The sequence below is a fragment of the Chroicocephalus ridibundus genome, chromosome 5 (genome assembly GCF_963924245.1).
Source record: "Chroicocephalus ridibundus chromosome 5, bChrRid1.1, whole genome shotgun sequence".
Classification (NCBI taxonomy): domain Eukaryota; kingdom Metazoa; phylum Chordata; class Aves; order Charadriiformes; family Laridae; genus Chroicocephalus; species Chroicocephalus ridibundus.
The window spans coordinates 45,498,678-45,559,625 of NC_086288.1; the positions used below are offsets into that span (position 1 = coordinate 45,498,678).

Below are 60,948 nucleotides of genomic sequence, written 5' to 3' on the forward strand. Positions count from 1 at the left end.
TCATCAATATTTACACAGGGAGAGCAGGCAAGATCACAAAAACAAAATCCAAGGGAGGTTATTAAATACAGAGAAACCACGTCTACCTCACAAAGTCCCTGAGCAGAAAAATAAGTGGGAGCTGAGGGGGGTGAGTCTTGTTCTTCCACTTGTGGAGGCAGCATACTTGCCTAGACAGATCTTTGTTCTCACCTGGGACAGTTCTGCTGTTCTTTGCCAGCCCCATTTTTTCTGACTCTTTTTTTTTTTTTTTTTTTTTGCTTTTTTCAAAGGCATTTGCTTTGTGGTGTATCTGGGGTACTGCTGTCCATCCTGTCGTCTCTTGAAGATGACTTTCTCCAGGCTTTTTGAGAGCTGTAGCAAGGTGCAAGGGAAAAGCGTGTGTAATAAAAGCAACAAATGCCAAAGTGTGGGTCTATGCAGTAACAGCTTTGCTTACTTGATGATGGTGGCGACTGAAGGTCCAGGAAGGATTTGTTTCCTGTGCCCTTCCTCTCTCCAGTACGGGCAGACCACAGTTGTTGTCACCATATATCCCAGAGAGTCAGGTTGTTGCCACCGTATATCCCAGAGAGTCTTGCAGCGGTTATGCAGCCCACATCAGACATAGCAATTGTCCAAGCTCCTTCCCAAAGGAGCCAGATGTTGTGTACAACGAGACAGGGGGAGATATCCCGGCTGTAGGACAGCACAACCCCTGGCCAGCATACAAGTGTGCGTTTGTGCAGGGTGTGTGTGTGCCACCTTTTAACCTGCTTTCTGCCTGTATTTCCAATTTTCCTAATCCAAATGAAATGAAAGGGGTACTTTAGCTACAAGACCTCACGGAAATGGAATCAAGAAGGATTCTTAAATTTAGCAGAGTGAAGGTAGAAGTCAGAATACATATTTGGGGCTTGAAGCTTGACAGAAACAAGCTAGAAATAGCAACACATTTGAAGCATTCAGTGTGCATGCTCACTACAGCAATTTATCGAGGATTGCACTGGATCTTCCACATGTAGAATTTTTTTTTTGTTGAGATTGGATACTGTTCTCATCAGCTATATCCTTCCAGGAATCCATGTATGAAAGTGTTAAAGCCTGTAGTGCTCATGATATTAAAAGACGTTATTGTTTGGTCCGTACCATTCTTGAAATCACCTTTCTAGAAGGAAGTAAAGAAAAAAAAATCCTGCGAGAGGAATTTCAGGAGTTGTCCTCATCACCTGGGCTTGTTTTGTTTCTAACCATAAAGGTGAGCTCCAAGGTTGTTGTGTGTCTAGATTGTTTATCATCACAGGGAAATATTTATGATGGATCTCCTTGTCACTTAGACAGCTTGTCAAATGATGACTGAATAGCAAACGTCATTATTACTCATTCCTATGAATTACTGCAGCTACGCCGGAATGACTGGAAGGTCACAAGGCTTTTTAGCAAAGGGCAGACTCTCTGAAGTGACTTCTGAAACTGCCTGCAGCCTAAATATACTTTAAAAGGGAGGCTGCTGGGCTTTCAGATTCCCTTTGTAGTCTTGGTAAAACCTTTTATTGACTTATCGTCAGGAGATTGTGAGGAAAAGGGGAAAAACATTCACAAGAAGCGATACGGTTTGATCTTTGCCCTTCCCCTTTGTGTTTATGATCAGTAGTCTTGCTTCAGATAAAACTTCTAGCAGGATTTGTATTTATGTTAGAATGTTTCTCTCTCCTGCACCGGATGTGGTTTTGCTTTTTCTCCTGGGAATGTATGTTTTTGTTTGACTATTCAAGTGTTCCTCAAGTGGGTGAATGAATCATGGAAATTACGTATTACGTACGGATGGAAAGATAATAAAGCGTTATATCTGAGCCCCCACGGTAAGTTTGCTTTGTGTACTTTGCAGGTAAAATGGATTAGTCTCTGTCAAGTAAACAAAGAGCATAGAGGATGGAAAAGTCAAGTGGGCTGTTTGAAGTTGTTGTAATGCAATTATTTAGCACAGGCATTTCTAAACTTTTCTTAGTGTACTGCTTGGGGGAACACAAGCGGCTCCGCCATCGCGCATTACCCAGCCCAGAGCAGGAGACAAAATCAACACCCAGGTGCCCTTATGATCACGATTCCCAGCTTAGAAAATTGGAAAACCCCTGTTCTAAGCTACATATTTCGTGTATTTTATGCTAGTCCATAGGACTCTAGAGGACAATCACTTAATGGCTTTAAATCATTATTTTGCTTGGCAGAAAAAAAAGGATCAATCCATCCAATAGATTCCTTTGCCAAGACTTCAAACACCCCCAAACCCAGAAGTACAGCTTAATATAGTGTCCAGGTCCCCCTCCATCCCCCTCATGGCCACCATGAGCTCTCCTGATGAGTTTGCTAGACTCCTTTCCCCATTTGAATGTGTGTGTGTCGAAGAACATGAGACCCGAGCTATTTCTGTCGGTCCCTGGGAGATCTTGCTGGAGCGCAAAAAAACCCAACACCACTCCTGGAAAGAGACCTTCCAGGCAGTAATACCCTTTTCTTTCTTTATGCTGATTATGCCTCTGGCTTGCAGCTCTTGGCATATTCTCAGGTGTGTTGCACAAGAAGGTCTTTATCCCTAGCGTTTAGGTTACACTCTCTGGACTTTTATCATTCACTTTGCATTTCATTCTTAAACCTGTGGTTTATGGATTCTTCCCAGGAAAGATGCTCTATTTACCTTGAAGGCCAGCTGTTCACAGACCACAAGCTAAGAAAACAAATGACAGAGGCAGAAAAAGTGCTTATTTTAGGATTTAATCAAATTTCTTTGGAACTACTGTCCGACTATGGCACCAACATCAGCCATATCCGTCAATTCCTCTTTCTTAATACATTGAACACTGTATTAAACATGCGCTTGCAATACATTTTAGCTTTACTTTCCCACAGGTAATTGCATTTCTATCTACCCTCAAAACTTCTTGCAAGCATGCCTAGGGCTTTTGAGCCGGCTGGGCTCTGTTGCCAAATTTAAACTGGAGAAAGAGGGTAGAGCCCAGGGGACCCCAGCTAGTCAGAGCTTTCTAGATTTAGTTCAAATCCTTCAAATTGCAGCCGAGCGAGCTGAGAGCTAGTGCAGTCCTGGAGCATGGTTGTTTATTCGCTATGGAGGAAATAGAAGTGCCATTCAGTAGGAATTGGCTCACCAGCTTTCCCAGCTGCTGGATGACTAGCATCTCTCATGGGTCAGCTTCTCTGTGGGAACAGGGAGCACCAGGCTGTTCTTCACTGTGGCTCCTCTTTGGCTGCGAACAGATGCAGCCTCGATTAGAGGCAGCCCTGGGGGCAAGTATTGCTATGCGAGATTATGAGGACTATGGGCAGGAAATCTTGGCTTCCCCTCCATCCCCTTCAGATAGGTAGCCCAGAGCTGGACCATCAAACTGACCCTATTTCCTCATCATCTCAGACTCTGTCCGGTCTGGTGGGAAAGGCTGCTCTTTCCAGCCAATGTAACCAAACTCGTTGCCAATTCCTCTTTCCAGATATAGCTGGGTATAACAGGGATATGGCTCATTTCCCTGAAGTCCTTTAATTTGCAAAGCTCTGCTTCCACCTGTAGGCTTGGTGGAGACCCTATGCTGAGGCCGCCGGGGATGTGTGTGAGAGAATAGCTGCTGCCTCTTCTCCATTAGCACCTCACCATGCCCAGCCTGGCCCAGCAGCACTGTCTGGCTCCTGTGGTGTGCTGGATGGGGACAGCCATCCTTATGGCCTGCAGGCTTGAAAACCACGTTTCAAAGACAGCATGTGGCCATGAGATACCCATTGTCCGATACTGGTTGTCAAATACTACTGTGGCTTCAGCATCTGGGTACTTTGAGGTGCTTCGCAGGTATTGATTCCAGCTGTAAAGGGCAGTCAGGAGAGTACGAGGTCTGGAAGAAAATGGCCTGCAACCACTGTATCTATGAAATGGAAAAGTCTGCACAGTTATTTAATATTTGGTTGAAGCCGAGAAACCTGAGCCGCACGTTGTTCTTGCTGCTTTCTCCAGATGTTCCGGCTGGGTAAGCAACCTCATCCCAGCTGTGCAGGTGCAAACCTCCGGCAGGCAGCTGAACGTGTTTTATAAAATCTTAAAATGCTTGAAGGCAATTTGCAGACACGACTATTTTCATCCAAGGCACAGTCTTTTCTCCAGAATTTTTCTCCAGACATCCAAAAGCAATTTCAGGGGGCGTTTAATGAGAAGGCTGGGGGTCATCTGAATGTTCTGGCTCCACTGGTGGATCCTCACCCTGTGCCTTATATGTTGCTTGTTCTGATTGCAAACTTTTTTTTTTGGAAGGAGACTATAATTTAATAAAATGCGCTGTTTATGGGGCTGCTGCTTGGAGACTAGCCTCTTACCCTGCAGCTGCATGAAAGGCATCGAACTTGGAAGCCAGGACTGCCCTGTCCCCTCTGCTTTCGGGCTCTGAATGCCGTCTCACGACTTGTTGCACCGCAATGAGATTTTTTTTTGCTTTCCCTTATGCTTCAGGAGAGGCCCAGAGGTATTTAAGAGCCCACATCCCACATCAGCCCCACTCCTGTGTCTGAGGGGCACCACGGGCTGATCCCCGCCCCCGTCCTCTCCCAGCCCTGTCCTGATGGAGGGTTTATTAAACCCCGGGGCTTTGCCGTTTGGGTGGGTTGGGGTTGAGGTTCTCCATCTCCCGGGCAGGCTGCCCGCGGGGGAAGGCGCCTAGCCGCCCGGCAGGCTCCGCAGGCCGCGCCGGGCCGGTGCTTGCGGGGGAGAAGCGGGCGGAGGAGGAGGAGGAGACGGTGGAGGAGGAGGAGGCGGGGAGATCCTTGAGGCGGAGCCGGGGCAGGCCGAAGGGGGAGGCGGCTGGAAAACAGGCCGGCGCTGGTTCTCGCCCCGCAGTGCCAGCAGCCGCCGCCGCAGCCGCGCCGGGAGCCGCCAGCCGCGGGGAGGGGAGCGAGGCGCTGAGGCGAGCTGGGCGGGCGGCAAGACCCCGTCCCCTCCGGCCACCGCAGAGAGAGGTACGAGGCGGGGCGAGGGGGGGTGGGGAGGCGGCGGCGGTCCCCTCCCCGCCTGCCAGGGGTCCGTCCCCCTCGGAGGGCACGGCGGGCGATGGGCCCCCTCAGCTCCCCGGCCCCCTCGTCTTCCCCTCGGCCGGCACCTGCCGCGCCCCGGCCCGGCCCTCGGCCACCTGGGGTTGTCAGCGCCGCCAGCGTCGAGGGGCTGGCGGGAAGGGCCAGCGCCCACCTCGGCAGCCGCCAGCCCGGCTCTCCTCCTCCTCCTCGTTTGGTGTCCACGGAGGGTTTGCAGCCCGCCGTGGGGAGAGGGTGGCCGGCATGGGGCAGGGCAAGGAGTGCTTGCCCAAGGGGCCTGGCCCTGTGCCCCATCCCGTGCACCCAGCCTCACAAATTTGCCTCATAAACGCTCATGAATCGCTCAAAAAATCGCTCATGACCCTCGTTCCTCAGTCCTGAGAAACCTCAGCCAGTGCCACGCTGAGCCCTGGCAGAGAGCGGGAGGCAGCCGGGTGGTGGCTTCATCGCCACCCGTGTTTTTTGGAAGGGACGGGTCGGGGAAAGGCCCCCCGGCCTCGCTGCAGGCGCGTGGGGCTCGTCTGAGGGCACGGGTGCGGGTGGCGTTGGGGTATTTGGGTTTGTTTATTTATATTTTTTTTTTTGCCCCTGCCCTGTGTGTTTATGTCAGCATATTGCCCGCACGTGATGGGCGCCCGCTGCTGCCTTCTCTGCCTCGGCGTTTGGGGTGATGACACAAAGAATAAAGGTTAAGTAGGAAACTCACCATAATCTGATTGCGTGAGGTGGGGTGTAAATTACGAGCTGCGAAGGCTTGCAGTTCATTTACGTTTTGGTGTTTCTTGTTTACACAGAGCTGTTACATTACTGGGGGCTTGGCAGTTCCTGCCGATCTTATGTTTTCTGTCCAGTCCATTGACTTCTGTGGAATTGCTCCATCTCTTAAATCACTGTGGTGGATGAGAGATTAGTCCTGGACACGCAGTAGCGAAATGCATGAAACTAATTGTCAGTTACCGAACCTGACCTTAAAGCAAAGCTTTTTAGCAATTTACATCCTCCACCCCAGGAACACTGCTGCTCTGCTGTATCGCTGCTCTCTGATCACCCCTAAAAATCCTTTGCATGGTGTATAGGCACGCTGTCTCAAATCCCATGCTGGAGACAGCTGTAATTGCCCTGATATATTAGATGTAAACACAAGCTTTACGTAAAAGTGAAACCATATGTATCGGCTAATGCGCATCCACTCAGTGATCCTGCAGGGTTGAGTCCAGAGCTCTGTCCTTAGCTCACCCTGTTGATCCACTTTTCCCTTAGCCTGTACAACACGGTCCTGCTCCCAGAGTTACCAGACAGGTTTAGTGGAGGACGAGAAATCAGCCTAGGAGCATTTCTGTGCATTGTGCAAGAATGCTGTATGTTTTTATTCTTTTACAAATGTTGTTTTATTGACTTAGCGATAACGTTTTGCTCTCCTAGGTCCTTTTCCCTTTCCAGATTGTTAGCCCAGCACTTACTAATCTTTTATGGCACTGCTGTGGAACAGATGTATGTTGTTTTTTCAGTGAGTAGCAAGGTCTGTAGTTTCATCTGGCTTTGCCTCTAAAAAAGACAGTACTGTCTTTCCCTTGTTCCTCTGTTCTGCCCGTTGTGGACTGGGGAGCCGGACTGGGAAACAGGTTCAGATGACTACTGAGCTGGCAAAAACCCTATGATCTTAGCTCAGACTCAGTGCTGGGATCCAAATCATCGCATAACGACTCAAATGTTTACCTGGGCTTTTTTGGGTTTAGAGGAGCAGCTAGCTGGCATTTGGCTAAACTATATGTGGAAATAGGCACAGAGGTCTGGGTCTTTGAGTCCTGAAAACACCAGCAGATGTTGGGTTCTGTGGTCGTTTATCCTTCTCAGTCCTTTGGCTCATCAGAGAAGCTGCTCTTGAGCTGTACCATTCTGTGCCACGCTTTCTTGAAATGGCAGAGTGTGTGGGTGGAACATCACGAACACCCCACACGTGTCCTGGCAGCATTTGTCCTCATCTCTGCTGTTGCTGAAAGCACTCCTGGGTAGCCCTTTCTGGTTTTCACTTGAAGGGCTTTCTCTCTCTTGTGTCTCTCCCACCAAAATGTGTCTGAGTTCTGTCACGAGTTAACTGTGGTGACTCTGAAACACAATCTTTTCCTGGGGTGGGGGAATCTCAGTTGACTTGGTGTGGATGGAGAGGTTGAGGTAGAGTTTGGAAAGCTGTCTGAAATTGCAAACGTTCCTCACAAACAGGAGACTTAACAGTTTATGGGGTCCCTACAGGATGTTTTGGTCTAAAAGGTGCGATGGTGCTCTTTGACTGGTCTCCACCTTAGCCAAGTAGTATGATTTGGGTTTTTCACAATCTTACATCTGCAAAAGGTAGTGGATTCCTGCCCATCTCAGCCTCGGAAGCTTGGAGGGGTATTCCTGCGTGTAGTGTATTCCTGCTGCCTGCTTACATAAGCATAGCTGCCTGTCCTCTCAACCCCAGTTATCTCACTTCATGTTTTCTGTGACTGTCATCCCACAGAAAAATAATCCCTGCTAATGAAATCTAAAATTCTCCATCTAGTTTCCTGCTGGCCGAAATGAGGGTTTAGGGAGAATAACAATTCTGACTTCTGAAGTATGTGGATTTACTTGCTTTGTACGATTGGGTTATATAAAAAAGAAATAGAAATTATTTTCTCTGTGCCTTTGACAAATATTAAAGTACAGCCTGTTGTATTTCACAAATCTAACTGCTGTCTCCTTCTCTCAGTAACAATAATTAACAGACCAGAAAATGGAAAAATGTAGAAATATCCTTTCCCACCGGCCACAAACATTATTCCTCTACAGAAGTTAATGAACTCAAGTCTATGAAAATTAAATAACTGAGTTTTTTAGCTCTGTTGTTGAGATAACACATTGTGTCAGAGTGGTAAAAATAAATTAAGGAGGTATAAAGATTACCTCTTGTAAATGAAATGGGTGAAGAATGGATTTGAACTTGTCCTTCTCAAGAGAGTGTTTAAACCATTGGCTTAAGGATCTGTCCTGCCCTGCTTGGACACAAAAATTAATCTGTAGCACAGCAGTAATGTGGGAGAGTGACAGTAACCCACCATGGCTGGTGAGCAAGGTGCTCTCTCCTGGCTGGTGGATGCTAGGGTTCAAATTCTCTTGCACCCCAAAAGTGCTAGCAGGTCTGTCATGAGGGAATAGAAGCATTACCATAAACCAACGAATGCAAATGATTCCTCATATTATGGACTCCTAAGAAGCAAAAAAGTTAACAAATGGCATCACAAAACATTGTGCTGTTTCCAGAACATGTTATCATCCTGGTTGTGTTCGTGTTGAGGGAACATGAAAATTTTCAGCCACCTTGATGATGCGTCCCATTTGCATCAGCTCTTGTTGATGTGTTGGCTTTGAAGTGTCCAGGTATTCCATGCTCCACGGAGCATGCATGTGGGTTTATGCACAGTAATATCACTTGAATTTATAGTAGTCTCCATGGAAATTGGTTACAAATCTTGCTTTTTTTTTTTTTTTTTTCCAAAATCTAATGTTTTTGTGGTTTCTTTTTATTTTAAGAAAAGATTCCAGAAATACTGTGGGTGGGAATATGAACTACTTGGAAAACAAAAATTCGTGGTGACTTCAGTTAGCATCATGTGCATTGGGGTACCTGAAGAGCCTGTTGATGTGGTGCAGCTGTTTCACATGATGTGTGTCTCTGCTCTGGGCAGTAGCTTTGTGAGAATCTGAGTTTGAGGTGCTGTGTTTGTGTCTGTGTACAATTGTGAACATATTTTGGGGAGCCTGTGCGGTTCAGCTGCTCCTTGTATGTTCTGAGAGTCCACTGCAACCTGTGGTAAAACCTCTTGAGGTTAAACTTGACACGTGCAACTGTCTTTTATTAAGTAGGATATCATTAATTGGTGTTGCAGAGGTATTGCTCTTTGGCTGTGCTGGGCGTATGCTCTTTATAGAGTTCATGGCACCGTCCTTTATCTTCACCTGACCAGAGGGTGTCTGTCACATCACCAAAATATACAGCATGTTCTTTATTCATTGTATGGGGAGAAATGGCTTTGAGTACCAGAGCCAGCACCGTTGTGAGACGCTGAGGTAGGGACTGGGTTGGAGGCTGGTGGCATGGTGTAGGTGGTGGGGATTCAACCAGTAGCCTTATGCTGCCCACCCCGGCTGTGGATAACACAGCACACGGGGTTTTTATAACAACCTGTTTGCAGGATGAACCTGACATCAGCATGACACAGACCTTTGCTTTGGGAGATGCACTGTATGTATCGGTGACCTTTTCCTCTGGAGATCTTTAAATGCAGTGGATTTTTAAAAAGTGGTGTTGCTTTGTTGAGTTTTAAGCATGTCCTTCGTTTTAAAGGCAGTTTTGGTGTGGTGTGGGGATTTTTTTTGTGTTTTTTTTTTTTTTTTTTGTGTGCCTACTGGAGTTTTTGTTTTGTGACGTCTTGGGGCCAGGGACATACGGTTGTAAGGGTGGATACAGCAGGGAGTGTTTTGGCACTGAGGAAGGCCTGGGTTGCTCTTTGGGTAGTGAGATAAGCTCATTGGCAGGAAGGTAATGAAAAAGGGGTCGAAAAGTCCCTCCCTGCTGCTCACACTGGAGTTTGATCCCTGAGGTATTTCAGTTCTCTGCTACCAGGCCATCCTTTAAGGTTTTCTGCAAGTCTCGATAAAACAAGACGGCTATTGTTAGTGCTCTCGGATAACTCAAAATGATGGTGGCTGGGAACTTGCTGGGTCTGAGGGAAACAGATTTTGCAGCCCCAGAGTAGTGATTTACACAGAGCTTTGGTTGTTGCATTCTTTCTTTGGAGCCATTTTCCATGTCATCATCTGAGACCACGTTTATCTCGCTTCTGAGAACAGGAGGACGGAGGGAGAGAGCTGGAGGCCACGGAGCAGATCAGTGGCAGAATGGAGGTCACAGTAAGGGAGGCAGATTCTCAGCTGTGGGGAGCTCAGAGAGCTGAATTGATGTAAATAAAGACTATTTCAGCTCATGGGGAACCTTTGGTTTTAGTCCCTTGCATTTCTTTTATCCAGTCGGTCTTTGAAGAGCTGCAAAGTCTTTATAATGGCTTGAAAATGTCACTAAAATCCATTTTTTTTTTTTCTTTTCCCCAGTACCTACTGAGTTCAAAGGCAGGAACTACCTCTTAAGATATGAGAAAATATTTGCTTTCCTGGCTGACAAAGTAGAGAACTAAATGGAGGTAGATAACTTCTGAAGAATGGATATTTATTCATTTCTTCATCGTTCATTATTCTGCATAATGCCAGGGTTTTTTTTAAGTGTGTCTGCTAGATTTAACTGAGTGGCATTTAACAGCGTAGGTTGCTGCATGTTTGGAATGATTGAAATATTGGACAGGATATGATGATGTTTGTGCACTTTGAGGAGAGGAGAAAAAAAACCCAACACTTTGATTTGGATTATTTCCATTGTGAAATACCTATTCAGGCTATCTTGTAGCTAATGTATCCAGAAAATACCTTGTGCTAAGCTAAGCAGGTAGTCCTGGTCTATCCCTAAGCTGGGAACTGCATAGGAAAGGAGGAGTTTCTTTCCCTTTCTAAATGCTCTGCTCAGTTTAATCCATTTTGTGGGACAGGTGGGAAATGGTTTTTCTCCCAAAGAGACTGTACAGGTGTAACATTCAAGTATGCTAACCTAACGTTTTTGCTGGACAGATAGACATTTAGTCTAAAACTGAATTTAAAACTCTTTTGTCCCATGGGACATGCACGTTCCAGGATGTAGGTGTAACCTCCTGCTTTGATCTCCAATCTTCTTCTAACAGGATTTTCTTTTTTGGAATCAGTCACAGTTGTGATCCCAGAGGACTCTGCCAGGAAGATGCGCATCATTAGTGCGTCTGGTAATTGGTTCAACTTCGGTTCAACTCCTAAAAATCACAGACCCTTTAGGAAAGTCTGGGTTGCTGGAAGGAGCGTCGTTTTGCAAGGTACTGGTTTCAGCAGTGAAAGTTCAGAAGTGTCAAGATATTTTCACTGTGCTGTCCTATCTCTGACTGCTTGTTTCCTCTCTTGCATAACTGTTTTCCACCCCCATCAGACTTACATAAATTTAAGGTGCTACTTCTAGTGAAAGGGTTGGTCCTATTCTTGTATGTTCTGGTGTGACTGTGGGTGAGAGATCTTGATCAGGAAGGCCACACACCTGGCAGCAGATTATTACTTATTTTTATAGGGTTATTTTTCAGTTGGATCCAGTCCCTGGCCCGTCCCTGACTACTGCTGTCAGCGCTACACAGACAGTCAGGACTGTCCTTCTTAAGGACAGCGCAAATTTAGATCTAAGTTTCCTGGGATTGCAGAACTGTGCCCTCAGATGTGCTGGGGTGTACACACAAACACACATGAGTGGGTATTTCTGCCTTGGACTGCTTCTGTCATCTCGCTCGCTGCATGCTTCCACATACAGACATGACTGAGAGCTTGGAGTTTTGCATTTACAAGAATGAGCCGGCAGGAGTTGTGGGGCACACACAAAGAAGCAAGAACTCCTAAAACCCCCTTAACTGCTGAAGTTGATAGCTCAAGCTCTAACCCTGAGATGAAGGTTAGTACTCTGGGGCTTGCAGTTTACACTCTGCTGCTTGGATGGTCTGATCTCACGGAACACTATGTGCCACTAATTAATGCTTGCAGAAGCACAGTGCTTCCAGTAATGTAGTAGACTAAATTAAATGTCCCTTTTATAGTCATGGGGAGCTCACACCATTGCTCCAGTTATACAATAGCATCTGGTGCCTCTATTTGGACTTTGAAGAGAACTTGACAAAGGGCTGAATGTGACAGTGGGCGTTAGAGTTAAGCACTGGGTCGTTACCCTTTTTGTCACCCTGTTCCCTTGGGGTGGGATCCAGGATTCTGTGGTGGGTTCCCTGCGTGGCACAGCGGAGCATTAGGAGACGTTCCAAAGTTTTGATGAGAGCGCTACATAAAGTCAGCTTTGCTCTCAATAGCTGGCTGCCACGGGCACGCCTGTAGGAAGCACTTAAGGCTGCAGATCTTGGGAATGACCGAAAGGTCAATACTAACTAGGTATCTCTGCATGAAGAATTTATGCAGGTGGGATTTCTCATGCCAGGCTCCCAGCGGAGTAGAGCGACAGGCAGTGCTGGAGAGGAGATGGGAGTCTGTAATGCTAAGTAGGTGATCTGCAAGCTTTTTTGTTGTTAGAAGCACAGACATTTTGCTCAGGGCTTCCCCAAAACATGAAAGAGATCCAGTCTTGAAAATATTACATGTGAAAATATTCCAGGGAGAACCAGAAGAATGGCCTAAGGAGGGGGGAAAAAAAAAGAGCTCCTCTGACTTCAGGGTGAGATGTAAAGGAGGCAAACTGGGAGGAAAAAGGGAAAAAGTGCAAATGGGCTCCTGTAAACAACCTTCCGTGCACTGTGGGATGTGAGAATGACTGTCTCATTGGGAAGGCTGTGCTGGGGAGCTCCTGTTCACATGCCTGTTCCATAAAACCAACTGTTTGTGTTACCCCTGTATTGCTTCTCCAGGAACAGAGGAGAAGTTACCACGTGGGAGTGGGCAACTGCTGCATGCAGGATCTCACAGCATTTCTTCAACGTATTATGGAAATATTAGGGAAGCTTGTGTGCTCTGGGGCTGTTGCCGATATGTTCTGTTGTCATATTTCTGTTATAAGCAAAGAACAGCAGGGCCGGAAGGGACCTTAATAAGTTGTCTAATCTGACCTCCTGCCCCAAGACTGGGTCAGATCTATCTAAACTTTCCCAGCAGATTTTTGTGCAACACAGTTGTTAGAAGTCTCTAGTGATGGACTTTCCCCATCCTTCCTGGGTGATCTTTTAAACTCTTTAATTGTTCTTACCCTTACCAAAATTTTTCTAGTTTCTGACTGCAATTTCTTGTGCTACAGTTGAAAATTGCTGACCTCTTGCCCTTTTGTTACTGTACAGAGTGAGCTGTTCAGTCTTCTCTTTGCAACAGACTTTGGGAATGTCTGGGCCGTGTCTTTCTTGAGCTGCAGGGCCTAAAACTTGCCTGCAGCCCTCCATCTGGCACCTACCTGTACTGAGTCAACAGACACAATTTTATGACATTCATATGTAGACTTTGGGGTATGATGTGTGCATGTCTTTTTTTTTTTTTCTGACAGCAGCACAGTTAAAGTGTTTTGTCATGGAAGGTTTCATTATGGTTTTGTCTCTTTACCCACTATAAAAACAGGGAACGTGCTCTTCTTGCTCAAGTGCCATCTTTTCCACAGGGATGTATTATGGATCTTCACCGACTGTTCCAGAATAGTGCCCCTCTGTTGTAAGGTGAAGGTCCTTTCCAGCTGCTCTTACTGAGGCTCTCCCCATGACTAGCTGGATTACAACCTGGGCAATTGTGCTCTCTTGATCAGACCTCCCAGCTGTAATTCACGAGTGATCTTCTGTTCTCCCTCCCTGCAGTGGTTACGCTCTGTGCATCTGGTTTTGTTGGAATTGCCCCTTCATTCCTGTGAAGGATACAGTTATTCATGCGTTTCCAAAGCTGATAAAATGTGGCTGTGAAGATTATTCTGAGAGGAGAGGTAGCATTCAAACATGAAACGTGACAGAAAATGCAGCAGATGAGCACTAGAAACATTACGTACTGAGGTAAACTGGATAACATGCCAGCCAGCATTAAAGGAACAATTAACCATTTGCTGGAAGGTGATTGTTGTTTCATAGTTGTATTTTAGGAAAATTATTCCAAATGGCTGTCGTGTGACAGAGACAGATATCTGGGGGCTGCATGTCCATCTGGGTGAAGTGAATTTGGGTCTTGCTGCTTCCAGGTGGACAGATGTCCCCATTATACAAAACACTGTAGTTTGCATTCATTGACCTTCTTGTACACCACAGTTGTATATGTTTTGTCAGGTTTTAGGGGGTTCATTTTACAGGATACTCGGTGGAAGGTGGCAGTTTCATTTGAACTGTATCTAAGTGCTTTGCTTTGTAGATTGCTTCACTTTATTTTTTTGGGGGAAAAAATGAAAAAAATTGTCTGTGTATATTGTCTGTGTATAAATGCAGGCATTTTCTCACACCATTCAGTGTGAGAGAGTACGAAGTATGTATGAAAGGTATGTCTACATACAGAGAGCCTTTGTCCTGACACAACTGAAGAAGCTAACACCAAAATGAAGGCTGGTCTGGACAGGTCTGAAACACCTCTTGGCATCGATTTGTGTTTATTGCGGTGGGAACAGCAGGTAGGGAGGAGCAGTCTTGATTTGGTTTGTTTGAACTATCAGTACGTATCTTCTTTGAATTCCTCACAGTTTTCTTGCAGAGCTTTTGTATGAGAACTTGTATAATGTGAGTCTCCAGTTTCTCTTGTTCTGTTTCAAATAGCAGTGAAAGCTCTAGTGTTTTCCTTCTTACTCTTTTTCTCCTTTAGTTAGAGATACAGGGATCTTTAGTCATGTGGAAAGTATTTTATTGACAGCTTTTGAGTCTAAAGTACTTGTTATCACTGAACAGGTGTAGAGTGCTGTAGGCTACTGGGCAAAATCCCTTGTTCAGTGTTTCTTCATAATTATTTCTTAGAACAGAAGAGTAATTTAGGTTGCATAGGACATCTGGAGCTCTCTCGTCTGATCTCCTGCTCCAAGCAGAGCTAGAATCTAAGTTAGATTTCTTGTGAACTTTTCTGATCCAGTTTTGGACCTTTTCTAGTCAAGTATGGCAGGCTGATGTCATGCTTAGTGCTCTCATGATGAAGAATATTTTCCTCTTGTCTGATCAGAATTTCCCTTGCTGCAAGTGATGCCCATTGTTTCTTGTCCTTCTGCTCATACTCATTGAGAAGAGTCGGGCTGCATCTTCTCTGTAGCCCCCCACTTAGGTAGTTGGAGATAGAAATTAGATCCCCCATTAATTGCCTTTTCTTCTCCAAGTTAAACAAACCCCATTCCCTCATTCTCATCTCTCACATCATGGGTTCCAGTGACCAGTGGTGCTCCACTAAACTCTGTCAAGTTTATCAATATCTTTTAAGGGAGCACAGCTGAATTAGACGGTGTTCCAGATGCAGCCTCCTTGTTGCCAAGAGGAGAAGAAAAGCCATTTCCCCGAGTTCTTGGCTATTGTCCTTCACAATACAACCCAGCATGCAGCTGGCTTTTGTCACTGCAGGCATCCACTGCTGATTCCTCTTCACCTTACTGCCTACCAGGACTCCCAGGTGCTTTTCTGAAGAGCTTCTCCCTAGCCAGTTGGTTCCCAGTTTGTGCTGACAATGGATATTTTTTTTGTCTGAGGTGCAGGACTTCATGTTTGTATTTCTCAGCTTCATGAGGTTTCCTTCAGCCTGTATCTCCAGCTTGCTGGGCAGTCCTGCCCTCCAGTGTATTGACCGCTCAACCCAGCATGGTGTTGTCTCTGAACATGCTGAGGGAGGTCTCCATTGCATCATCCAGGGCATTAATTAAGATATTGAACAGGGTCAGTACTGGTTGGTTGTTGAGGAACACCATTCATAAAGAGCTGCCAGTTAAGACTTCAGTCTGTTGGATGCTACCATTTGAGCTCAATGATCCAAGAAAATTTTAACCACCTTGTGTTCCACCCATCCAGTCTGTATCTCCCTGTTTGTGGGGACAGGTTAAGTGTTTCTTGGGTCATCACTCTTTTAAAGATCTGCTAATGAGGGAGTTGCTTCAAAACAGTGAAAAAGTTGTGTTTGGACTGAGCTATAGGGAAGCGTGCTGGAAGAAGACGGGTGTGAAGTATTTTACCAACCTTTTTCTAGGTTGATAAGACCATGGACTCTTGTTCTTTCAATAAATTCATAGCCATTAGCTTGTTATTAAACAGAGATTAAAGCCAGAGTGTTGAACTCAGGAAAAACTGAATCCTGAATTTTTCCTGCTGGATGTAGGAAGAAGGAGGCTTCCTTCAGGCTGTGGCCTGCCTGCTTGCCTGGGCTAGTCTGTTCTTAGGAACATGTCTGGCTTAAATAGATCCAGCTTAATCTCACACCTGGTGTTTTTTAATTTTGTTGTTCTCCGCAAGATTCTCTCCAGTCCGCTTTTATAAAAAGCATATTAGCTGTAGAGCAGTGAGTGGCTAAGGGCAAAACTTTGAAAGCTAGGTGCTTTCCATGGATCATCACTGCAGGCTGAGGTTTGCCTTTATGCAGCTGTGGGACATTGTTGAACCTCACAATTGTACTATGACCTTCTAAAATGCCAGAGCCTTTTCTGGAATCTTGCTATATAGGAAGTTGCTCCCCATTTTTGCATTTGTACCTGCGACTTCTCTTTCTTAAGTATTTCTTCTTACTGATGTTGAACCAGTGTGTCAAGATCATTTAGAAATCTAAACCTGCACACCATAGTACTCGCAAATCCTCCCAGCTGAATCATCTGTTGGTTTTATCGCCATACATTCCAGTCTGTCATCCAAATTGGTAATGAAAATATTGCACAGCTCTTGTGCCTGGCTGGACCCGCTTTCCAGTGCCCTTTCAATTAGATAGCAAACCCTTGATAATTAATGTTCTGAGAACTATGTTGTCAAGCAGCCATTTTATGGTGATTACATCTAGTTCATGTTTTCTTAGCTGTATCTTATGGGAATGTCAGGTGGGATGGTGTCAGGCTAATAAAGATTGCTTTTCTTGATATCCTTATCACTTCTGTACAGGCATACATTTTTTTTCCTGCTGATGCATAGGTCTTTTATTGTTCCATAGATTTGGGAAGCTAGACGGGACCTTAAAGCTGATGAGATCTGCCTTTGTCCACACTGAAAGCTTAAATGTGCAAGCCACACCAGATTTATCAGGACTTTTGTAATGGGACCGTTGCCATATGACAGCTCTAGGAGATCAAGAGGAAACAAACATGGTGTGTTTACGGGTCCCAAACAAAATTAAACAATTACCTGACTCCAGTCTTCAGAGCAGCCTTTGAACGAATCCCAACCCTTGTTCTGCAAGGGCAGAACGTGTCTAATCTTTACCAGATATCAGCCAACGGTTATCTGTGCCTACGTGCTGTTACTCAGATCTCATTAGCTATCTAATTGGATAATAGGCAGTACACTTCACAACTACATAAGTATATTAAGCTTAATCTGCTTTGGAGCAGGGAGGGGAAGATGCACTTGGTGACAAATGGACACAAGAAGCTGCACAGTGGAACAGCGGTGTAAATACGGTCCTGGGTCCCCATCACTTCCAGGAACTTTCTGCAGCAGAGGTGCTGTATGTCCGTAGCCTTTATGTTAATATTTGAGTCCCATAGCAGAGAGTTGCAATGCTTTCAGACTTTGCCCATGTTAGCCAGGAAATTTCACTTTTAAGAACACAGTTCTAGTGGTTAAATACCTTTCAGAGGTGTCTTCTAATAAAACATGCAGGATAACTTCATCTCTGGTTTTAAATACAATGTGATATAACAGAGAGATGCATCCTATTCATGTGTGGGACACCTGGATTTTGCAGGAGGTTCCTGGTCCTAAAGCTTGTTTCCAGCATGTGAAAAAGACGCAGAGTGGACAGGACCAGAGAACTTGCACAGGGGTTGGCGTGACCTGTTCTCTGTATGGAAGAGAGAAGCTGTTTGGTTATGCTAATACTCTTCCTTTTTTTTTTCCTGAGAAGATGCAGTTACTTCATTTATGGATTTCAAAACTTTTGGAGTAGATTGGTTCTTTCAATGGCTGAAAAAACAAAGTCAGACTCTTGTAGAAGATGTGTGTTTATATTTTTCCTGGCAGCTAGTGTATTTATTGACAGGTGTGGATATGAGCAGATTTCACAAATTGTTACCACCTATTATATTCTCAGGAGAAGGTATGCAGGGGATGTTTTTGGGTACAAAAGATGCGTCTGCCAAGGGGATCTTTAGCTCAAGGTAATGGGAAAGTGACTATGTGAAACGTGTCCTGTCCAAATGTTTTGTGAATTCCCTTGGGATCAATGGAGGGTTTTGACACAAGGCTCAAGTTGAGCCCAACTTTTGGCCCTGTATCTTGAGTGAGGTGCCTAGGGCGTTTCACTTATAATCTACTTACCTCATCTAAAAAGTATCTTCAGCTTGTCATTCTGTCCAATATCTGTCTGTAGTAGGCAGAAAAGATAGGAGTAGACCTCTTAATCTTTAAGTGTCTACTGCAAATGTAAACTCTGTTAAGTGTGTTTATCACTGAGCAGCTCATTTACCAGCTGTGCAGAGTACCTTGTGGTACATTTATGTGGGAAGTTTGGAGGATTCTCTGATGCTTTCTGTCTTGACATCTGTGTTTTTGTGGGCAGCAAGGGTTAAGAGTTAGGCACTTGTCCATGTGAGGAAACTATTCTACTGTAAAGTGGGGTGTGAATTTAAAGCATGCTGACTTTCCCCATGGAAAATCTTATTAAATAACAATCCCCCTAAATTACTTTTATTTTGGGTGAAGGGAAAAAGGTTGCAGAGTAACTGTTTTGGTTCATTTCAGTGTAGACAAACTCCCAAACCACCAATTTATTTTTGTGTGACCTGGAGAATAATTGTTGGATGCAGAAGAGCTTTTATAGCTATCCACACCTGACTTAGTGCCTGGACTAAAAGTGTCGTCAGCGGGGAAAAATCATACTTTTTCCCCGGGTAGTTCACAACTCAGCATCTAAATTACTGGGACAGGCTCTGGAGAGCGTCTGTGTCCTTGTTTTCACTACGTAGAAAGCCTACCCTCCTAGCTGAGGCACTGACAGTGGGTAACTACAGATAACTGTTCCCTTCTGTTGCTGCGTGCCTGGGTCAGGTTTCAATTTGAGGCATCCAGAAGAAGTGAATGGGAGTGGTCTGTTACAGAGGGTCTCCCCAAAGTGTTAAATGAGGTGAAGGTTGCATGCTTTCTGTAACAACATACACTAATGATACTTTTATCTACCATCCCTCTTTGCTGTGTACTGAAGTAAACTCCCATACTCAATCCATCATCAACTTTGAGTCAGGCTAGACTTCGACCTATACTTATTAAAGAGTGAAGAATGCTCTGTCATAGGCAGTTGATAAGGGAATTCAGAAATAAAAGTGGATATTAAATTGTCAGTGGCCTTATTTTCCCTTTAGCTGGGAAAAAAAGAAAAGGCCTAAGTTTTTTTCCTCCTCCTGCGTGGGCAGTATCTAGACATGCCCAGCACCTTCACTATTATGGTGGCCCTGTCTGGCCACTGCCTACTGCAGATCAAACCCACACCCAGTTACTTATGAATCAAAAGCAGAACACCTGCTTGGTTGGTCACTGGTATCTTCTTTACGAAATGTGTTAAAACCAAAACCAGACGTGCAATGCTGCGTGTTTTCAAGAAGACGAGTGGTGAGATTTGTGATGCTGCTTAGCTCTTGGGGAGGATTCATCTTGTGGTTGTGGCTGGGCATGGATGAGCTGTCCTTGTAGAGGCATCCACAGTGCTCACAAAGTGAACATGAACTAGGCCTTCATAAGGGTCTTTAAGCTCTATTTTAAGTTTCCTGAGCCTAAGTCATAGAACATTTTATGTCTGGAGTCAAGACCTTGACTGTGACAGACAGCCCTTTGGAAAGCTGTGCAAAGATCCTCGTGTGTCTCAAAAACAGTGGCCTGTATTTCAGAAAGGGACATTGTGAGCGAGGAGAACAACTTTCAAATCACATGTCCCCCAGCAAGTACTGTTCTTTCGATAGGAAGACTTGTTGGAGAATGTTAATTGAGTCCCTTTTTAAATGAAGGAGGCTTTGCTTCCTTCCCAAGTTTTCAAAACAAATTTTCCAAATACAGAGCCTATGTTTCATTCAAGTGTAAATCCTTTCTCTTTAACCTGGAAGTTATCCCAGAAAAAAGCCTATCCATTCACTGCAGGACAGACCCTTGCGGTTGCGGTGGATAAAAAGAAGTGGATCAAATTGTCCAAACAGGAAGGGAATTAAGAAAAGACAGCTCAGTGAGCGGACCTCTCAGTTAAGTTTAAATGGTTGTCCTACAAACTCCACTTTATATCTCCGTTGCTTTTGAAGCATTGCACAATAATTGAAGTGTCTGCTAAATTTAGAAATGACAATTTTTTCTTGCCAACGTGCCAGCCTATCTGCAGGCTGTATGGATTTCAGCATGTAGTTATGGGATGGATGCAAACAGAGATTTGAAATTTACTGTCTCGTTATCTCTTCTGACTTTCACATAGCTCAGTCCTGGTGGATATCTGATACTTTACACTGATTCCTTTTCATTTGAGGGTATTAATCAAAATGCTTTTTTGGTACAGCTAGGTGCCAATGCTGTTTTACATATGGTGAAGCTGAAGTATTGAAAGGATAAAACGTGACATGCTGAATAAAATGATCTCCCATTTAAACATATTGAAATTGTGCTATATTTTTAGCGACTTATGGATAAGACTGTCGTTCTTTTACCCCCAGTCACATGGGAAGGCTATGGAAGAACAGATAAATTGCAAGTGTCCCAGTTCCTGGTTTCTTTTGTTTACCACATGACAAGTCTTCCTGCTCTGTGAAAAATACCTTAGATCTAAAATCTCTCATTTTTTTCCCCTTAGCCTGTGCTATTTAATTTTTCTATTTCTGTGCAATGTTTTACCTTAATTCTATGAAGCTGTTTGAGACGCAGTTTCCTGAAGAGGAGCAATGCGAAGTAAACTTCCCTTTGTTTCAATAAAATGTCTTGATTGTCACAGAGAAGAAATGCTTTTGAGTTCAGGTGTGTCAGGAGGAATGAAAGGCACCTTGCAGAAGTGATAATCCATCATTAGTGTGGATCCCGTAGCACTCCATGCTGCAGTTGCCTGCAGGGCACTTAGTAACCTCAAGGCACAAGAAGTCAACTGGAGAAGATTTTCTGTTGGAATCTCCACACAAAATTTCATCCTCAGGCTTTGTTTTGAAGTTTGCAACAAGATGGAAACAAAGCCAAACTTCATCTCTTTCCTCTCCCACCCTTCTTTTCCTTGTCTTTCATGAGCTGTATCTGCTCTCTTTTGGTGTGCCTAGTACTCAAGAGGAAAATCGCTCATTGGGGTGAATTGCTTCTGTTGCTTTATAGCAGGGATACATTCCTGTGTAAGACCTTTTTATGAGCAGTCGCTAGTTTCCTCTGGATGTCTCTAAATGATCTGAATGCAGACAGTGTTTAGTTAGGAGAAGGTCTGTGCTTTTGTATTGAAACATTTCTTGGCATATTTAAAACCCCACACCTCAGGCCACATGAGGAAACACCTGTCGTCTTCAAGGGAGGCTTCTGATGGGTAAAAATCTCAGAAAGCCGTGACCCAGACTTCATTGAGATCTAAGGACATGCTTCCCAACGTGAATTCCCCGGCTTTGGGCTCTTGTCTGATACGTGAGCGTGTTTGTGTAGACAGGAGGATGGAGAAACCTGTGTGTATTGCAGTGTGCTAAAGCCAGTCCTGGTTACGTGTCTGCTGTTTTAGAGCTGGAGCATGTGGTTTGCATTTCATGTTCCAGCAAAGCACGAGCCCAGGAGAGGTCCCCTCAATACAGCTTTACCTGGAGAGACGTACTTTTCCTGGAGTCATGTCTAGTCTGTTCCAGGCTGAAGTCAATCCAGTTACTGTGGAAGTAAATCTGTGTGGTGTTTGGCTTTTCTAATTTTGGTTCTCATCCCCTAGTGTTTCTGTTGCATTTAATGATTTTCCCTGTGGCTTGAATGGTGAAGATGTGGTTACTGCTCGGGGATGGCTTAAAATCAAAGATTCAGTGTGGGTGTTGCTTTCAAATAGAGAAGAAATGATGCTATTTAGAGAGTTGTGCTGCTATTTCAGGGCAGTTTGCTAAGTCTGAGTTCTGAGAAATGGTGAGAAAAAATAATTGCTTTTGGGCTAGCATGTCTCTTATGGTGTGTCCTGAAATGATCCTCATGTACACATTGAGTTGGAACCAGTACTGAGCCTCTCTGCATGCAGATTGATTCCCTGTCTCACTCTCCTATTACACAGTACAGGAGCAGAAGAAAAGATGCTGTTGAAACTTTGCTCCCAAGCTTGCTGCAATGAATTTAAAACCCCAAACCACAGAGAATTCCCAAATGTAATATGGGCACCAGTGTTTATTTGACTGAGACCCCATTGTGTTCTGAGTTGTGCAAACACGGGCAAGTTTCCTATTTAATTAAGGCTAGTTTTATCAATAAAGTTTCCCAAACAATTGGAGAGAGAAGGAGGGTAGTGAAGATAAGATCGCATGGTTATGCAGATGGGATAGGGTACAGCTCTTTTTGGCAGTCGGAATACAAGTTCTGCAGGAAACTTGTTTGCAGCATTGTTCTGATCCATTATGTCAGTGTTTTTACTTTGTAAGCTCTTTTTTTCCTGTAGTTTACTGTCTGTCTCTCCTTCCTTTCACAGTCCTGAAACACCAAGCTTTGCTTTCGCAAGAAGCTTAACAGTGGCAGATACCTCCCAATACTGAAAGTGACTGAGGAGCTGGAAATAAGGGGAAGATGCCCACCATGGGGTTAACCAGGGCTTGGCAAGCTTGTAGAGACATGGTAAAAGGCAGGCCAGTTTGAGTCTGGTTGTTGCTAGTCCTGGTTAGCTCAACAGCTCTGTTCCTGCGCTATTAACCTTCTGTGTTGTCTGAGGCTAACACAGCCAAACTGCATCTTGCTGTACTGGTTTAGGTTCTGGCCAGCTCAGGATGTTGATAGGTCCCCGATGGTCAGTAGGGTGTGGAAACAGTGATTTCTACCACAGGTGTTAGAATTTGTCGCTAGATCACTATTTCTATCACCAGGGTCAAGACAGGAATATCCCATTCACTGCAGCAGGTTGAATACCACTCTGGTGTGCCTGTTTTCTCCAGTTGCTCCTGATGCAGTAGAAAAGTGTTCTGAGAGTGTAAGCTATCCCTGGTGATGGAGTAGATGTGGGATGCCTTCTAGGTAGGTGGCCCTTGTACCTACCTCTGCCACCTCTCAAAATAAAGGGGATGCTGATATGCCAGTTACAGCATGTGTTTGTTCTGTCTTCAGGGGGTTTGTTGAGTAGAGGATTTACTGGATTTGTTCCTCTGTTGTGCAAGGAACATGCTGAAACTGTGCTTTTTGTCGCTGCTGTGAAACTCTCTTTAACTGTGTCCTGTGTAATACTGTAGCCTCTGGCACATGAACCGCAGCATGACGGTGTTCTGATCTTGCTAGCTCCGTGGGCAGGAGAAGCTCCATAGCTCAGACCGCATGGCGCAGGGAAGTCATTGTCTCAGCTGCAGACGAGCTAACCAGCTTTGTGTGACCGGAAAAGCTGCAATAAAAAGGGGAAAGAAGAGATTTATGCCTCCAAAACTGTTCCAAAAGCCCAACCGGTCTGAGCATAGCTGACCCATCTTACCATTGCAGTGTGCCCTTGCTGTGTGTTGCTGAAAGGCCTTTGACTTCGTTCTTAGCCCGTTTATCTGGGAATCGCTTGGGAATGGTGACCGCTTCCTAGCGCTTCCATGGGAGCTTCTGATGGTGGAGGAAATAATCTAGTCCTTAATTTTATCCCCATACTGTAAATCAAAATGCCAACTGGCTGGTCAAGGTGCATTCTAGCAGGCTGTCAGAGGGGCCTTTGAAGAGTGGTTTGAGATAGCCTGCTTCTTTCCCAGCATCTCGGAGCTGCTGAGCTTGCTGTATTCTCACGGTGCCCTTCAGCCAGAGGAACATGCTTGAGAATCAGCCATAAGCCAGCCAATTATTTTGATTTATTTTCTTTTCTTTTCCCTCAGATGAGAAGGTTTTGAAAAACACATAATGGTGCATTTTATCAGTGAGTTTTAAATGGCGTGATTCATCCCCTATGTTCTTGGCATGATGTTCTTTGGTTTATTTTTTGGATATCCTTGCAGTTCTGTTAGTGCCAAGCACTGTATGGAAGTGCCCTGTGGCAGACAACCTGCTCTGCCCATATGTTAGCTTTAAAAAAAACAACTCATAATAGGAAGTCTTTATACTGCATGCCAAGATGCTTGGGGCTTGTTAAATATATTCTACTTGTCAACAACTACCCAATTTAAAAAGTAGCCTTGGTGTGAATCAGCTTTGAACAAGTTCATTTGACTCGAGGGATATTTGCAGGCATTAAAACAAGTTGGATCACAGTGGTAAAAATGTGCAGTGGTTTCCTGATCAAAAGCACCATCCAGTGACCCTTTTTATTTATTTATTTATTTATTTTGTTTTAATCTCCTCTAAACATTTAAAAATATAGAGATTTTCCCAGTTAGTGAATTTTTGCTGACTTTGGAGAGCAGAGGAGGCTTACTGGGGCAAGTGTTTCTGGGAGACACTTGGTGTATTACTGGAACACTTGCTGCAGCTGATGCAAACTGAACGTCAGTGTGCAGGGGTATGGGTGTGACAAGACAAAGCATCCTGACACTTCTTTGCCTGAAGTCAGTATTACTCAATGGGGTTCACGGGCTGCAGCAGCGGATTCCTCACTGGTGTATAAATCACATGTGTGCTCCTCAACAGGTTAATTTATAATCAGAGCTGTGGCACCCGTTTATAAAGTGAGCTCTGCTCCCTGCCTGCTCCATCTTTGCTGGATGCTTGTCTGCCCAGCCTGCCCCCCTGCCAGCTCTGCAAATTATCTCTCTCCAGGGAGGCTAGTCCGTGTGACTATGGGAGCCAGTGGCCTGTTGCAATGCTTTCCATCCCTCCTTGTCTTGAAGACTGAATTATGACAGATGCTGTTTTGTGCATATTTCCTACTCTCCGCAGGCTGCTGGTCTGATTGCTCAGAGATTTGGACACTAGGTAGCTGTGTCTTTTTTTTGCAATGCAGCTTCGGATAAGCTGCTCGGAAAATCAGGTGGTAAAGGTGGTGCCCAGTACCTTTAAGCTAGCAGGAGATCTTATCAAGGAGCCTTTTCCATCATCTTTGCTGATTCAGAGATAACTATAAATGTCAGATTTGACAGTTTATTCTCTCTGTCTCCTCCACGTTTTTCCTGGACGATGGAGCTGTGGGAAGAAGCAAAGGGGACAGCTGTCTTGGATCATACTTACAAAAAATATTGTTTCTCAGAACAATTTTTTGTTGTTGTTGAAGTTAAACGTTTCTGCTTCCTTTTCTAGGCCAGCACTGTAGGACCACAGAGTGGTGCCATCATTGGAACCTGTAGCCTGCATAAGATCTGATGGCCTCAACTCAAAGATCTAGCGGCTTTGGACTGTTTCTCGTGCATAACTAATGGGGTAGTTTTACAGAGGTGGCTCCAGGCGGTCACCCTTATATGACACAGAGAGGCAAAATGGTTTGTCCAAAGTCCCACAGACGATCAGTGGTCACACTAGGAGTAGGAGTCCATTGTTTGTTGTGTGTGTATTAAGAAGTACAGCTTCTTCCCAGCTTGGGAAGAGGAAACAACTTAGTATGTCCCCATCTCTGTCTTTCCTGAGACGTGGGGAGGTGATATTTCTGGAAGTGAGGGGGTAAATGAAGGTAAGGCTTGAGGTGTTTTCTTACAAGAATAAAGGCTAGGCAGACCAGCTAAGGTCATCTTCTCAGGCTGGAGGAGACCTGAGTTTGGACAGGCAAAGGTTAATGCTCTAATTTCCCTCTGTCTCTTTTGGGATGTGTCCAGATGAAGAAGAATGCAGAGTCAGCCTGAAGGTCCCTGCTGCCTTCCAAAAAACCGATGCTGAGGAGATTTGGGGAGCAAGGCTGCGGGTTTGGCATATGGGTAAAACGGGAAACGTTTTGTTCATGCTGCTGTCTAGGAGTACACGTGGTGTGTTATTAATGTGTTTCCTTCCTTGATGTCTGATCCAGCTCTGCATTCACTGTGTGTCAGTCATTGGGGTGGGTCAGTAATTTGTAAATGGGGCTTGTAGATGCTAATGTAAGATCAGCGTTGCTGAACTGCAGCCTTTTCAGCGCCTCAAGCCACACTTGATGTCTTGGGCTTTTACATGGGCAAATTTTAGTCGATGGTAGCATTTGTCTTTGGTTCCAACTTGTTTTTTCTCTCCCTGCTGCCTCCGTAAATTCCAGCAGCTCTCTGGAAATTGAACCACTTTGTTTAAGCTTCTGCCTGTGGAAATACAAGGCAGGACATCAGTTGCTCATCTGCAGTAGGAAAGCTGGCTTGTTTTTGTGAAAAGCTGTCTGGCTTCCTTGTACCACCATGGTGAGAAAGATGAGCATGGTCATCTCTCCGTGGCCAAGGCTGGTAGGCAAAGGTGAGGCACACAGGATAAATGGATTGTGTTGATGATGTGGGATGCAGTAGAGAGGGTGCCGCAGAGTTGATGGAGATGCTCCACTCAAAACCTGACTGGGTTCAGGGAGAATTGCTCACTCAGGCTCACGTGGCCCCATGCAGCGTCTGCAAGGCTCCTGTGTCTGGTCAGGCATGAAGTGGTGATGGGGAGCCAGGGGTCAAAGTTGAACTGGTGGAAAAAGGAGGGGGGATTTTGGATCTGTCTCGCTTGTTTCGAGCACCAGAAAACACTGCCTTCAGGGAGACCGTGGTGATGGCAGTCCTGCTTGGAGATGGAGGTTGAAATAGTGCCTTTCAGGGGTTGCTTCTGACCAGCACTTCCAGTTTCTGTGAGCTGTCAGAACACATCTCCTCTGCCAAGACCCGCTGCTTGCCCGTGCCTGGCAGCTGCCTGCAAAAGAAGGCAGCAGGACTGGTCAGGGGCTGAGTGACTTGCTCCAGCTGCCCACATCCGGCCAGCAAACCTGTTTAGACTAAAATAGCGAATTGGATAAAGCCTTGAACATGAGGATGACGATGAAACACCACTGTCCAGGTGGTTTCAGCCCAGCTGGAGGTGGCTCTCCAGCATGTGCAGGCGTAACACAAATTAACCTTGATCTCACTGGTGCGTATGCTGTCAGTTACAGGTTTATGAGCTTGGGAAGGGCCCTGGTATGTACGTAGATGGCTGAGGATCATAATTCTGCTGCTCCTGCAGCTCTCCAGGTAGCTGAGTAAACGAGGTGCGCAATAAACCTCCCGTTGTGCTGCAGACGCAGCCTTGCTGGGTTGGTGTTTGCACAACTACTGTACAAAGGCAGTTTATAACAGCAGGCTTGTTTAGCTCACGTAGCTGACTGACGTGGAGTACTTAAGTTCAATTAATAATGCTTCTGCCTTCTGTTGAAAGGGTGTCCGTACTTAACCTGTGCTGGTATAAATGGTGGTTCTGAAAAGGATTGTGAGCAAGTTTGGCGTGCAACCTGCTGAATTAAAAAGGAGGGGAGGGTATGTGGAGAAGGAGAAAAGAGACATATCTTCCAGTTTGACATGTTTACAGCCTGGAGAGCTTGGAAAGAGCGTCTAGAAATAACAGGCAGTAAGGATTAATGTGCTTGCTATTGAGAAGACTGATGAAAGGGAAAAAGAGGGAGAAGTTACAAAATGCTTGTTTGTTGTGCCAAGAGCTGCGGAGAACCACAGCTAACAGTGACAGGAGGCACTGGTGACAGGCAGTGCTGGGGCCAGTGCAGAAATCTGCTTCATTTTTGTGTCTGCTCAGAGATATAATCTGCTCTGTCCTGACCTGTGCCCAGTGGACTGCCTGAGTCTGAAGGCTGGAAAGGTGTTAAAGGAGACAAAATTGCTGTAACTAGAATAATCCTTCCAAGCACTTCACCCTCAGCTTAGGAAAAAAAAAAGGTGCATTAGAGGTGATAATTGAAAATTGTTATTGAAGCTGCTCAGTACAAGTAGTGCTAGACTGTGTAATGGGTTAATGGCCTAAATGTCTTTACACCTGCTAAATAAGTTGTTGTTCTGTTTCTGTTGTGGAGCTTTTGCATATGGGCTCTGCTAATAGTACTTTCAAATCGTAGAGGTTATTACATCTATTGAGAAAAGGCTTTTGAAACTCTGTATCAAAAATTTTGCTGCTTTCTTTTTGGTTTATAAATTGTTTTCTGGGGCCCAGGAGATGCCCTGCACTGGGTGGCCTGTGTGACTGCTTATCATTCCTTAGGCATCACTGGAAACCTGCATGCATGCTCCGTCTCTACAACACCATGCTAACAATGCATGTGGTCACAGACATACAGTTGTGCATGACAGTAGATTCCTGAGGTGCAAAGGCCAGAAAGTTTTGTCTTGAACACCTGTCCTGGCTATCTCCATCATATGGTGCTGGGAATGCTCCTGCCTATAACCCTGTGTTCTGGTAGGGTTGGAGTGTAAATGTCTATGTGAGATTGGATCCTGATTTAAAAATTTCAAGCAATATCCTCCCTGTCTTCAGTGAAAAGTGTTTCAACAGCTGATTAGTGTCACTGTTAAAAATAGACATCTTATTTTTGTTCTGAATTTTTCTAGTGTTTGCTCTTGGTTGCTCAATCTTGCTTTGTCTCTGCTTAGATTGAATTAATCCTTTGGTGTCAAGTATTCTGCGTTTGTAAACACTTTCAGACTGTGATGACAAACCTGCATTATAAACAGATGTGTATGTAGTACCCCTTCATGTGTTGATAGTATCTTGAATAGTTGCATTTAATAATAAAATAGTAGTGTGTTTATTTCTTGTTCCATTTAGTCGTTCAACTAAAATGAAGTCTTGTTTTTATCTGAGTTCCTTTCAAACACACACAATGTTATTGTTTAGGTTTCTGATTAAGGATGATGCTTAATTCCAGTCAATGAAAAACCTAGAGGGAATAAAGTGATTCTGGTAAATTCAGGTCGGTTTATGCTGGAGCTGCTTGGTCTGTGCGGTCAGCAGGGAACTTGTTTGTGTTGATGATGTGTTTCTCGCCTCCAGACTGGCTGTTACGCTTGTTAGTGTGAAGACTGTCAAGTCAACACTCTACAGAAGGACTAAAATATTCAGGCGAATAGTGTGGTTAGGAAAGAAAACTGGTCCTCGTGCAGGAGTCTGAATAGCACGTGGAAGTGTTGCCAGTGGCTGCCCTGGCAGGTTCAGGTGCAGTTCCTCTCAACCTCATTTTACTTGTCAAAAGCTATTTCTAGATCAGTATGCATGTCATGGTGATAGGAGGTGATATGTTGAGTGAAAGAGTCAGTGCTGAGGTCCCTGTGTCTGTAAGTGTCTGTCCCTGGAGGCTTCAGGTTGTACTTGCTGTACTCCATCCCCCTGAATGCCCCTTAGTGGATGGGATGCATTTTTGTCTCTCCTGGAGTGCATCTTCTAGTTTAGTTTCATCCACAAGGAGTGAAGCTGTCTGGCTGCTTTGATACCCCACTGCACAGCACGAATGAAAGTATGGGAAGCGGAGGTTTACTCCAAAGCAAACTCCTGATCCTAGCTAAACTGCTAATATAAGAGGACTTGGAAAGGTTAGATGGTTGTTTTACGCTGGTCTGTAAGTTTCCTTTCGGCTTGTCCATCCTAAGATAGGTATGCCGAAGATCAGCAGGATGGATTACTCTTCCTCTCCATCACCTGAAAGGCTGCAGACAGCAGATGCAGGTTGGACACCCAAATGATGAAATGGGGAGAGATGAGTCCCAGCTGGGATGACCATGATTGTGGTCTATGGTATGCTGGGAGCTCACAGCTATGGCTCCTGAGTATAAGACAACCTGCTGTGCGATATGAAGTCAAAAGGGAGAGGAAGGTCACTTTTTTTAAGACTAACCAATCCTGGTGAAAAAAACAAATGAACCAAAAAAACCCAACCAGCCCCCAGGCAAGCCTTTAAGCACGCAAGCCTTGTTTTCAGTATGTTGCCTTGCCTAAGTCTTTGTGTCATCACAGCTAAGACAGCGCTACCACAGGAGTATTTGCATGAGCTAAAAATAGCATATTTCCTTGAGAAATATTTTTGTTTGTTTTGGTTTTGTGTTTTTAAATTGTTGGAACCTTGGTGACCTTTTTCTTAAGGGTCCTAGAAGAATAGCCTGATCAGAGAGTATTGTTGTAGTAAGGAGGGCAGTTGTGAACTGCCTTAATTCTCTGGCTTCTTCCTTGTGACCTGCAAGGTTTTACTGGCAAAATGAGGGGGGAAAAAAAAAATCATGAAGTGGGCATACCTCTGAACTTTATTGTTATTGCTGCTTGATTAAAGGTAGGGAAGGCTTGCGTGACATTTGCGTTCATGCTATTTCTAGGTTGCCATTGTCTATGGGGCCATTGTAACTTAAATAAGTAGAAGGCACTCTGTGTTAAAGGGAATATGTCCAGAATATATCTTTATTAAAAGGCTGAAACACAAGAATCTGTTCAAAATTATTGCTAAGTTATTGCTAGGATAGCTCTGGTGTGAAGTCCTGCTGAAAGCTAACAAGGCTCCTCTGTGCAGATGAAAAGAGTAATTTCCCTGGGAGCAGTCAGTGGGGTGGGTGCATAACTCAGATCAGCAGAGATGAAGTGAGGGGGAGCTCATAGGATTGAAGAGTACAAATCAAATGCCAGGAATGGAAACCCATGATTCTGGGTTGGTAGAATGATGCCCATCTGAGAAAATATATTTTTGCAAAGATTTGCCTGCTGGGAAACAGCAGTTGAGCTCAGGATTTTTTTTTGGTGGGGCTGTTTGTATGGATTTTTTTAAGCTATTTTTTTGGACTGAAGGAAATGGACAGTAGTGAGAAGGGATGAAAGAAGGGTAGGGAGGCAAGGTTGGAATAGCAATAGGGACTGAGAAAGGGGAGCTGGTCTGGAAGAAAAAGTGATTAAAAATACCATGAGTGAGACACTTAGAGCGCAAGAGCTAAGAGGATCAAAGCTGTATTTTTAAAAGAGAAGGAAGATGTGTATTTGGATTTTTTTATTTTATTATGGATTGTGCCTGTTAGCTGTCTCACAGGAAAGCTATAAGCAAGACAAAGCAGGGGGAGTTTTACTGTTTGCTGTTAGTCAAGCTATGATTTAGTACTACCCATGCTCTTAAATGAACATAAAGTAAAATTACAACCTCAGGGATTCACAGTAGAACAGTTAACACTTCTTACTCTGTGATCTGGAAAAAAAAAACCAAACAAACCAAGCAAAAAAAAAACAAAACAACAAAAAAACCCAAACCAACCAACCCTTTTGGGCAATCAAGAAAAGTAAAAAGCCAAACTATCTTTGTGTCAGAGGACCTAGTAATATTCACTGGCTCAAGCCCTGGCTGGTGGCTTGGCAAGTACTGAAGGTAGAGCATTGCACGTAATAGACTGTGTTTTATGTGCCTGTCTTACTTATGAGCCTAACAGAGTGTATAATTGATACTGAAATAAAGTGTAGTAAGGATTCATATATTTATATTGTCCGTACATTTCACAATGGAGCATGTATCCTGGTTGGAAAGCCCGAGCTCTTGCTAAATTTTAATTGCCTTCCTCTGATGATCATATGGTAAAGGTTGTTGGCTAATTAAGGGTGGTTTCTAAATCAGGATTCTGCACACACAAAATACCCTGTTATTTTCTCATCTGTCTAGACAGGTCACCTAATCCAGTATTAAAATGCTGAAACAGGAGGGGAACACATTTTCTTGAAGCTTTCATGTGAAGAATTCACATGAGTTTGCCGAAGCCAGGATTAGGAGTGCTGTACCTAAAGAACTGAGCTAAAATGGTTCAGTTTCTATCGTATGTAGATGGCAGAAAAGATGTTTCTTTACTGTGGCAATTAAAATACATGCATTGAAGCGTTATCTGGAGACTGGATGGGAAATGAAGAGTGTTATAGAATGTCTATGGGTTGTAATACCTGCTGAAGAAATTTCTAAAAGGAGTTATTTCAGCTGTGGGTTTATAGTAGCTCACAAATGAGGAAGGAGTAGCCAGATTAAGACTTATTTCTTCTTGAAGAAGAGATGGCTAGAATCAAATATGAAGGTTCTTAGCACCGAGGAGAATATGAACAGGGAATGACTGTTCAGTGTTTCTTATAATGTGGTTTTGGGGGATGTCCTCAGTTTCCATTGGGTAGTGGCTTTGAAACCACCAAAAGAATATTAATGTCTGCATAAGGTTAATAGACTGTGTAGATCTTCAACATAAAATTGTTGCTAAGACCAGAAGTACATACGGATTCAAAAAGGAGCTGGCAAATGCAAGGGGGAGAAGTCCCCAGAGTTGTCTGGACATTAGGTCTACCTTATGATGTCCTTACTGTCCTCACTGCTGGAAGCTGCTGCTGCCAGAAGAGTGTCATTCCTCTTTGTACCTCGGACTCTTCAATCTGACTTGCTTTGGCATTTCTTACGTACCCTCTAATAACTGTACTGCTTTGCCCCTCATATCCCAGTGGTGGGCTTTCCTGAAGCTCTGAATACAGAGATCCCACTCTTCAGGGCCCATCTTAAAGATCTTAAAAGAACACAGAGAAATCTCACTATTTATCCTGTTAGATTAAAAGTCAATAAATTGGCATGCTTGGGAGGGGAGGTAAAGGACCAGTGATTGACAGGGCCCAAGAAATGCAGTGGCTTCACTCAATCTCAAGAGAAGATGATGGAAAAAACATTTTCTTTGTAGGAAGCCCAGGTCCTTCCCGTTATCCTGCCCTGGAAAATAGAGAAAAGTGATGCTTCCTTTTTTGGTTGGGTTTTTAACCAGAAAGTTGGCCCTCATCTCTGTTCGTGATGTGTGTTTGTGTGAGACTTTTGAGGAGTGGTCTCATCTTTCCTATCAGCCTCTGACTGGTGAGGATTTAACCTACACATCATGGAGCAGTTCCCGACTAACTCTGGAGGGAGGACCTTCATACCTGGAGTGCCATGTTCCTGTTTATCTTAACCCATTCTGAAAATACACTGTCAGAGTGTATTAAGATAAAAAGGGAAAAAAACCCACACTCCTCTCCCAGGTGAGTAAAGTTCACAGAGAAATGAATCAGCATCAAAGCCAGGTAGAGACGAGTCCTAAGGTGTCTACAACTGGAAACTTGACCCATTCACCAGCTGATGTAGGGTTGCATCGTCCTCTTCCCTGCCTGTTCCAGATCGATACTGTTTCTTGTGGAACCAGGCAAGAAATCATTCATTGCTGCTACTTCAAACTGTTGTATACTGCTTTTGAATCCAGCTTGTTCAGAAGTAACTCTAGTGCCTGGTTTTGGCTGCTCACAGCTCTTCCGCTTGTCAAGTGACCATGATTCGTGACTCTTTCACCATGGACTAGAAAGCACTGGATGCTTGACATGTTTGACTTCAGCTTGGAAATAACTCTCCCAACACTGATCTCTGGCTCCCTATGGCAAATATCTGCTAGCTGAGATCTGTTGGTCAGGAGATGAAAACAGGGAGATGATGATTGATGTAATCGCAGGTAGAAGTTTTTGAGCCAGCTCTGGCTGCAGCCATGCTAATGTCACCTGTTCCGTTGTTCAGTGGCAGTTGGAACAAGCTGTATTGGCAAAAGCGGAGTGTGGTGTAGGCACTGTGCTAATCTCTTCTGCAGCTGAGCCCAGGTAGCATGGATTGAGCTGAAGTTGTTCTGGTTGAAGCTAAACATTTTCAAAATAGTTGTCAAGAGCTCCAGTAGGACCACCTTTGTTTTTATACCACTGCTTAAATCAGTACTGACTGCAGCCTGGTGTCTCCTCTGTTACAGAGAGCAGGAGTTGCTTGGTCAACATACATAAATGCTTTAAGAATCTGGAGAAACAGGTACCATCCAAATGAAACCACTATTGCTTTGTACTTCATTAGTACACGTGATCATGTACTGCAATAGTTCAGCAGTGTCTTAAGCACAAAGGTTTGATTCTTCTTCTCGTGATGCAAGAGAGAAGTGTGTGTTTCTGACACTGGCCAAGAGTTGGGAGAATTGGGGAAGAGCTCAGAAGGAGAATCCAGCAGCTTGGTAACAGGCAGAGGCAGCACATGAGCTCCTTGGATTTCACTGCATTCAGTAAGCATTGGGTAGGAGGGATGGCAGAGCTGAGAATCATGTGTGCGCTTTGTCCAAATCATTGGGCATCAGCTGAGTCAAGGGCTGATGAATCCTGGGCTGAGTGTTTATCCTTTGCAAGTTAGGACTGATGTCTTCTTGGGCCTGGCAGTGTATGGGTCTCTATACCCTCTTCCTTTGTGCTCTTGAGGGCAAGTGTGAACCTACTCAGAACCAGATGACTTGACATTGACATTAGTCTATAAAGACATCCTACATTGGTGATCCCTGATTAAGGTTTAACCTTAACCATGGACTCAGGCTGTGTACTTAAATAAGGTGATGGGACCCCAGAACTAAGGGTATATGCACTTAAAAAGATGGCTTCTAGGAGTTTACCAAGAAAAATAGGATACTGCTTGGATGAGCAGTTGTATGCCTTGGGTAGGTGGAGGTAGAATTGGGCTAGTCAGGACTGGTATGGGTTTGAACCTGTCTTCATCAAAGACCGAGGCTGGTCCTGATGTGGCAGGACAGTGTTGGCTCCAGGGTCCACATTGTGTGGCTGTAAATTTTTCAACTGGCCCTTGTTGGCTTTCATCAGTTGAAACATTTTTCTGTCTGTACCATTACTGTAATGATTGGTTTGATATCTGATCTCCAGACTTTGAACTAAATCCTTTTTACCTAGTCCCGTAGTTATATGATCTGAAGCTTATGCTTTGTGGTTGCCACAGAGGCAAAGTGAAGCTTCATCGTTGTGTTGTGGAGCTTGTCAGCACTGGGCATGTGGTTTTCTCTTTCTTTTTTTTTCTTTTTTAAAGTCTTTACCACAAAATTGCCACTTTGGGAGGTTATATAAAGAGATGGGAGTTTGAAAATCCTTTGACTTCTCTGGAAATAGTCTACATGGTACAAGAGGGTGGAGATTTCTGGAGTTTCCAGGGCTTCTGCTCCAGGCCAAAAAGTTGTTGCATCCCCATTTGACCTCAGTTATCCTTCCTATGCATCCCATTTTGAAGGCTGGGTCTAGTTCACAAGTTGTCTTTCTTTCCTGCTGGACTTTTTTTTTTTTTTTTTATAGACTTCTTCAGGATTTTTAACTGCAGAGGATAAGTTTGATCCGAGTTCCCTGAACACGCTTGTTTGCTTTTTCCATAGGTTCCTTAGAAAGAGAGCTTGGACGGCATGCAAAGTTGTGAAATATCTGCAGACAGCACGGATGATCCTCTTAGTAGTGGCCTACGGAGAAAGCGACAGCCTCGAATAGTAGTTATCGGTGCTGGGCTTGCAGGCCTGTCAGCAGCGAAAGCGCTCTTGGAAAGCGGTTTCACAGATGTAACTATCCTTGAGGCGACTGACCGAATTGGAGGCCGTGTGCAAAGTGTGAAACTTGGTAAGAGCAGCATTTTGGGAGTAATGCATTGGGGTTTCTTTATTCTGCTAGCATGACTTTGTGTTGTCATTAGGTTAATTTCACCTCGGAAGCGTGCTTTTTCAGTCCACATGTGCATGCAAAAGGCTATTTGAGGTGTGATTTTTGTCAGGAACATAAATCCTTGGGCTCCTTTCAGGGTGGGTGGGTGAGTCTGAGCTATCTTGTGCATCGCTTCTGAGGGACAGCTGCTCCAAAACCATGTTTCTATAAAATAAAGACCTCGGTGATTGTTTTCTCTTGTACAGAAGAGCTCTGTGTAACAGGTCTGTGAGAAGCATTCTAGGATTAAATAACACTATCAAGACCATTTCCACCAAAGTTTTCAAGTTTAACTCTAGACTAGGAGCCATCAGTAAATCTCCTGGCTAGTGAAGGGCTGATTCTTAGTGACTTGTATGACTTGCAAAGGGGCAAGCTCCAAGCTATTCTGTTTTCACAAATAGCCCCATTCATTTCCCTAGAACTAATTTACTGTGTAGGGCACTACCCTCTGTGAATCAGGCTGCTGGAAAAACCTCTTCAATGTATCCTTTCATCCTGATTTGCAGCTTTCCTACCTCTGTGGCTTCCTTTCTCAGTGTGTAAGGGAAAAAAAAAAAAGAAAAAAAAAAAAGAAAAAAATTGCAGACACTGGATATTTTAATCCTATGTCAGTTGGAAGGGCTTGTAAAATCTCTAAATACAAAACTACTGGAGCAAATGTTGCCCTTTGCAGCACAGTAGTCAACAAAACTTTCCCTGGTATCTAGAAGGGCATTGCCTGTCTCTTCTCTGCAGGAGGCAAAAAGCTCTTCATTTTTACTGAATTGCCTTCCTGATTTCAATTAACTAGTTCTGTTTCTGATCCCACTTTCTACTTATTAACTCTGGTGTCTTGCTGCCCCACTTTCTTTTTATTTATCAGGTGCTTACATCATTTACTACATTTTACTCGATAAACTTGCCACAGTAAATAAACAGCAGTGTCCTATGAACTTTCAGAAGGAAAGTGAATGAAAAGTCAGTCGGACAAATCTAATCTCCAGGGGTGGAATAGGGCACTTTACATTCTGCTAAGACTTGGCATAGAGGTTGGAATGGGAAGTGTGTCCTTTACTCACAATACCCTGTGTTAAAAATATCCTGGATCACGTCTGTGAGAGGAGGGAAGTGTTAAAGACTTGAAATCTTCAGGGAGCAGTATATAATTTTGTCAGCACACCTGCGAAATAGTTTTATTCTAATAGCATTGGGACCAATTCTCTCACCTTTGGACACCTTCACCAGTTACTCCTATCTTTGCCTTTGCTGGGAATCTACCTCCTGTTCGTTAACCCTTCTTAATTAACATGAGACAAGAGCAGGCTTCTCAGTCTGGTTGAATTGTTGCAGTTTGTAGATGTAGCTGTTATTTGCAGAGCAGAGGACTGGAATCCAAAGTCTTGATCTTGTAATATCTTTCTTAAAACTACACACTCTCTGTCTCTTCTTATCTTTTGCAAACTGTCAAAGTTACATTGTGGGTATGGACTGCCATTCTTTCCCAAAGTGGGTCCGTGTTCTGGCCCCTTGTGTGCTTTGCAGATTCACATGCCCTTAGTTCCAAAAAATTTTGGTGCTCTGTTGGGTGGTGAAATCAGAATCTCCACATTCCTTGGTATGAGCGTAAAGGGCTGTGTTTTCTTCTGTACTGCCTGAAGCAGCGAGATTGCACCTGAGGCATGCAAGACCTGCTCATTTTTCAGAACTGGTTAAAGCTTACAACAAACTGTTGCAGAAGAGGTTCTTCCAGGTCTTTAACATACAACCACTTGGATCTGCTTGTCTAAATGGCATCTAAACGTTGAAATTCTCTGGCCGCTCCCCTGCCTGCACACTTGACTAAAGATCCAGTTTAAATCTTCAGCAGACCTATGGTGGCACCCTCTTGGCCTTATATCCTAATACTTCCACTCTCACTGAGCCACACTATGTCTTGCAAGGGACAGTATTTTCCGTCAGCTGCATAGATTATGTTGCTACTCAGCACTGGGGAATAACTTGGATTTTCAGAAGTTTGGTTTATCATCTCTAGCACAGATGAGGCAGAAGGCTTGTGTGTTTGTGGACTGTAAGTGTGTTTCTTGTACATGATCTACAACATCTGTATCCATTGCAGATATATCATGACAGGATGCCCAAGAAATAGTTAGGGCTGCAAAGGGAAATGTGAAAGCTCCCGTGTGTATTCAGAAGTCATGATACAAAATCCGTGCGTTCCTTTGGAAAACTGCTGGTATGGTATATTGTTGTGTATAGGCCTGTTTTGATTGATGCTCGGGTCTCGGTAATTATATTCACAGAATAGGAAGCAGATTTTTTTCTATTTTTGATGTATTAGATGATTCATTCGAAGTAGAATAATACTGAAACTAAAATCTTTTAAGATCCTGAAAGTAAATTAGCTATCTCTGTTTAAAAAGATGTTATTTTATTTTACACTTTTAAATAATTTATCATATAACTTACACTAGGTAACAACTAGCTTATGTGCTTGGGATTGATGATAGTGAGTTTCTAAGTATTATAGGCAAGAATTACTATTTTTAATTTGTTGGTATTTGGTTATATTCCACGCAGCTACTGAAGACAGGACAACTTGGAACACATCATAATTGTTACTGAGCACAAATACTGCAGGACCTGCTGGCATATTTTTTTCTTTCAAAGATCAGGTGCCCCTTAAATAAGAGCCGTACACAGGAGGATTGTTAGTGTAGCAGAAAGCAAGCTCCTGACATAAAGCAGCAGGCAGTATTCCTGCTGCTGATCTGGCATGTGATGACTCGCAGGAGGATTGCATTAACAAGGTGACTGCCACATGCAATATTTATGAGCTTTGTACCTTTGGCTGCCAATGTACAGCAGTCATTTCCGCTAGGCTGGGTGCTCTGGGAGTGTATTGGAGTTTGTGGTGCCTTAAATATTCACGTGTTTGTGACTTGATGCTGCACACTCTAAAGCATAAGCTTTCTTTTAGGTACACGTAGAAATATTGTGCTCTCAAGTCCTGTAATGCATATTTTGAAGGGCAATCAGCATGCTCCTTAATGATGAGGTGGTTGTCTGCTTGAAAAACAAGATATGTGGAGCTTCCCTCGGAGGCTGTGTCTCAGCTGGAGAGGAGCATTTCTTGGAGCTTTCACCTGTTAAACTTGACTGCATTATAGCATAGTGCTGCAGTGTATTTCTGTCTGAGCATACATTTACATGTTAAACAGTATATGATGACTGGTAACTGCATGATACTTTCTTCATCAAGCAGGATCCTATTAACCATCCCACTTGATCAGGCATTCACACACCTCTGTAGAGCGAGCTGTGCAGTGTGGTGTTCGCCGGGATCCTGGGAGATCACAGCTTTGTCAGACTTTACAACAGTTAGCTTTGGACTTCTGAGAATCCCTAAAAATGTGGGTGGAGGACATGACCCAAGCTTATTTTTAGCACCTGCTTTCAGCTGCTGAACATCTCCTAGTGCTATCAGCCCTGTTATGGCAGCGCTGGCTTAGGGGGGGTCACAGCCCTGGTGCGCACCTCATTAGTTATAAGGAAGCGAGAGAATGGGGCAGACCAAACTCTGTGTTTAACCTGACAATGCATCTTCTTAAAAAATCTGATTTAAATTTTCAAAGGCATAAAAAATAATAAAATATAACCTATTTACTAATTTTTGGAATGGAAACATATTTTTGTATTGCAGTTAATCTTAGGTATATTTGTAAATAGCATGCATTTTTAATCACGGGACAAGGTTCAGTATGCAGGCCAATGTTGCTATCCCAGGGCAGTCCAAATTTTCCTACATCTCCTTGCTGTGGATGCTTTTCTTCCTGTGTCTGGGTATCCATCCCCTCCTCTTGAACACAGTGGATATTTGAAGTCTTTACATATTCTGTTTTTTCCCTACAACATTTATGTAAGTATCTTTATATGTCACTTTTGCAATAGTGCAGTGTGGATTCTTACAGCTCTTTTCTTTCCCACATCCCCTCCACTAGTACATGACTTGTGCTGCAGCACGAGCAGTATTTTCTCTGCTTTCTGGTCATATTCTGAAGTGCAGGGTTAGAGAAGATGATTTAGAAGGGCCAAGTAGCAAGGACAGAGCATCTAGCAACCATGATAAGAACTGGGAACCTAGAAGATTCTGAAATTCACCTTAAGTATCAGAGGTGTGTCACTGTGATGTATCTCTGTTGGAAACATCCCATCCTAGCACTATCTAAACTTGTATCCCAAAGGACTTGTTTGAAGAACATTGGCATTGCCCTTCTCTAACAGAGAAAGCTCCTTAAGTGATGTTCAAATGTGTGTTGTCCTTGGGTGGTAGTTCTGCTTTTGCACACGTGCATTTTATTTAGGGTTGAGTATGACAAGCTTTCAGGAAAATGAACTTCAGTAACCAGTTTGCTTGGTTTACTCTCCTGCAGGGCACGCCACTTTTGAACTGGGAGCTACGTGGATTCATGGTTCACATGGAAACCCAGTCTATCATCTAGCAGAAGACAATGGTTTACTTGAAGAGACTACTGATGGTGAGAGAAGTGTTGGACGGATCAGTCTTTACTCCAAGAATGGGGTGGCTTATCATCTTACCAACAATGGGCAAAGGATCCCGAAAGATGTGGTTGAAGAATTCAGTGATTTATACAACGAGGTTGGTATTAACCTCCTTTTGTCAGGTTGTAGATTTGCCTGAAACGGTGAGACCCCCTTGACAGTTACAACATTCTGTGTGCTGAACAAAGGTAGAAAACGAGTAATGTCTTTAATTTCTTTGCAAGGAATCAACACTTAGTTTGCACTCATCTGCTTAACTGTACTCCATTTGTCCCTGATGTGGGATTAACTCACTGTTGTTAGGAAGAACAATTTTTCCACATTTGTCATCAATTTAATCACTTGCAGCAGCTATTGCTGGGGAGATCTAGTCGTTTGCTCTAGAAAGTTGCTACTTAATTAAAAGAGTAGAGGAGGGATCAAATTACTAAACAAAGTACAACGCAAAACCTTAGCAACAACCCGCTAAATATTGTAGCCCTGTGACATTTTATTGATGTTATAAATACCATAGTGGGCTGTGTAGTATGCCAAAGTCAGCACAGTATCAGAGGAATTAGGAATTTTAAGTCTTCTTGCATCAGAAGGAAAGGAACATCTTTTTTGGTAGATTCAGACCAGCATGGGCTTCAGTTTAAGATTATTTTAATTTCTTTTGGTCAATGTTCAATGACATCCTCTTCAGGTCAGTGTAGATGAGGGACTCAGTATGTGACAGAAGAGCCAAAAAGAAAAAAAAAAAAAATCCAAACTACAGAGGCAGAACCTAAAAATACTAAATAGAAGCCTGCAAGATGGAAATGAAAATGCATGTTTAGTGAGAAGATTAACGTCTGCTAAAAAAGCAATAAGCCAACTCATACAAAAAAGGCCAAATTTACTTTAATGTAACTTGGCAACTGCTTCTGTCATCTTAGTGTTTCTTTCAGAGGGAAAATGGGGTTTCTTACTAATTTGCGTGTTGAAGACATACGAAAGGTTGGTATTAGTTCTTTCTGCTTTCAGTGGGAAGACTTGGCCTTAGGTAGAGTCAAGTGAAAGAAGGAGGCTTACCAAAATTAATTGTGATTATTCGCCACATTTTTGTGCAGAATGTCTAGTCCTCCAGGTAATGTGATCTCTTAGTGGGTTATATAAAATGGAGCAAAAAATTATTATTTTTACCAGGCTGTAGCCGTACCTAAAACCTTCAGATTTTCATCTGACAGGGAACTTCACCAGTATTTTTGATGCTTGGCTAAACACACACTGGTTACTCTTGCATATTTCATGTTTAAAAATATGCGCATGAGCATTTAGGAAGCCACCAAGAGAAAAGTCACTGTACCCTGTAAATAATTACCAAGAATTGAATGGGGAGCAGAAAGGGGGATTTTTTTGTTTGAAAAGACTTTTGACGCTGTCCTGGGGCTCTGAGCACAATGGCACAAAATAATTTCAGTTTTAGAGAGGGGTAGTAGAAATGTCAAAGAAACCTTGTTATGGAAGGAATTTAGCAACCTGTGGCAGGGAGGGAATTCTTCTTGCACAAATGCAGGTGGAGATAATTCATCAGAACAACTTTTTCATATTACTGGATTGAAAACAGAACCAGAGCCAGCCAGGAAAAAAGACAGGTGAGATGTGTGGAGCAAGATTAGCAGCAACTAAGACTAGAAAAGAGAGGGAGTAAGTGAAAATACTGCCGTGAGCAGCATTATTTATGTAAATGGAACACTGCCAAACTGCATGCAGTGCTCAGTGATCATCGTGTCTCAAAGATGATAGGAAAATCTCCAGCGAAGGGAGAGTGTCAGAGGCAGGCAGACTCTAAAATGAGAAGAGAATACAAAGATGAGAGGTACTTAGCTTTGAGATACAGCCAGTAAGATAAAGGCTATAACAAGGTGCCAGTGTTTTAGAAATCATTAATTTGGTAAATCCACTCTTCCTTTTAAAGCAAGAGAAAGGGGGAAGCCGGTGACACGAGAAACCACATTAAAAGTTAATCTTCTTTACGCAACACGTAATTAGCTTATCGTTGCCACAGGATATCTTTATCGCTACAAGACAGAAAAGGCTTTCACATTTATGGATTGTAAAAATGTCTACAGCTACTCTTTGCAATAAAAAAATATGTAAGGGACAGCTTAAGCCAAGAAGAGGACATCAGCCAACCTCTTACTTGCTGTTGCTGGGAAGGTGCTTGCTCTGTCTTCCTTCAAAGTGTGCTGGAATTTCTTGCGGAAGCAGCTCATGGTTTTGTTGAGCTTTTGTCCTAGCCTCTTTGGGGTATCAGATTGGACGATATTTAGTGATTTAAGACAGCTGGCTTCCCTGCGCTGCTTAGGAAAAGTGGGAATTAAGGTGAGCTACGTGATCTCCTGAAAATCTCCAGTTAAAAAGGCTATGAAATATAAGTGCCCTGGTGGGTGGGCAGTCAGGAGTGTGTACAGCAGGCATGTGGATTTGGGGACCTTTTCCTCTGGCATAAAGTGCAGAGAATTGTTTCTGTTTACACATGCTGAGTCAGCCTGGTGCACTTCTTGGGTTTGTTTCTTTTTTTTTTTTTTTTTTTTTTTTGTTACTCCCACACCGTCATCTTTTTTTTTTGGTCCTAGCTTGCCAATACTTTCTTGCTTTAACTGGTGATGAAATGGGTGCTGGGGAGGAACAGTAGGAATTTGGCCTTCAGTTCTGCATCTCTCTTTTTCTTGAGGAGGCAAGCTTTTTGAATGGTTTTGTTAAAATGTCTTGAAGTTGTCCAGGATAAAAAGCCATCTTACAGATCACCAAATCCTGGGGTCAGGCTTCTCCCTTGCCTCGAAGGAGCTCCCAGGCCCTTCTCAGAGTCTTGGGGCAGCCTGCTGTTAGCAATCCCACCATCATGTCGTTTCATCTCTCAGGCTGCATCTCCCCCTTCAGAAGAGGCTGAGATAGCAAAGGCTGTGACACATGCTGTCCTGACTTGGAAAAAAAAAAAAAAACAAACAAAACAACCAGAAACCACATGATGGGTGCAAAGCCTAATCAGGGATGGAGCACTGGCATTAACAGTGGAAAATGTAGTCCTGAATGAACGGGGCTAAATTTGTCACAGTTTAAAATGCCTGCCCTCCCCTGCACAGCTGGCTCACTTCCCATGCACTCACACACTGCCCTTCTTTCGCTGCAGCTGCTGCCATGTGCTTGGGCTCAAGCATATGCCTTCAGCTCTGCTTCTCCATCTGTATCTCTCTCGCCCCAGTTATCTTGTCATCTGGACACCAAATTCTAGTGAATGCAAAGTGCAGAAGGTCTCCCTCGAGTGCTTCGCTTGGGTAAGTGGAGTCACTGAAGGTGGAGCCTAGCAAGGCTGAATTCAGCCTTGCGCTGAATTTTCCTGGTGTGAAAGGCAAGGCACCCCAGTACCTCCAGAGCTTTGCCTCGCTAGTTCATTTGGAAAGTCCTTACGCTTTTTCCAGGCACTTGTCCAATCTTTTTTGGCTGGCTCCTTCTACTTCAGTACAAGTTTTGCTTCTTTTTGTTTGCAGTAGCCTGAATTTCTAATAGCTGTAGGGATGCCACACAGAAGCCTTTATTTGGTTACAAGGAAGCCAAGCAGCAAGACTGCTCAGCTCTTCATTTCTCTAGCAGAAAGTTACCTGTGAGAAATTGTCTTAACTGAGAGGCTGTTGCGCTGCACTGAAGTCAGTCAAGATTGATCATGGGCTTGTGACCGAGGTGACCTGAATCCTCCTCCATGAGAGTGCTGGAGAACTGAGCAATGCCTGCAAAGAAGGTCTCCAATCCTGCAGAGCGGCTACCTGGATTTCCAACCAAGTATTGCCAAGCGATGCACCATGAGAAAGGGCATTGAGCCTGCTATTATCAGGACAGCTCTCCAGCCACTATTGTTTTAAGACTGTGCTTCTTAGACTGTGTACTATGCAGGGCTTGCACTGCTCAGGGTCTTTGTCAGTCCCTCAAAGGGAGGGGGCACCAGCACTGGAAGGTTGCCCAGGATGTGATGTCTGTGCCATGTATTCATAATCTTCCTGCCTTCCTCTCCACTCCTGATAGGGTAACCGGGGGAATCCTAGGGCTGGGGTGGAATTTTTTTCCTCTGCCTGCTTATACCACATCTGCATGACCCTCAAAGAAAAGGGATAGGAGTGTGACCTTTGAGGGTGTCGTCTGCAGCTTCACTGTCTGTGTATGTGTGTAACTGCTGGGAAAAGGTGAACAGGGACAACCCATCTCAGAGTTGCTGTTCTGTCCCTGCTAAATCCTCATTCCCTCTCCAAAGAGCTATTTAATGCCAACTCCCAGGTACTTGTAAAGGGCAGAGGGAGATGGTGAGCTTGACAAGTTAAATGCAGGTGAAAAATCACACTGCTTTGCCTGCCCAAGAATTCCACAGTCCATCGGACCAGCCTGATTTAGAAAAAAATGCCTATTTTTACTTAGGCTTTTCGGTAAAGATGTGGTCCCTAAAGACCTGCTTCACAGGAACCCTCCCTTTAACAATCAGCTAATTAATGGCCTTGTTATCTGTCAGCTTTCTCCTGTGTGCTGCACAGCTTCTGGGGGAAGGATGCAGCCAAAGAATGACAAAGTTTTCCACCCTTCTTACCCCCACCCTGTGCTGGGCTTGGTGCCATCCCCAATTAAGCTCCAGTGCCTTGCCTTCTGTTATCATAGAAAGCAGGACCAAAGGGCCACTGAGAGTCACCGTTCCCTCCCTGCCCCTCTATTGCACTGACAGATGTCTGGCCTGGTAACAGCATGGTCCTATCTCCATCGAGGTTTTTTTACTGACCGGGGATTAAGTCACTGCATTTTTTAAGCCAAGTGAGAAAAAGACAATGCTACGGATCGTCACCGGCACTGACAGGAAGGAGCATGGATTGGGATGTGCTTTCCTGACCTCCTTCAGTGCTGAGAAACTTCTTTATTTAGATTTGCTCTTCCTAAGAGACTGCCTCTTCCTGTGGTGGAGGAGCACGTATGTGCTCAACACATGTAGGTGGAAGCCTGTAGGTAAAAGAGAGGGTATTTCTGGTGAAAGCCGTGTTCCCTGCGGACACCCTGTTTGTGAAATGCTCCACAGCTGGTCAGAAAGAAGACAGAATATGTAAGATGAAGTGAAGCCATTTTAGGATTATACCCCTTCAATTAACTCCTTTTAATTTCTGACATTGAGACCCATTGCCCCGCAGGATTGTATGTAAACTCTCAGAATTATGGATGGAAATCTGCTTAGAATGGTCAGTTGAGATGTTCTGTGTCTTTTGCTTCTGCTGATGGTTCTTGCAAACAGGCTTCTAGAGCGGGTTGTTCTGCCCAAACCCACAGGATCTTTAGAATCATAGAAGCATAGAATAGTTTGGGTTGGAAGGGACTTCTAAAGGTCATCTAGTCCGACCCCTCTACAATGAGCAGGGACATCTTCAACTAGATCTGGCTGCTCAGAGCCGCATCCAACATGGCCTTGAATGCTTCCAGGGATGGGGCATCTACCACCTCTCTGGGCAACTGTTCCAGTGTTTCACCACCCTCAAAGTAAAGAATTTCTTCCTTCTATCTAGTCTGAATCTGCCCTCTTTTAAAAACCATTACCCCTTGTCCTATTGCAAATGGTCCTGCTAAAAAATTTGTCCCCACTTTTCCTGTAGGCCCCCTTTATTACTGAAAGGCTGTTACAAGGTCTCCTCGGAACCTTCTCTAGTCCAGGATGAACAACCCCAACTCTCTCAGCCGTTCATCAGAGGAGAGATGTTCTGTCCCTCTGATCACTTTTGTGGCCCTTCTCTGGACCCGCTTCAACAGGTCCATGTCTTTCCTGTGCTGAGGGCCTCAGAGCTGGACACAGTACTCCAGGTAGGGTCTCACCAGAGCAGAGTGGCAGAATCACCTCCCTTGCTTTGCTGGCCATGCTTCTTTGGATCCAGACCAGGATACACTTGGCCTTCTTGGCTGCAAGTGTACCTTGCTGGGTCATGTCCAGTTTTTCATCCACCAGTACCCCCAGGTCCTTCTTGGCAGGGCTGCTCTCAATCCCTTCATCCCCCAGCCTCTATTGATACTGAGGGTTGCCCCAACCCAAGTGCAGGACCTTGCACTTGGCCTTGTTGAACCTCATGCGGTTCACATGGGCCCACTTTTCGAGCTTGTCCAGGTCCCTCTGTATGGCATCCTGTCCCTCAGGCATGTCAACTGCACATCTCAGCTTGGTGTCATCTGCAAACTTGCAGAGGGTGCACTTGCTGTATCAGGTCTGTGATAATACAAAAGGGAGATCAGTCTGGACTCTATATGGTGTAGCTCTCTTTGCTGATGGTCATGGTGCTCCCAGTTTGCATGCATGGATATTTTGTAGGATTAACTAGAAAATAAGCAGAACCTTTGAGGTGGTTTTTGATGCTGCCTTTCACCAGGCTCTGTGAAATAAAGCCCACATGAACTCTCTCAGGAACCCTTTTGTCATCACATCATGATGAAGTGATTTAAGGAGAATGTGGTTCTAAATCTCACAAATGCCTATTCCTAGTGACTTCAGAGGTGGTCCCATAGCATGATGATGCTTTGTGTTATTATGATCAGTTTCCCACCTGGGGAAGCAAAGCTGAATTAAATACAACTCCAGACAGTACAATTCTGCTCCTACTTCATTAGTAATGTACCTTAAACGAGACTTCTAGTGAACCTTTTCCATAGTTTCTTATACAGAATTTATTTGCAGCGCATGAACATTAAAGAATACATTTTGAGTAACTTTTTGATTCTTTTATTAAGACAATGTATCTCTTAATGTAGGACTTGCTGTTGTTTCTCCTCTTGCTTCTTTCCTACAACATCTTTGCCTTCTGTTCTTCATCAGATGGTTCAGCACCCCCAAGAAGAGAAAAGCAAGGAAATAATGGGGATTCTGTGAAAAAATAATAAATCCTGATGATGATTATGCTTACCCACTCTCTGATTGATGGGATTGATATATATAGGAAAGACTTTACTTGATGTTTACAGCACAGAGCACTGTGCATTTCTGCTCTTTTCTCTATTGGGCAATGAAGAATATAATGGTTAATAAAAACATACCCATGGCTCGCTCATCCTGTTGGCCAAATGGTATCTGGGTTTTAACACAGCTTTGCTTGTCTTGTGAATACATTATCTGCTTATAGCGTGGAATCGGCTTATGAAAGCTGAGCTGCATTATGCTGACGCAAGGTCTATGCAGCTTGTAATTGCTGGAAGTGGTTTGGGCCTCAGAAATCAGTGGACCTGAGAACTGTGGGATGTTGAAACTGCCAAAGAGCTTTTAGCGTTGGGGGACAGAGAAGAAGCTATTTCTTTTTGTTTGCTGGGAGCCTTTGTTTCATTTAGGTCATTGGTCTCCACCTTTCTTGTCTGGAAATTTCCTTGGAAAGGCTGTGTCCCAATCAGTGTCTACAGTTCTCTCCTGTATTCAGCAGTACCACTCACTTTTCTTGTGATTATGTCTCTGGTTTTGTAGTTTATTTTCCCTGTTTTTCATTCTTTCACTTATTTTTTTTCTTCAGTTTCCTCCTCATCCCTTAGAGTTGTTCTCATCTACTCTCCTTCCTCTGTTTACTCACAGACCTGCTTTCTCTTCCTCCTGCCACTGCCATGTATTTTCCATGACTGCCTCCCCTTCCTCATCGTCCCTCTATTTTGCCTCCTTAAGGAGGACTTTACTCCTAAAACCCAGGAGAAAATTAAGCTTCTGGGGATCATCGGGATGGGAAGAAACTACAACGTGATGAATTAGCCATATCAGCAGAGAATGAGAAGATGTAGGAGCTTTTGAAGGAGTGGCTGTCACAGTTCTGCCAGCTTCCTGCCAGGTGTTTACTTTTGAGTTGAACTCCTCAGTGTGTCTGAATAATCTGTCTCCAAAGAAGAGTCATAAGTTGTAATCAAACCACATTTGACAGGAAAAACTCACCAAGCAGGGATCTTGCCTCTCTATTTGTAAGAGTACTGTGCAGCCCTGTGGCATGATATAAATGAGACTGTGACTCATTCTGGACAAACAAGTCAATAAGGGGATAAGTTGCACTTCTGGGAGGCATCTTTTAAAAGCTTTCCTGTGTTAAAAGATTCCTCGGAGTTTTTCCATGGAAATGAAGGGCCATGATTCAACTGCAGGCTCTTCTGGCAATCCTACAAACAGAAGCACTGGTTACTCCAGACAGCCACAAGCAGATGGCCAAAGTAGATGGTTGTTTTCTTGCTTTTAAGTAGCTTGTATGGTAGAAAACTGGGGTTAAAAAAGAAGTTAGGAAGATCTCCTTCAAAGAACAATGATTTGTTAGAAGGTTTTTTTCCTGTGGGTCCTTCTCAGGCTGGCTTCTGGTGGAGGGCTGCTGAGGATGTCTTTGTTTTCTGTGGGTCTGTACCTGTCTTGTGCTCAGCAAGTGAAACGTGTGTGCATACGAAATTCCTTTGCTAAGCCTGTGTTGGTTGCTTACTGTTTTTCAGGGGACAACCGAAAACTAAATATGAAACTGAATCCCCCCCAGCCTGGTGTATTCCTGAGCATTATTGATAAATAATTACAATAATGGAGAGGGTGGGAGGGCTGGTTCCAGTTGGAGCAGTCAAAGATCTGAGCCCTGCAACCTGAGAAAATTTTAGATACAGGTACAGAGTCTGCACCTGGAATTGCGTCTGAGACACTGTGGTAGGAGAAGAGCTGGTGCCTTATTGTCAGATGCAAGGATGCACGTGGGTCCTGCTGCTTGAGTTCATTCCCTGGAGACTTTGGATGGAGACTGGGGACAAGTCAGACTGACACTGCTCAGCAGAGCCAGAAATTGCACATAGCAAACCCAAGCTTGCTCTGTAGAGGTGCTCTGCAGTCTGCACTTACTCGGCTTACTGATCCAGCTGCAGTATCTAAACAGCTGGTTGAACAACAAGCCTTAGCTACTGAAAATGGCAGGACTGCCTCACTTAGTCTTCTGCAAGTGATAGAATGGATAGGCTCAAATTAAAAAATAACTTAATAGTAAGTTAATGGTAACTTAATGACTTAATAGTAAGTAGACTGTTGCAGGTGAGTAGGGGTGCCTGGAGGGAAGTGTTGCTTCCTGCCTTCTAACCAGTATAGCTGTGGGCGCAATTTGACATGGTGTTGGAGCAGAGTGCACAATAAACTGCCAAAGTTGATCTCTAAAGTTGGCAAGAGAAGGTGATCTGAATGGAGGAAAAAGCATCCTGCTTGGGGCTTGGATTGTGCTGTGAATCACATTGTCCGTCTTTCTGTCGTGTCTCTGGCAGGTCTATAACCTGACTCAGGAATTCTTCCAACGAGGTAAACCAGTCAATGCTGAGAGCCAGAATAGTGTGGGCGTCTTTACACGGGACGTAGTGCGCAAACGTGTCAAGGCCGATCCGGATGACACAGAGGCTGTCAAGAAGCTGAAACTAGCCATGATCCAGCAGTACCTTAAGGTGTGTATGCATGTCGTTGTTTTTTTGTTTTAACTAAGAGCAGACAAATCTTGAACCTCAGACACCTGGCTAAGCCTTGCCTATCACTGGAGAATTGCTTTCTGTGGTCTCTTGCAGCTGGGGCAGTTTGTGTTCATATTGACAACTCTTCTTTATGAGCCATATCCAAGGACAGTGGGCTGCAAGAAATAATGAAATAATGCCTTTACTTTTTTTTTTTTTTTTCCTTCTTACCTTAAACTTCCAGCTTTCTAATTAGAAGGGGCTCTTCTGGACCATGTTAAATTTTCTGCTGTGATTTAATGTTTTCTTACTATCTGAAGCTACTCTATTGTCAGGTTCTTTTAGTAATGTCTTGTCTTGTGCCTTACACCTGGGACCCCATGATCCCACCTGAGCGTCTTTTATCCCCTTCTGCCTCTGTCCATATCTCAGAGACCAGAGGAAATGTAACTTTGATACTAGTAATTTGCTGAAGAAATCCCTAGAAAGCGTTTTGAAGGTAAAGCAAAAAAATCAAAGGTAGATTACATAAACCCATGTCTTAATCATCTTTCCTCACAGCTTTCCTAGTTCTTTTTATCTCGTTGATGCCTTGGCCTAAATGAGATCTCTGTGGGATAAGAACTTAATGCTGCATCAAGCACTGCACAAGTAAAGTGTAACAGTCATTCCTATTTCAATTATAATGACTTAAAGGCTTATGAAATGAGGCAGGGGAGGCAAGCAGAACTCTGTGATGTGGGTAAGTGTATGGTACTCACTATTTACAGGTGGGAAGCTGAAATAAAGAGAAGTAAAGACCTGAAGAGTCTCATAGGAGATCTGTGATAAAGCTGAGATTTGAACCTAGGTGTTCTGAGTGCTGTTCTGATATCTCAATGTCCTAACCCAAGAGCTTGTATCACAGGGTGTCTCTACAGCTGCTATGTAAAGACTTGTTATTTACTGTGTTATCCATGTAACATCACCCATGCAGACGACGTTAGTCATTTGATATAGTTCTGGTTTTCCTGGTGGTTACTTCTATGGTTGCTACAGGTTGTCACAGTCAGAGACTTTTCTGCAAGTCTTTTGAATCCCTTCTCATGTATAAATACCTGAGAACAACAAAGCTTCTGATACTTAAGACTGTCAGATCAGAACAGTTGCTGAGAGAAAGGGGATTAACCGGTGTCTCAGTCAAAGTATAGTCTTGGTAATCGCCTGTTTTTCTCCCTGGCATTTTTCCTTCATGGTTGAAAGAATAAAATAGCTATCACCCATCACTGTTTATTGTCTTTGTAATGTAGAGTGTCCTGTTGGAGCATCCAGGCAGGATGAGCGGCCTGTTGCATGACCCAGGGTGCAGAGTTTCTGTTGTGGGCCATCAGAACTGGCCCAGGGTGAGTCATGGAGAGTGCTTGCTCAGCTATCAGGTGGGGTAGGACCACAGCGGACTCAGAGGATAAATCTTATTCAAGACCTAACTGCTGGCAACCTGGCCCAGCAGTAGTGCCTGCTCAGTCTTCACTGGAGTCATTGGGCAATGACCAGGAAGGGGCTGACAAACTACTTGTTTGTCAATACAGTCACAGGAGCAGCCTGTGAACTACTTGGGACAACTTTGACTTGTTTGCTTGACATCTTAGCACAGCACAGAGATTCCTGCCCTGCACCAGGATGCTCCACGGGGAGAGGGTCTAGGCTTGCCAGGCTTCCAAACATGGTTGTTAAAATGTGGAAAGGCCTGGAAAGTTGTTCCAAGTGTGAGGGAATTGGCCAAAGGGCAAGGAATTGTAATGTTCCCTTTGCCTAAAATGCTTAAAGAATTACAGTGTGCGAATCATTGTGACTCTGGTGATTTGCAGATTTTAAGATTGCTGTGTCCCATGCCTTGGTATTATCATTAGAAACTTATCACAAGACAGGCCGAACATCCTGCCTTTGTTTCAGGGATTGTTGGAAGCTACAGCTCTGCCTAATATTCCTGCAAACATTAACCAACAGGTCCTGAATCTAAAGCTTTGATAATCACATCAAGTGAATCAAATGCAAGTGTCTCACATCTTGGCACATTTCCCTTTTTTGTCTCCTTCAGTTCCTTCTGTGTTGGGTCCTCTCATCTCCTGCAGATTGTTAGCTTGCTGATCACTGACCATTTGACAGCATGTTGAAAGCTGCAGGCAGCAGAAATAGCTACCAAAAGTTTTTCATGGCTCCTCATAGGAACACTTATTAACATTGGAAAGAGCGTATGAGTAACATAGCTCCAGCTTCTGTTGTAGGAGCACTAAGCAGGCAGTCCCTGGCCAGTGAGGTGGGTTTTAAATGATAGAAAACGGTCAGAACCATAACCCAAGATCATGCAGAAGCAAAGACATCATCTCTGGACTCTGGATGATACAACTGGGGCTGATGCAACCAAATCTGATACAGCTTGTTACTATGACAAAATGGTTTACCTGGTTGGAAGGAAGGCTAAGGATTGATTTTTTTTTTTGTCAAATCCTATGGCCAATACTTATTTACTAGCAAAAATAATGTGGTTTAAGAGTGGGATTCACAACTCGCCTTGCGCAGCTCCTCTGTGCCCTTGCAATGTTGTGTTACAGCAAAATGAGTTGCTCTGTGACAATGTTGTTTTTGTGTTGTTGGTCCTTAGGTAGAGAGTTGTGAGAGCAGCTCCCACAGCATGGATGAAGTCTCACTCAGTGAATTTGGGGAATGGACCGAAATCCCTGGGGCTCATCACATCATTCCTTGCGGTTTCATTAAAATCGTGGAGATTTTGGCCCGCTCCATTCCCGAATCTGTCATTCAGCTCCGCAAGCCGGTTAAGTGCATCCACTGGAACCAGTCGGTCAGCAAGGAGATTGAGAGGGTGGCTGACCACAACAGTGACCTCCCTGAGGAGGACAAGGGCTCTGATGTCTTCATAGAGTGTGAGGACTGTGAGTTCATCCCAGCTGACCATGTCATTGTGACTGTGTCCCTGGGAGTCTTGAAGAAACGCCACGAGAGCCTGTTTCATCCCCGCTTACCTGAGGAGAAGGTGATGGCCATTGAGAAACTAGGAATTAATACAACTGACAAGATTTTCCTGGAGTTCGAAGAGCCTTTCTGGAGCTCTGAATGCAACAGCATCCAGTTTGTCTGGGAAGATGAAGCAGAGAGTGAGAGCTTGACTTATCCTGAGGAGCTGTGGTACAAGAAAATCTGCAGCTTTGATGTACTCTACCCACCGGAGAGGTACGGCCATGTCCTGAGTGGCTGGATCTGTGGAGAAGAGGCTTTGATTATGGAGAAGTGTGATGATGAAACTGTGGCAGAAACCTGCACTGAAATGCTACGTAAATTTACAGGTCAGCCATGTTTTGATTCCTTTGGTGAGTGGAGCAGAGAGGGAAAGCGGGGCTGGGGTATTGAATAACCCTAGGAAGGAAATGCACTAAAGTCATTTTTAGTTCTTTGGCATTTTATGCCCCTTTGAACGGGCTGTGTGTGTGCTTCCAGCATACCTGGTGCTTGGGTGTGCCTGAAAGCTATTTATACAGAGGGGCTGATAACCAGCTCAGGAAGTGGTGGGCAGATTGAGGATTCCACATCCTCTGCTTTATTTAATCACAAATAACTCTTCAGCAGCTGATCTCAGCTGTGGAAAGCAGCATAGCTCTTTTAGAGCCAGTGGAGTTGGACCTCTTTAGATCAGCTGAGATGTGGTAGTTGAATCGCATCCCTGACTTCCATTCAACATGAGGCTATATGGAAATCTCATTGGCCTAAATTTTGATGAATCCGTTGATCTTGAGAGTTCCCATTTTCTGGCTACCTCACTTAAACCTTCCTGGACATCACGGTTTTCACGTTTAATGAGCACATGTCACGTTAAAGGCAGGAGTTGGAGCAAGACAGATCTTAGGTGTTTTATTATTATGATTATTGAGAAAATCCAAGATGAAATCACTAAAAGTGGTAATACTTGAACACGCTGGGCCTTAGTTTGTCCGCAGTCACTTCTCTAGAGGTTGCACACCTTCCCAAGAAAAGGGCTTTTTGTGTCTGTGGAGGTCTTTGAGATCCTCTGATGGAATACACTGTACAAGTGCAAGTGTAATGTAGTAGCGCTGAAAGAAATAGTGGTTGACTCATTGGCAGTCTTGAAATAAGGATTTTGAATTTATACTTAATTATGAGCAGCATCCTCCAAGATTAGATGCATTTTATGCTATTCTAGAGGTAAGTACTGTGATTAATCTATTTATATCTACCTGCTAGCTCATGTTAGACAAATCTCAACACCCAGTGGATTTCCAGCCTTACTACTTGTCCATGGACCTCCAATTAACTGAAGAAATTTGCCTTCACAATTGTAGCTTTCCCCTGTGCTTACAGACCATTTACTACCAACAGCATTGAGATCTAGAGAAAGGGTCGTGGAAGCTGAGGACTACCTGCATAACTGGCTACTGCCAAAAGAGGTTTTACGTTTTACCGCTCTCTTCAGAAATTGTAGAGTAGACATTGGATTCAAAAACCCTAATGCAGAGACCAAAACTGAGTCCTTGTTTCAGCTTCTTCATTGTTGCATTTATGTTGGATGACGAACCTGTGGCTCGCCTGCAGAGAAGTGGGATGAATCAGTGAATGCTCGACTCTGGACAGCTTCTGCCTCCTGAGATGTTTGTTTTCAGTGGTGTTGGGTATCCCTGCGTTATGTTGCAGCGTCAGTACACACACGCCTTCTTTCCTCCTGACCTCAGCAGGCCAACTGCTGCTCTACGCAGGCATAGCAGGAGGCTCTTCTCTTAAGGCCAAGTTGTTCCAGTGCTGACGTCTCCCCGAGGATATAAACAACCTTGTTTGTTGCAGCTCTCCTTGCTTAAGACCTCCTTTTTCTAAAAAAAAACACCTCGATTCATCAGTGGGAATTTGGCTTTTTGGGTCTTCCTTAGTTTGGCAGGTGGGAGTATACTCTCCTTCTTCCTTCTTGGTCTCCTTCGCTGTTATTTTTTGCGTGTGTTGGGTGTTCCCTCTGTTCCTCCCAGGATGGAAACATGTTGGCACTGGGTCATTGGTATGTGCTGCAGTTGCTGGTCCAGCTGATACTGCACCTGGTCACTGTCCATCAGACTCTTCAGCAGTGTGATCTCTGTCTCGGCCTTCTGTTAATCCTGAGTTATCTAACCCTGGAGAATTTCAGACTGAATTTAACAGTGTCTTGCCCTGCAATGAATGTTTTGTGCATAAGCTGAGAGGTGCCCTCTCAGCTGCTCAAAACTGTGAGAAGAAAACCTTTTTCTGGAGCACCCAGTACAGGAACATGACCTGTTCCATTTTCTGACGAAAAAACTTGTTAGTTTCTAGAAAAGCTTTTCACAGATCTTCCAGGATGCCCCTGCTAAGGTGGCTGGGTTTATCCTATTACCCTTGCTCCCATTTTCCCTAGCAGGTTCACAGAAGCAGCAATACGTCAAGGTTAATCTGGGCCAAGTTCCAGGCAGGCTGAAAGAACAGAAGTGTGCTCAGCTCTCCATGCACCTACCATCTTCTCCACTAATCTGTTCCATGGGGAGGGTGAGAGTGGGTTAGATCAGCTAGGGGTTGGTTGGGGAGGGACAAAGCAGTCTTCTGTCTGTGATCTAACTGTAGTAATTTCTGAAAATGACTGGACTCCTCTGACCCAATTAGCACCGCCAAACCTAGCTTTTAAAGTGTTTCCCACCATCCAGCTTCGTGTAAATCAGCTATTGAGTTTGGAAACTAGTCCTTCTAGGATCCTAAACTCAGTGGAAAGAAAGACTCTCCAACAAGACAGTTCAGATCTTCCACGCTTCATTTGGTGCTCTGCAACATCTTCTGAAGAAGCTTTTCTTTACTGAGTATAGAGAGCACCTTATATTCAGTAATGAAAGTAGGTAGTATGAGCCTCTTAGTGTTCACTTTGCCTGTTGTAACTTTCATGTTCTGTGTATGAAATCCCCCGTGTTCTTATTTTTTATTCTTCTATTAAAGAATTAATGCATTACCAGGTGGGTTCCCATCTTTAGCTGTGTTTTTCCCAGTCCATTGCTCATGGAGGCCTTTGCTTTGCTTCAGAAGGTGTTAGACTTGTCCTATGTTAAATCCATTCTTTTAGACTTGTGCTGAGAATTTCTCTCTGCGAGGTGACCTTAAATTTCACATGCAGGTTAGTGTTGCGGATTATCTGGCTTTGCTGTGAAAAGCTCTGAGGATTGTTCTAACCTAAGGAGCATTGACAATTACTGCTTTTCACAACTGGATGGTTGAAAAGCAGCGTCCTCTAAATCTGATTAAGTGGGATGCTTTTGAACAATTAGAAGTCTTGCTCTGCTTTCTTTGTTGGCTAAGCTCCGAGTGTTAGAAGCCAGAAGGCAGTAATTGCAGGCCTGCTCCCTTCTGAAGAGCTCACTGATTTGTCAAGCTGCGGCTGGAGATGCCCTGAGTTGTCCTCCCTGTCCTCCAGGGGAACAGATCTCTCTTAGGTTCTGCATCATACCTGTGAGCCCCATGTGGATGCCTGGAATACCCTAAGGTCTCTCTGGTGGATGTAGGAGAAAATGTGTGGGTACTACCATAGATCTCTGTTGGTTTTGACGCGGTCTTAGATACTCTGCTCTCTGGTAGGCAACTAAATTTGTGTGTCTTAATTTAGATCTGTGAGTTGATTTTATGATAATTCTGTGTCTCATAATCAGCCCTATATGCAATAAATCTCTGTAGCCACACTTCACAATAGCTGAGTAAAGACGGGATTGTTTGGGGCAAGTGGAGTTATCTTCCATAGCTTCACAAGTGGAAATCTGTGTCATAAAGATATGTGTCCCCCTATTTTAGCGAAGGCTAACATCCCTTTTTAGCCATTTTATCTCTCTTTGGACAGTGGAAACTTAAAAGTTTCCACACCTGTATTAATTGTTACTTTTATCTGTAGGCAAAGGCACATGTCTACCCATCTATTTAAAAACAGATTGAGAAAGTCCAATTAAATATGTTCCTTGAATTAGTGTGGCCTTCCCAGTCTTTGTAGTTGCAAACAACAGTTCAGGATCAGAGCTTGTGTTATGTGTTTCTGTCTGACCTTCAATCAAGCTCCTCCCTTACGTGTGCAGCAGAAATGAAGGTCTCCTGATTTTTCTCTTGGAAACAGCTTCTCACATTAAAAAGTACATAAATGGAGAAGTGCAGGGGCACAATAGTTGTACAGTGGACACTTGGATCATGCTCACACGGTCCGATGTGCTGGAGAACCTTAAAGGAGCTCATGAGAGCTGGTACATCTGCACCACACAGCATGGTGCTAGGGAAAGAGTCTGGCTTTGGTTCTGGGAGCTGTACAGCTGCATTTTAATGTACCCAGGCGCCTCAGCCCTGCTCCATGCTGCCAGCTGGCTCAGGCATCTTTGCATGAAACTGCCGTCTGCCCAGAGCCACATGCTTCAGGTTGCTGTGCTGCATCACATTTCCCTTGTGATGAAGTTGCTCCATGAAGAATAATTCCCTTGTGGGAAGGCTGCTGTTTACCTGCTTGTATACAGAGTACAGAGTCATCCATGGGAAATACTAGAGAGGAATGAAGCTTTTACCAGTCTGAACGATTGCCTTATTAAATATTGCTGGATTTATGTAGTTGTTGATTGGGCTGATAGCTCCACAAACCCTTCTGTGAACAAATTTCAGTCTTTTAGTAGATCTGTGGGCTTATCTGCAGGCTGACAAGCCCGCATCTGATTGCTTGTAACACTGTGTGTTCCTAATGTTAATCATCTTTTTGTCAACATATTACTTGTTGACTCCTGTGTTGAAAACCTTCTGCGTACCTTGACAGTGGAACAAGAGAACACGCACCAGCTACAGAAGAGGCACCACCAGCCCACTGCAGAGACTCCTTTTATTTGAAAATACATCGTGTGATTGTTTTTGTGTACTGCAGTGTGATGGATGACTGCTTTGGCTCTGTTTGGTGTTGTGTTGTCTAACAGCTTTCATGGTGTGTTCTCCTGGGCTTTCCCACAGCCCTTAAAAATAAAACGTGATAACTTATTTCCTTGACGCATCTGAGCGCTCCCTGTTCTCAGACTCCCTTGGGCTTTTCACTTCCATCCCAAGGCATTCCTGCTTTGAAGATTCTTGGAGGAGCGTATTTTAGAGGCTTTGTTATGCTGAGTTGTTACTCCTGAAACAACATTCAGTTGTAGGATGTATTTTGTTTGTAGGTTATATTTATTTGCTAGTCAGTGCCATATTTTGATGTTGGGGTTAGTGGTTAGAAAGTGTTCACACTGTACTCTGGCAAGCCACCCAGGTGCCTTTGCTCTGTTTCAGCCTTGTATTTCAAAGCTCTGGTTGACACTCAATACTCCTAAAAGCGGTAGCTGAACCACGGATGTAGGCTGCTTCTGATTTTAAGGAACTGAAGGCACGATGAAATAATTGTTTAGTAGAACTAAATAATGCAGTGCCTAAGTAGTCTTTACAGTTGGATGTCTCCCTCTCTAAGCCATGATGAAGAAAGTGGGGGAATTTGGATCGTCTTCATAGCAGGCTAAGCATGCTGAAGTGTTACAGAGTCTGTAACAACGGTCTTAATTTTTGTCTTCTCCCGCTTTCTGCCTAGGGAATCCAAACATTCCAAAACCTCGCCGGATCCTGCGGTCCTCCTGGGGCAGCAATCCCAACTTCCGTGGATCCTACTCTTACACCCAAGTTGGGTCTAGTGGGGCTGATGTGGAGAAACTCGCTAAACCACTGCCTTATGCTGAAAGCTCCAAAACTACTGTAAGTATGGCCTAAATTGCTTTTCTGGCAATAAGACTAACATAACTCTGGGTAGCCAGATTTCTGGGGGATTGGTCAAAAGAGACAACCTCTGGTTGCACCTCTAGTAGTGTGTTTTCCATTTTTTTTTTTATACATACCCCTCTGGAAAAATGGTGTATGTAGGATTTTACCTCTTTAATGTTTGGAATGCCAACGTCTCAGGAATCCCCACATCTCTGTCTGAAATTATCAAGAGCTGCTCATCCATGTGGCTTTTGGAATTGTGATCTCTGCGTTTAATGACCATTAGCCTTATTGGCCAGTTCAGAATTCCTTAGGAAAGCATGTGTTACTCTGTTTTAAAGCATAGTCTGAATAAGTCGCATTAAATACATGACCCTGCTAACGTCTAAGTCTGAATGTGTCAGAGGTGCGTATTAGGAAATCTTTCTATGTTGGCAGTAGAGGGCGAGGGAGGCCAAGCTCACCCCATCATTCAGGGTTACGTGTCCAAATCCAAAGACAATGGGTGATGAACGTGCAGCCTCCAAGCAGCTGCCCAGTCCATTTCCTCCACCCAGAGCCTGATGCCCACCATGTAATTTTATTCAGCACAGAAATCTATTAAAAAAGATAGCAGGAGCTTTTGCAGTCTTTCTTTGTACTTCCTGGGGAATAGAGGTACCTGAAATTCCTGCCTTAGAACTGAGTTGGCAGCAATTTTAGCAAGCACCTAACTATTGATGTAAGAGATAAGACACTGTGTCTTACCCTGTGGGTTTTGAGACATGAATGACTGTTTTTCCTTCTGAAATTGCTGTCCAGAAAAAAAATCCTTAATGCCTAAAAGGTTAAAGTATAATTTAGGGGAGCAAAGGGAGGAGTCGGTAGAGAAGTAAGGTGCTCTGTGATTCGTGCCTTTTTGTTTGAGGTTATTGGAGCTAGTATCTGGCACTGTGATGGTGCCTCAGCCCTGCAAACTGATCTGTGCAGGCATACAGCAAGGAGGACGAGCTTGACATTGACAGACTGTCCTGTGCCTGTCCCTGCGGTACACCACATTGGGATTTTGAGAACCAGCACTCTAAAAACACTGGTGTCAGCTCCTGGGGATGTGGGAGGGCACAGGAAGTTTTGTCTCCTTTTAGCCTTGTGCCTGCTTTACAGTAAGGACTGAGCTTTTCTGCTTTTCTTATCCCCTTCAGCCAATGCAGGTGATGTTTTCAGGGGAGGCCACTCACAGGAAGTATTATTCCACTACCCACGGTGCTGTGCTTTCTGGGCAGAGAGAGGCCGCTCACCTCATTGAGATGTACCAGGACCTCCTGCAGTGCCGGAGCTGAAAAGCCCCATGTTTGTGAACACCACCAGCTCCCACATCCTCATACAGGTGTGTGGAGGGGGTTCTTTTTTAATTTCAGTTCACAGTAGAACAGCCTTTATCTTTTTCTATTAAAAAAATAAGCCCTAACTGTTTAAAAAGTTAGTCACCAATAGCTTCATTTCTGTGTGCTCTGTTGTTAACAGGGAAGGGTGCTCCTTTTGTCTGGTAAACTGTTTCTTTGTCATTTTAATTCTAACTTCACTTTTGGTGCCTATCATATTTTTTTTTTTCTTTCTGTATTGTAAGTGCCTTCTATACTAAAATAAATGTTGTAATAAAAAGACTGTGTGCTTTGGTATTTCCTGAACACTTCACTCAGTAACTTGCAAGTGTTTTATTCAACGTTATAAAAATAGGGTTTTTCTCTCTTCCTACAAAATTTGGAGTAAGGGGATCTTGAGATAAATCTGGATACTCAATGTACTGTTTGATCTTAACTGTTTGTTCAAAGAATTGTGCCTTAGAGACACAATCATTGCCTTGTACAGATTAGCACAGAAATCACTCTGTATCACTGCATATTTAACTCCTTGTGTCACCTGTCTATCAGCTTGTGTGAGCCTTTGTGCTTCAGGAAACCTGCCTATAATTTTGTGGAGGAATTTGTCTTTCCCTTTGGGTTCAACTCAGCCAGTCTGTTGGAAGTTATCAAAGGAACTGCAGCACTGCAAAGCCGAGAGACAAACAGCCTCGACGAAAGCGGCGTTGGAGACTGTGTCCACATTTGGTCTGGAATAGTGTATTGGTTTTGAAGGGAGTGCCACAGTCATTCACACTTTTCAAAATTTGATTTGGTTCACAAAATGGTTTTGAGGTGCACAAGTTAGGCTTCTCTCTAGGAAACTAAACCAGAAGCATTTCTGCAGGAGCTCCCCAGGTATCGTGTAGCCTGTAAAGAGAACATCAAAGTCTGAACTATTACTTGTCATTCAAAAATTCTTGAACCACACTGTGGAAGGAGTGCTCATACCTGTGCGCCAGACTAAGAAGCAAAGTAAAACCCCCAAACTACCTTGGTAATGCAGATACAGCTGGAGGATATTCTACAGCTGTAATTGGGGCACCTAATCCAAGTGGAAAACACCACGCAAACTTATGTGGAAATGTGGGCAAGAAGGAGAATGATAAGAAGCAGCGTTCTTGAACTACCTCTGTGATGAAACTGTATCTTTTATTGGACAGCAATACCCAAAACAGGTGAGGTTTTTGCCCCCCATCCCCAGAAAAGAAGGTCCAAAAGTCTGAATGACAACATTGATGTTGAAGAGTTTTCTCAGGGAGGTCAAGGTCATTCCCACTAGTAAGGAATTTTGAAGGAATGTAAAAGCTTGTCTCAGTCATGTTTCATCTGGATTAAAAATACATTTTTCATGGAGCCTACATGTCGTACCTGACATGGGCTTCAATTAAAACTTCATAAATGCAATTATCCCATCTTTATGCTTAGTCCAAATTCATGCTGGGCAGCTGTGGCTTGTCTCTGAAGAGTTG

At 44.0% G+C, this 60,948-nt stretch overlaps 1 protein-coding gene across 1 annotated transcript; it reads left to right on the plus strand.

Annotated features, from left to right (window-relative positions):
• Window positions 1–4,804: 4,804 nt before the first annotated feature.
• Window positions 4,805–59,740, plus strand: SMOX (spermine oxidase). Its single transcript, XM_063335885.1, has 7 exons — window positions 4,805–4,986; window positions 35,015–35,249; window positions 39,743–39,969; window positions 49,140–49,313; window positions 51,958–52,657; window positions 57,931–58,091; window positions 59,279–59,740. The coding sequence occupies exons 2-7, from the start codon at window positions 35,042–35,044 to the stop codon at window positions 59,414–59,416; spliced, it is 1,608 nt and encodes a 535-aa protein (XP_063191955.1). The 5' UTR covers window positions 4,805–4,986; window positions 35,015–35,041; the 3' UTR covers window positions 59,417–59,740.
• The last annotated feature ends 1,208 nt before the right edge of the window (window positions 59,741–60,948 follow it).

Bases quoted from the DNA above. Each gene is read 5' to 3' on its own strand.
- SMOX (XM_063335885.1), top strand. From the start codon at position 35,042: ATGCAAAGTTGTGAAATATCTGCAGACAGCACGGATGATCCTCTTAGT. The intron at 35,250-39,742 runs GTAAGAGCAGCA...ACTCTCCTGCAG, and splicing joins TGTGCAAAGTGTGAAACTTG to GGCACGCCACTTTTGAACTG. The intron at 52,658-57,930 runs GTCAGCCATGTT...CTTTCTGCCTAG, and splicing joins AATGCTACGTAAATTTACAG to GGAATCCAAACATTCCAAAA.